Here is a 72,089-nt window from a genome sequence, read left to right as displayed (position 1 = left end):
TTGCGGATTCTACAACAGAAGCGGAGTACATTGCTGCACATGAAGCAGCAAAGGAAGCTATATGGCTAAGGAAGTTCATAGGTGAACTTGGTGTAGTCCCCTCCATTAAAGGACCAATAGCCCTATATTGTGATAATAACGGAGCTATTGCACAGGCAAAAGAGCCTAGACACCACCAAAGAGTCAAGCATGTACTTCGTAGATTTCACCTTCTACGAGAGTTCGTTGAAAGAAAAGAAGTCGAGATAAGCAAGATTGGAACTGATGATAACATCTCAGATCCATTGACTAAACCTCTGCCGCAGGCGAAGCACAACTCGCACACTGCAGCTATGAGAATCAAGCATATTGGAGAATGGCTTTGATGTCCTTGTTTAAATGTTTTAAAGTTTTAGAGTTTAATACTTTGTAAAACATTATTAGTTAATCATTCACAATAAATTAATAGAATTCATTTCTCCATTTAATTTGTGGTTTATTAAATGATGAGTCCCTTCAATTTGACGAAATATTCAAGATAGACTGTCAGGACCAGTCCTGTGACTAAGAAATGTCTATCAAGTGAACTTTAATGTCAAAAGTTGAAAATGGTCCCTGGTCGGAGTTTACTATAAAGATGGACGCATAGAAAACGTTAGACGACTAGAATGCAAGATGACTAGTAGTTCTGTTTCTTGAACTATGTGGACATGGCAATGTCGTAATCATTTGCATAGATACTTACTTTGGGAAGACTAGTATCGGACAGACCTATGAAACTTTACTGTAAGAGATGAAAATCTGTCATAAGTAAATTTCATTAAAATTATTAGACACTAATCCTCAATACCTGAGTGATTTGAGATTACTTGTTTGAGAACTGATTACTTTGCCGTTGTCAACCGTCGCACCGTAAAAGGAGGCTATAAAGGCAACGCTCAGGTAATCACCTATCAAACGAAGTCTAATCTCAAGATCGCAAGATTGGGATTGTCCTCCCATAAATCGGGATGAGATGCTGAAAAGTTGTACAAGGCCACTCGGAGAGCTAGAAACTGTAAAATGCATGGCCGTGCTCAGATGAATCATAGGCTATGATTATCTGTTTATTTGATCAGTTGAACTCTGAAACCGAGAAACACCTCTGGACATAATAAGGAGGACAACTCTTACCTTATGTTCAAGAGCAAGCATCGAGCGATAAAGGAATTAGGAAATGCACACTTGTCCCTAAGGACAAGTGGGAGACTGATCAAATGACCTGGCCTCTCCTGGTTCTTCCACCGTCCGGGTTCCTCCCTATGCTGAAATAATGCCCTTGGTCCAAGTATGCATTTAATGTTAAATCTAATAAATGCGGTTCAGTATTAATTAACAAGTTAATAATTCAGTGAGATCAAGTGAGCTGAATGCCTAGCTAGAGGCCGCTTCAGTTCAAGTGGAATTAATGATATTAATCCACAGCTTACTCTTGGCTGAACCCGTAGGGTCACACAAATAGTACGTAAACGGATCAAGTATTTAATGGCATTAAATACTCCATCTATGGATATTCGGAATCGACGGATCTTGGTTTCAGTGGGAGCTAAAATCGTCAAAGGCAAGTAAATGAATACTTCGGAAACGATGATATTGCCAGAAACGGAAATATGGATCGTATCGGAAATATAAATATTATCCAAGTCGTAGATGTTGCCGGAAACGGAAACATGGTACGTATCGGAAAATATTATCGGAAATGGAAATATTGCCGGAATCGGAAATATTGCCGGAAACGGAAATATTGCCGGAAACGGAAATATTGTCAGAATCGGAAATATTATCGGAATCGGAAAATTATTCCGGAAACGGAAATATTAAATATTTGTTCGAAACGGAAATTAATTCCGGAATCGAAATATTAAATATTGTTCGTATAGGAAATGAATTCCGGAATCGGGAAATTAATCGGAAGCGCATCGTACGAATTAGCATCGGACGAGACTTGCTAGACGAAGGCCCAGCACGAAGCCAGGCCTGCATCCAGCAAACCATGCGCATCAACACAACGCAGCAAGGCCACGCCAGGCCCAGCACAAGGCCAGGCCCAGCATGGCGCGCGCGCAACATGGGCTGCGAGCTGTGCAGCTCGCGTGGGCCGCGAGGCTTGCGCGGGCTGTGCGGTGCTCGTGCTCATGTGCGGTTGTGTGCGATACGAATCCTAAAGCTATTGGAATTCGTTATATGATTAAATCCTAATCCTAGAAGATGAAATTTATTTAATAGAGTTCTAAAGGGATTCTAATTAAACTAATTGGTAATCTAATAAGATTCTAAATCCTTTTCCATGACTCTATAAATATGTGCCTAGGTTCACAAATTTATACACAAGTTTTCAAGTATTCAAAGGTAAGATTTTTAAGCAAAAATCAGCCAAACACTTGCACCCTAATAGCCGAAAATTCTAAGAACCTTAAGGGAGATTCTAGTTGGTCAAGCTTAAGGCGGATCCGGACGTGCTGTGGACTTTCTACGGAGGGACGACACTTGGAGTTCTAAAGACTTGTTCTTGTTCGGTTCGGGCGCAGCTAGGGAGGGCACGCTACAAAGTGTATGCATCCTAGACTAATTATATGATTATGTGCAATTAATATGTATCCTGGCATTAAGGTTTTTCCGCATGATTTATGTTGTTCATATGTATCATAACCTAACAGTTTTAGTGAGCAAACAATGGAGTTGCTTATTTTAAGTACAACTTTGAATCCTATTGATGGTTATAAGCACTTCAATGTGGAAAACATTTGTCGTCTTGAAGAGAAATACTATCCCTGTGACTTTTCAGATCATGAAAAATTTCATTTGAAGTATCAACTTGAGTTATTTTATTGTGATGCTCCTAAACATCCAGAGATAAAGAATTTGTTCACTATAGCAGATCTATGTCGAAGTTTGGCCGAAACTTGGAAGTCGGATGTCTATCATTTAGTTGACAGATTGATTAGACTTATTTTAACACTTCCAGTTAGTACAGCGACTACTGAGAGAGTTTTTTCAGCAATGAAAATTGTCAAGACTAGTTTGCGGAATAAGATGGAAGACGGCTTTCTTTCAAACTACTTGGTTGTGTATATAGAAAAAGAAATTGCTGAAAAGTTTACGGTTGAATCCATCACAGAAGATTTTAATTCTATGAAACCAATGAGAGTTCAATTTAGTTGAAAAAAAATACTTTATTTATTTATTTTATCAAATAATGTTTTTTTGAGAACATGTAGCTATATTTTTTTCAAGACACAATAACTATTTTTGAATGTAAAGTTATATGTTCTTTTCGTACTAGTTAAATTTCTTGTTATATTTAGTTTGGCCCAGGTGATAATTTTTTTCTGGATCCGCCGCTGCTAACTTTTACGCATAATACTATAACTTTTACACATAAAACTATAAGTTTTACTACAACAAGGCTTATCTCTATTAAAACAAGGCTAACTTTTACGCATCAAACTGTAACTTTTACGCATAAAACCACAACTTTTACGCATAAAACTATATCTTTTACTAAAACAAGGCCAACTTTTACTAAAACAAGTTTAACTTCTACGCATTAAACTATAACTTTTACTAAAATAAGGCTAGTTTTTACTAAAAAAAGTCTAACTTTTACGCATAAAACTATAACTTTTACGCATAACAAGGCTTATCTCTATTAAAACAAGGCTAACTTTTACGCATAAAACCACAACTGTAAATTCTCTAATAATATCATGTTAAAAATCTAAGCAAATATTCTAAACTTTACATTTCACATACTTAACTTTTACTCTGAAAACCTCAACTTTAACTTTGACATCTGTAACTTTTTCAAACACCAATGTTACAGCCAAACCAACACATTTACATAACTTTTACAGGAATATCTCTAACCTTTGCATTCATAACTATAACTTTAACTTCGAACGTATAATTAATTTTTCCAACGCATAATTATTCATACCTTCAGAATCAGAAATAATTTTTTGTTCTTCAGCTTCGATTTCGTTAGTTGACTCTTCTTCTTCACGTTCCTCTGCCAAAGCATTATTATCTATACAATTGTTGAGAACGTCCTCCATTGTTGCATCTTGAATATCAGGTTCAACTGGAACTTGAATCCTTTGAGTTGATTGAATCACACTTTGAATTAGGTTTTCCATTTTATATTTTATTGAGAATTCAGAGATTTCAATCTCTCACAATTTTTATCTCTCGGGATTTTAGAGATTTCGATCTCTCACGATTTCACAATTTCGATCTCTCGCAATTTCACAATTTCAGTTTCTATGTCTCCTCTTTCTGCGTTTCAATCGATTTCTCTCGTTTTTGTTCTTTCTCTCTCCTCTTTCTGCGTTTTTTTCCTTCTCTCCTCTTTCTGCAATTTTTTTCTCTCTCCTCTTGTTTTGCGTGACTTTTCTTTCGGTGTTTGGGAAAGGCTCATTAATTCGCACGTGTGAGAGTCGGTGCACGTTAATATTAATGTGCACCTGTTGCACCCAAGACCTTTTGTTGCAACATTTCCGTTTGGGTGACTTGAGCTGAGGCAATGAGGTTCAGTGAACTTGTTATCCTTTACAGTACTTACCACATATGTTGATGATCTTTATTATACAATAGATCGTTTGAAGCGGTTTTAAAAAAATAATTATCAATGTAAAATTGTTAAAAAGTATCTTGTTTTTAGGTCACTTTGTGAACTATTACCTTATTGGTTTGATTTTGTCAAAAAGTACCTTGAATTAAAAGTTTGTATTAAAAATAGGACCTTTAGCCAACATTCCGGCTAAAGAGTCAACATTTCGTTCATAGACTTCACTTTCCCTCCAAAATATTATGTGTGTAACACACTTGACCAAGAAAATCAACGCGCCCCTAATTATGTTATAATAATACGCATTAACAAGCAAAAAATCTTAGATCCAAAGGTGTCATTTGAGTATTTCGGTGGAATTTTTTTTGAATTTCCTTCTTACAAAATTGTGCGTGTGCACACGCACGATGATCCCATGTAATTTTTTCAAATTGTAGGAGTCAATGACCGAAATGTAGACTCTTTGGCCGAAATGTTGGTCAAATGTCCTATTTTTAGTACAAACTTTTAATTCAAGGTACTTTTTGACAAAATCAAACCACCAAGTACCTAGTTTTTAGGTTCACAAAGAGACCTAAAAACAAGGTACTTTTTGACAATTTTGCCTTTATTTTATTTAAAGGCAAAATTGTCAAAAAATACTTTCTTTTTTACCCACTTTGTGAACTACGCAGTAGTACCTTATTTATTCAATTTTGTCAAATAATACCTTAAATTAAAAAGTTTTATTAAAAATTGCACATTTGGGCAACTATCCGGCCAATTTGTTAACTTTCTGGTCAATGACTCATGTTTCCCTCCAAAACATTGCGCGTGTAAAACAAACAAACAAAGGCCACGCGCCTCGAACTCTTTTATAAGAACAACAATAACAACCTAAAATCTCACATCCAACTCAAGTTTATTGGTGGGAAATATTCTGGTCTTTTGGTGGAAAATCTTCAAGATCAAAAGGTATGCTATTCCATCTTTTGATCTCTTGAGTTTTTTTGGTGCAAATTGTATTCAAGTGATCGGAATTGATTGCTTGCAGTTGATTCTAAGTGCAGATGTACGTCTTCTTTTTCTCATTCATCTCTACAAATGTTTCGCTCCACATGTAACTATGGACTTCTTGTTGTTGGACCATTAAAGGCGTGGACAACTAAAAACCCGGGAAGAAATTTCATAGCCTGCAAGTTCTATGACTATGCAACTTTCATAAGGGGATCGGATGTAAGTTTTTTGGGTGGGTTGACGAATGTAACCTTGACTAGCAAAAGGATGTTACAACTAGTTGCTACTTGAAAAGAAAATATCGCAATCCCAATTTGGTCTACTGAAGAAGGAAATCAACATGCATGAGTAAGATAAGTTTAATAAGTTAGTTGACATTGAAGAGTTAAACACAGGGGTTGTCAAGGTCATTTTGAAAACAGGGTTGACTGCCACACAATTGGTTGTGTGTGCCCTTTGTCTCGGTTATAGTTGGGGTTGTAATTTCTAGAATCATTAGGCTGTTAGACTAGTCTGAGGTCAAGGTTGAGGTCGAAGTTCTTAGATTAGAGGTCGAGGAACCGAATACAAATAGGTGTGTAATGTTTTGCCTATTTGTTCAACATTCTCACTAACTTGGGGTGTGGTCGCGTCGTTCAGTTGGTATGAATTTTTTGTTCATCTTTGCAGTCTATACATTGTGAAATTGGTTGTTTGTAGTAGGACTTTAGGAGAATTAGATACCATTTGGAGAATTATTTCTTATGGTGGGAAATATCTTTAAGCATGAAACAGTCTAAACGGGTGGTGAAATACAGTCATTATGGGGAAAGAGTATTCATGATACATAAGTTGAGTATATGATGAAATCAGTATCAATCTTGTATGAAATTATAGATTTCATGAAAATTAGGTGAAGCCAGATTAGAAATGTGTTGGAAGGAATGTTTTTATCTAGATTATGTCCATTATGTCCACCTTTTGTAGCAAACTCGACTACTCAAACTTTCTACTATTTCTAGAAATAAAATCAGAAGACTGTCCCTCCAAGCTTCAGTTCAAGCTGAAGCTTTCATTTGAGTTGCTTCTCTTGTGTGGCATTAGAGAAATACATACCTAGAAATTTTGCATCAGTTCTCTGGGAGCCTCTATTTCCATTTATTGGGAAATTTGGTATAAGGTTTGAACAGGCTAGTTCTCTTTCCAAAGACGGCACCCCAAAGTTAGTGAGAATGTATATTGAAATGGTGGTTTAGTGAAGTAATGAGAGCACATAGCAGAGAGAAGGGAGCAGTAAATGGAAAGAGGAAGGGTGTTGGGAATCGAAGGCAAAAATTTGAATTGGGTTGATTATTGAGCGCGTGTACACATGTGTATATTTCCAACTCAAACTTTTCCAACAAGCGGAGTCAATGGTCGGAAAATTGACAAATTGGCCTGATAGTTGCCTAAAGGTGCAATTTTTAATACAACTTTTTAATTTAAGATACTATTTGACAAAATTGAACGAATAAGGTACTAGCTAGTTCACAAAGTGAGTGAAAAGTAAGGTGCCTTTTAACAATTTTGCCTCACTTGGGCCTACTCGGATGAAGGACGATACACGGTAAAGACAACATATATGTTAGGTAAGGGCATGAATTTTGAGCAACTGCACGCTGCTTGGGCTGTTATATGGGGGCTGGAGGTCTCGCCTAAGGTAAGACACTTTCTCTGGCGTTTAGGAACCCAGACTCTGCCAGTGCAGAGTTTTCTTAAACACAGACACCTCATTGATGATGCAACGTGCCCGTGGTGCGGGACAGAAGAAGAGAGTTTGGGGCATGCCATCTTTGACTGTGTGCAAGTTCAGGAATTGTGGGAGGAAATTGGTTGTGATAGGCTGACAAAATGGCACGAGCATGGAACAATGTGCGACTTCATTGAGAGTTGGAAAGGGATAGACAAGAAGGTGAAACAAAGGGGAGTTGTCCTAGCCTGGGTCATCTGGTGTGAACGAAACAATAAGGTTTTCGAAAACAAGGTTACTCCCAATGCGGTATTGATCAACCGTGAGCAACGAATTGTCGAGGAACAAGGCAAGTACGCATCCCGTATCTACAACAGACCGAGCTGTGCTACTCCTAGACGTGCTAACAGATGGGTAGCACCACCACAAGGTATAATGAAGGTAAATGTGGACGCATCTCTAGCTGTGGAAGGTTGGGTGTGGATTGGAGTGATAGCGAGAGACTGGACGGGCAAGGTTCTGTTTGCAGCCTGTAGGAGAAGTCGAGCTTATTGGCCTGTGGAAATAGCGGAGGCAAAAACAGTAGCAAACGCAGTCAAGCTGGGACGCAGGTATGGGATCGAGGAGCTGATCGTGGAAACAGATTGCCAATCAACTGTAACCCGCCTCTCCAGAAATGCAATACATGTATCTGATCTTGACACAGTACTAGGCGACATTATAGCAATTTGCTCCTATTTTAATCCATTTCTTGGTCTCATGTAAAAAGGGATGACAATGTTGTAACCCATCACCTTGCTAAGCTAGTTCCCTTTGGTACCGAACAAATTTGGGAGAATCATTGCCCGAGTGAGATATCCCCTTATGTATTAATGGACTCTTTGTCCCTTGATGAATAAACTAGCTTCGCTTTCCCCTCAAAAAAAAAAAAAAAGAAAGAAGTCAAAAACAAATTAGGAAAAAGACATTACAACATACTCCGTATAACGACAAAATTTGAAAGATATTAACAAAAGCACCAAATATTAAAACTAGGAAAAAATATCAAGGATAAGAAATCAACCAACTAGTATTAATTTGTGCGCATTTTAAAATTATGTACAAACACGCCTCTGTTCTTATTTAAACGTTACATTTATTTAGTCACGTTTTCCAATGCACGATTTCAAACATTAATATCTTCAATTACGGAAAAGTAAAAATTATAAAAAGTTGATATTTAAAATACACAAATTTTTATTTATAATGGGTGTATAAATAAATATTGTACACCGGAGTAAAAGTTGACTCAAAATGCTTAAAAGTTATATTTATATATGTAAAAGTTATCTATTTTTTAATGATAAATTTTTTGATTTGAATAAAAATTATTTCTTCAAAATCACTAATAATGTATAAATTAATCATTTAACCCTTTAAAATGTTTATCTATCAACTTTTTAATTATATAATATAAAAGTTACAGAAAAATAGGTTAAAGTTACAAAAAACTGCATAAAAGTTATCTTGGTGTACAATAAATTTATTGTACACCTTGTGCGCGCAAGACCTTTTGTTTAAAATATATTTATTGAGACGAATCTAACAAGACCATTCGACTATAATTTTTTATTATTCTTTTCTTACAACATTCCACTTTTTCCATACTTATTTTTTACATTCCAATCATTTATCTTGATTGTTATGAAATACGTAAATATCCCCATTATTTCGAAACGGAGGTAGTACATGGTAATGGGAAGCATGTCTAGGATGAACCTGTTGGAAAAAAAACATGAATACGGCGTTCATTTCCTTTCATCATCAGATTCATCACTAACCATTAACCAAGTAGCTAGGTTGAACTCTTAAAACATGAATACTTGGTATGTTTTAAGTCTTTGTGATCCTGCCAGTTTTTATACTCCTTTGAACTTTTAGCTATTTCAAGATGGTAAGTTAGGTCAAGCATATGTCATAAGCTTTTTTCGCAAATCTCTACCCACACAACAAAAAAATGGCTTTAGGTCGGCCTTCTACACTATGGTCCTGCTATTCGTTCAATTTATAACAACAACAACAACAAAAAAAACAACCAACCTAAAATGATTTGAGGCCGGCTAACATGAACCGTCATAAAGATATGAAATTTAATTTAAAAATACCTCGTGTAACCATTACAAAAGATTCACCATTACAACAAAACCTACCTCAAGAAATCAGAAGAAAGCTATAGAGCAAATTACATACCACGAGCATAAATTAACAAAAAAAAATGAAAAAAAACAAAGGATCGTCTTGCATATATGGAAAAATGCACAGGCATAAAAATGTGAATGGCATAACAAATCGCTAATGTCAAGGTCAAAGCTCTGGAACGTGAGCTTCTTCAGAAATCAAGAGTAAAAGGAGTGAAAGACTGTAAGTCAGCTGTACATGTATCTCTAACTGTAGTCCATATGAATAGGAAATATATATCTAACTTAACCTAATAAAGCAACTCATGAACAATGGGAAAAGCCTGTGATTAAAATGACTGGTAACCAAATAAAGCCAACATCATCTAGTCGGGCATCTGCTCATAATCTCCATTTTCAGGCGAATCATGTGAGCTGTGGCCAGTATTTCCTGCAAAGGGCATCAATTTTTCAGGCTTATAATATAAAAGGATTTAAATTCGGGTTTCTAGGGACGTGTTGAAAGCATGCATGCATAAAGAGACGGTTACCTCCCAAATCATAACTAATTCCACTTCTCCACTGATTTTGCATCATAAAAGGACTTCCATCCATATTCTGATCAGTGGCCACTGTAAATCCTCCGGAAGATTCAACTACGGGTCTGTAAACTGCAGTTGATGCTGAAACTGGTGATGGCATTGTACTTGTAGACATGTCCCCTTTGAAGACAGTACTAGAATCTTTCTTGGGGTCCATCAGAAAGGTAGCTACAATAACCTGGTAAATACAAGCAGTAATATGAATAAGATGAACGACTTCTCTGTTATTTTTATAGGATATCCTGATATTTGCATATACCTCCACAGGGCCTGCAGCGATTAGAGGACCACCTACACCCCCTCCAACAATTTGTCCGTTTGTAGAGGAAAGGCATGCACTAAGGCCACCTGCCTTTACTCCAATATCTGAGCGCACAAAAGATCCAGTAAGCGAAATGATGTCATAACGTCCCTGAAATAGCACACAAAGTACAATATAAGCAATACACAAAGTACAATATAACCAACACATGTCCGTCCACCTAACACATCAGCATTGTAGAGGCATGTGGCCTGGACTTACTGAAGCCTAATATGGTATCTACACGTCAAGCCATAAATGAAGAGGAAAATCTGGCTGCACAACTCTACGCGTACAGAGCCACTTTTAACTAGTTTTTGGTAAACCTAAATGCTTTTGGAAACTGCCTTATCTAAAATAAGGGGGCTTGGAACTAAAACAACTACACCCAATGTCTACACTTACTTAATTATCAACTAGATGAAATATCAGCTACTCAATGGCCATCCATTTTATTAATCACAATCTCCATTGAAAATATTATCATTAGGCTTGCCCTGACAAGGATACTTTCCAGGGTTACCATCATTATATTATCTCCATCTTCGTTTCCCTAACAATTCTAAGATAATCTCCTACTTCAGTTTACAAAAACTAATACCAGCAACAGATGAAGTTAACAAATTCGATGAAAGTTCTCCACTCTGTATAAGAAAAATGAGCAACTAAATACTCATTGCCATACCACAACATCATCAAATAACCAGCTCCAGAAAAATTGGTGGCAATGGAAATGTGGAATGCAACAAGCACAGGGCAGAGTTCGGCAGGATCAGCTAAAAAGCTCCGAAAGCACAGAATAATATATAAACTTAATGAGACACCAAATAAGCAAGAAATGTGAAACCTTGAAATAAAGTGAAACAAAAAAGTATTGTGGAGTCTCCATGAAAAGGAATCAGTTGAGTACATAGATTAAACTGAAAAGTAAAGGCAAAACTACAATCAAGAGGCATGCAGATCACAATTACTGTACCTCATACGCAATACTGCCTCCAGATATGGCTGGCTGTCGAAGAGATGCATTGGAGATTGAACCAGAAGCAGACAAGATGCATAATTCCCGTCTTGTTTGTTGCATGAATAACATAATTTTCTGGCCAACATCCTGTATTTACAAAAAAAAAAGGGCAAAGTTAAAGATAGATACAGTATGCTCTTTTTCATGATAAGAGTAAACCTATAAGACAGTTGCACATTATGTGAAAAAAGAGATTTTAGACAGAGTAGCTTAAGTAGATGCTCTGGTCATGAACAATATTGTGTCACTAATACTATCAAGATAAATTATAGATCTACAGTTTAATAATCATTAAACAGAAGAATTATGTACACTCTCACCTCTATCATCAGCCTCCCCCCCCCCCCCCCCCCCCCCAACTACCTACCCACTGCCATCTCCACCCATATTCTTCCTCTCCCACCAGCGTGTGGTAAATAAGAGACAACGAAATCTCTTTCCCCAACTCCATCATAGGTTTGCAAAAGTGACCTTTGGTGGTAGATTTTATCACTAGCAAATTGTAGAGGCCAAAATTACCCTAGCGTCCAGATACAAAGAGACATGAAGTTTAAAGGTGTGAATTTGATTTTCTTATATGTGGCGGTGCTGGCAGGGGTTTTGGGCTAAAGGTGACAAGGAGATATGGAGCAATGAAGTGGGAGTAATAACAATGGTGATGTTAAAGAAAGGGCACTACAATACTGGTGAAGGTCCTGATTATCTAGATAGAAAAGCGGTGAAAGAAACAGGAAGATGGAGCTACGTGAGCCATGGTGTGGTGAGGTAGAGACAATGAGGGTAAGGATGGTGGTATTCTACTATGACGCACAACTCTTCAGATCAGTCAACTATCCATATCAGATACTAGACACTCCACAAAAGTATGGACATGAATACTTCAATAATTGGCCAGAAAGGGAAAAAGTAATACTTCGTGTTTCTATAAATACACGTATAGCATTGAAAAGTAACTTATCCACGTGTCCACATCATAATTGTGAACAAGTCAACCACATTCACACATCGTCAACTTTAGAAGTTTCCATGTCCATCTCTTGGATAGGGGTGAAAGTTTGGTTGCTGAAAACCGAAGTCCAAACCAAACCGAACAGAATTAGCTATTCGGTTTGGTTTTTTTTCTAATTCGGTTCGATTTGGACTGACATTTTTTAAAAATTTGCTTTTTCGGGTTGGATTGGATTCAAGGAATTTAAATCCAATAAAACCGAACCAAACCGAAATTACACATATCCTCCTAAAAACTAGGCCCAAACTTAAACCTAACCCAATAAAAAGTCCTGCTGCTCCCATATAAAAGGAAAATTATAACTCTTCCCCCATTCTTCATTTACCCACCTCTTTCTCATCTCTGTCTCTCACACTTCTCTTTCTTTCTGCTTCTCACGCTGATCTTTCATTTTTCGTCTTTTCCACGATCTCCGGCATCTCCCTCATCGATCTGGTACCCTCATCTCTCTCTCATCTCGTCCTATCTCTCATCTTCGATTCACCAAGCGACCTCATCACTGGTTCACCAAGTTGTCTCACCAACGATTCACCACGCGACGCCATGACATGTAGGGTTTCGATGACGTTTTTCTAGGCTACGAAGAGGAGATTCCGTTCTCGATCTCGATTTTCAACAAGGGAGATTAAGAAGTCGAATACTCATATATGAAGATTGAATAATACATCCCCATTAGCTTGTAATATTGTTTAATTTACAATTGAGAATATAAATTAATGTTTATGAATTATTTTTCTCATTTGGTGTTGGATTTTAATTTTGTAATAATATAATTAAAAAATTAGGCAATTTTTATTCGGTTTTCGATTTGGATTCGGTTTTGGTTTTTGAAATTTGGTTTGGTTTTGATTGGATTGGTTCAAGACCTAGATTGGTTTGGATTCGGTTTGAAAAAATCAAAACAAGATTTTTTCGATTTTTGGATTCGTTTGGGGCATAATCCAACCAAACACCAAACTTTCACCCCTACTCTTGGATGCATATTCAGGTTGACACTCGTATCCGATCCAACCAACATAGTTGGTTTCAAGGTGATGGAGGTCAACAATTTTTAGGCATATAAAAAAGATGGCTAGGGAGGAAGATAATATAAGCTTTTGGAAGGCTAAGTAAGTTAGTAACGTTGAGGAGGTGTATGATTTAAGCACCTAACTGGGTTCTGGTGGCTATCGGGAAGTGTGTGATTGTTAACAAGAATTGTTAACACCATTAGGTAGTGAACAATTTGGGAAGAGGGCCTCCAAGTTAAAACTTGTCCTAGTTAATCAAAAGGTGGGAATAGATACCCAGCATATGGAATTATTCTTATCAAAATTTCTCTATAAAAGTTAAAGAAAAGAAAGCAATCAGGAGAAACAATGTAACACTTGTCATCTAAACAAGTGGAAATTGCAATATGCATCTTCAAGTTGAAGTCCAAAATCGCAACACAGTTGTCTCAATCATTAAAAAGCATCACAAATAAAGTCTGGGAGCCAGCGAGGGGATATAAGACCAAACACATGGACTACCGTAAAAAAGCAAGCAGTGCAGTCAGCCAATAAGTTAGATTATGAACATAGAGACTCAATAATCAAAGAATGTAGAACCAAATAACATGGAATACACCATGACTTGGATTAAATAGTATATGGTTAATATACGTGCCCTATCTTACTGGCCAAGGACTTGGCCAAACTGAGTCTGAATCCTGAATGCAAACCAAGTTTACTCTGGGACCCTTGGACAAGAACAAATCCAAAAACAGTACATCAATCTAGAAAACTGTTATCTTTACAAGACTACCACATCACAAATTTACAACTAGAGTGGAAGCTGTAGATAATAAGATGATTGAATGCAACATCGCCTTCCTTGTAAACTAAGCGGGCTGATAAAGGCATATAGCATACGCCACTTGCTCAAGTCCAGGCTGCACAAACCCTTAAATCAGCAGTAACACCCCTCATCCGCGAACCTAAACTAGGCCAAAATGCATATGAACCAGCCTACCTTTTGAGAAAATCACAACTCAAGACTAAGGACAGAGGTAAAATTTACTATCTAGCTAGATATAATGATACAATCAAATCAACTACCTAACCAGCCACGTGTCTTTTTAGAATCAACTTGAGTACATGTCCATTTTTTGGTTGTTGAACCACTTTTTCTAAGATTGACTCATCATGGTTCTCACTCACACCCTCCCAATTATACTCCCCTTTACTATTTTGTCCGCCCAAATAGTTTTTCTTGTTAGCTAACATGGAAACCAAGCCCAAATATGCAATATGAACTACAGCCTCACTTTCTCATACTCCGTTACTTATTCTGTTCTCTACACTATATCACATCAATCCTTTTTCTATCATAATTCCAACAATTTCTCTCTCCATCGACTTTCAATTTTCAACTTAATATAAAACTGGCACGGAGGGATTACATTTTATGCTACTTTAAAGTTGCACATGAATTACTGAGTGTTGGAGTAAGCTCTTCAAATCAAGACAGCTACCAAAACTGTCACTCATCTCTTCAAATCAACCGCTATACAAAAGCAAAGCATTAAGGTGAGGACAAGTTCTCCCGCATCAAATGTTCTTGGATAAAAAGGAAACGGAAATTTACATAAAGTTATATAAGTCATGATTTAAAAGCCCTTTGCTCATTCCAAGAGCAATGTCACAGTGGGAAAGACGCCATAGTCGAGCATGTGTTCACACTGCAGAAGAGAAATGGCTAGAAATAGCTTCCAAAAGATATTTCTGCATTCTTAAGACAAAACAAAATTATAATTTTGGCATCTTCACTTATATAGGAAGCTCTTGGGCCCAATAAAACTCAATACATACAGAATTTAAGCTTACACAAAATTCTTCTCACTTATCATCCCTATTGTAAACAGCCTTTCTGAGTATCAGACATTCAGACGACTGACAACATCGGAAGTGTAGACGACAGTCGACCTAATAATTTTCATATCCACAAACAGACAAAGTTGATGAGTTGTATACTTTTCACTGCCATTTCCATGTTCATACTTTCAAGTTTTCAGCAATGCACAGTGTCTACGGTTAATATCCTTCCCATCCCCTTCTTCACTGAGGTAGCAAAATCATAAAAGTGCCTCAAAAATTCTTAAACAAAAAACTGATCGTCACTAGATTACCACATCCACCACCACTTCAGCAGAACAATTTAAATGGAAAACATACTATAATATGACAATGTACATACTTCAAAACGACAACAAACAACAAATGAATCAACCCTTCAAATTCACTCCATATAAAACATAACCATACCTCTCCAGCAGCCACATTGATGACATGAGGAGTAAAACCCTGACCACCTGCATAGAGCAATCAAAATTCATTTAGGGAAAAAATGTAAGCAACTTAACTCAAGAATATCTGCTTACATTTTACTCTACCACGATAAACTCAGTCGAGGTTTGCCATTTTTAATGTGAAATCTCATTCATAATTAAGCTCTCGAATCAAATTTTACAAATTACAAAAAAGTACAGAACCACATGCCGTCATTTATCAAAAATACCATTAAAGAATCTCATATTAAAATTAAAAAAGAAATCTTTTTTCATGTGAAGACAAAGTTGTCTGAACTAAAGAAACGCTGAAAATTAAATAAAATCAATCAATTAAAACAAGAAACACTCAAGATTAAATTAAATCAAAAATAGATACACCCTATCTATATAAAAAGTATTAACTAATCCAAAAAAAAATTCTAGAATTCTCACCCAGAGAAACAAAATTAGATTTTTTAGAAGAAGCAGATGAGGAGTGAGAAGAAGACCCAGGGATAAAGTGGTGGGGTTGTTCTTTCCGCTTAATTGAAGGAACCGCCGCTCTCTTTGCGGCGGCAGCCGCCTCAGGGGTTCCGTATTTTCTTGGCCGTCCTCTTTTGCGCCGCTGAGGCTCCGACGTCGCTGGCGCTTTTCCGGCTAATGTTTGCGGATAAAGTGCGCCAGCGGTGCCATCGGACATTCCATTGGTGGCGGGTGAATTCCCACCGGCGTTAGTGGCAGCGGAGGAAGTGGTGTGTGGAGGAGAGAGAGTGGAGGAGGGTTGTTGTTGATGTTGGTGTTGTTGTGGGTGAGGGTGTTGATGTGGGTGGTAGTAAGAGGTTAGTCCGCTTTGTTCATTCGGTTCCATTAGAGAGAGATTGAAGTTTTTTTTAGGGATTTTTTCTTTTTTTTGAGGGAATTGAATAAATAAATAAATTAGGAAATTTTTGATGAGAAAATGAAATTAGGTTTTTTATTATAATTTAGAGAGGGTTTTGGAGGATTTGGGCCGTTGGATTTGGATTTAGGTGGTTTAGATTTATTTTGTATTGGGAGTGAGTTTTGCTTTTTGTTAAAGTGGGTGAGTAAAGTGGAGAAATATGACTTGTGAATGAGATTTTGACTTTTTATAATATTTTATTTTTGATAACATTGATAATGATTGTGAAAGGTAGGGAGACTTATCTAGTTTTTGAGGGGTATATGTCCCCACAATTGAAGGGATAGGAAAGCATGTTTGGGCATGTAATAGGGCGATGCACTAATCACATATTCACATGAACTAGGATTCAGACCACAAAATTTTGGGGCCCCAAAAAGAAATTATGTTGGTTAAACCCCAAGAACAAATATTATATATTTAACACTACTTTATTATGCAATATGTAATCTTTATCCCAGTTGGCAAGGGCTCATAAGTGTGGTAGTTGAGACCCGTGTTTGATTCTTCCCATGCCCTCTTTTTTTATTTATTTTTTTCATGTCCATCAAACCTTTACATGAAACAATATTAATATAATAATTATGTGTTTTACATTAAACCATATTATTAATTTGACTATATTTTGTATAAATGAAACAATATTAATGTAATAATTATGTGTTTTACATTAAATAATTGCCGTAAAAATTTATAGGGGCCCAATATCTATATTTTAGCACAGGGCCTCCAAATTATCGGAGACGGCCCTGCTAGGATTGATGTGTGCCAATCAACTTTTAACCCATTAGATTTAAGCCCATGTAATGCATTGTTATATGTTGTGTTGTATTTTTTTTTTATTTTTTTTGATAAGTTTATATGTTGTGTTGTATTATTTGATTTTTCACCTTTTTCCGCATTCATCATCAGGCTATAACCATTTATTTTTGTACAGAGTAATCAAAACTTTCATTGTTTCAGCCTTCTTTTATTGGAGCGATGCATCATGTCAATAAGTTTATATATGAGTCAAATTTGACATTGGATATGAAGTTTTGTTAACACGTGTAATGCCCCGACCTCTAATTCACATAATTACGCATCCGAATTTACCTAATTCGGTCGTGACATTACTGCCCGTAACTCCCTCTTGGGAATTACAAGGAACATCATAAAATAAGCCATTAAATCTCCAAATTAACATAATAATCCTTTTAAATTCCATAAAGTACATAACTTAATAAAGAGTCTTTACTTAAACTATTATAACATTAAACATTAACTTAGGTGATCATTGCTAAAGTGAAATCCTCGCCACTACTCGTTTCCGTTGTCCCCAGCAGTACCTAAAACAGAAAACAAAACGGTGAGCCGAAGAGTCAATAACGAGCTACTCTAGCATCGTAACATCATTTCAATTCATTTTATTTAATAAACAGAGAGAGTAGAATATAGTAAAACATTTAATAAATATTACTTCAGAAGCATCATTTTAGAAACATCATTTCAGGAACATCATTTCTTTAACCTTTTTCCTTTTAACAGTATTATTCTAGTCGTCGGGACTTTACATGAAAACATGGTAGGACGTCTCCTAAGAACAGGGGAAGCTAGTGCTTCATAACAGGGGGAGCATGGGCTCCATAACAGGGGAAGCCCCTGCTTCTTATCAGGGGGAACCTGGGTTCCATATCAGGGGAAGCCAATGCTTCTTATGAGGGGGAACCTTGACTCCATATCAGGGGAACCCAGTGCTTCATATCAGGGGGAGCCTGAGCTCCATATCAGGGGAACTTGACCAGTTCTTACACTTTCATTTATCATGTTTACATTTCTTTCAATTGAACATTAATCAGGAAAATCTCATTCATCCAGGGTAGTTCAATAAAACCATTAAATATCGTTATTTCATAAAAATCATTTCTTTCCAGAATAATAATTCATTAAATCAATACTTTTCATAAAGCTGCATTATCATAAAAAAAATTCAATCAAACCATACTTGTAATCCAGCAAATCATAAAACAATATTATAACACATCAATCGTTCGTAACATCATTCGTACATAAATTCATTTCGAAGGGATTGCGGGTACTAGCAATAACCGTTACCTCAATTCCACGAGTTGCTAAGCCTTTTTCGTTGGTTCGTTCTTCCTGAGCTCCGAGTCCGAATTATTTCAAACTATTAAATTATTGAATTAGTATCAAAACGATAAAATAATTTAAAATCAATATTTTATAAATAATAAATTTTATAAGAAATTCATTTATAAGTAACAAATTTTAATAAAAATATAATTTTATAATTTAATGAAAATATTATTAAAAGAAAATTTAATCAATATATATATACATACATATATATTTCATAAATCGATTTACACAACTATTATTTAAATTCCGTTCTTGATAAATAAAGCTAGTAATTTATTTTAGTAAAAATTGGTGATTTAAATATATTTTTCCTACCCGAAAAATAATAAACAATTTATTAGTAAATAATTAGATTATTAAAATATAAATATTCATAAGTAGGAAAATCTGAAAATTCAGATTTGTCTTACCCAAAGCCCAAATTGTTAGATTTTTGGCCCAACTATATTATGGGTTTAAGGAAACAAAACCAAAGTTTGATTTCCTGGGAAAGAAAGGCACGAACAGGGGAGGGGGTGCACGAAACGGAGGAAAGGGAGGAGGGAGGAAGGGAGACTAGGGTGGCTGGGCTCGGTGGTTTGGCGCAACGTCGAAGGTCCGACGGTGATGGTGGCGGTCGTGCGGTGGCGGTACAACGAGGGAAAGGAAGGGTGAAGCACGAACAGGGCGAGGAACAGAGGAAATGGGTGATGTTTTCTCGGTTGACCCTGGCGGAGGAATGGCGGTTCGCCGGGGTATTTGGGGGCGGAGATTTATTCGGGGGGGGGGGGGGGGTGGTGCGGTGGCTGGGAAGTGGTGGTGTGGCTTTGGTGGTGCAGCAAGGGGGGGAGGAAAGAGGGAGGCAGGGGAGGGAGCAGGGGAGTTGCGACAGAGGAGGAGGATAGGGCGAGGTACGGTGGGGCGTGGTGGTGGTGCTGGGTAGTGGTGGCAACGGTGGTTGAGGTGGCGGACAGTGGTGGTTACAGTGGTGGTGGTTGGTCCGAATTAGAGAAGAGAAAGAGAATGAAATTGAAATTGGTTTTGATTTTTGATGTTGAAATTCAATTCTGAAATGGAAATTGAATTTGTAAACTGTTAGAGTGAAGGGGAAGGAACGAACTTTGACTGATTTGAGGGAAGAGAAGAAGTAAGGAATGGCTTCCTTCTTCTTTGTACGTGGAGAGCAAGGAAAAGAAGGGAAATGAAATTTTGATATTCTAAGGGCATTTTCGTAATTTCACATGGTTGGACTAAAATTCAGAAATTTGTTTGCTATTTTTGAAAACCAATAAAAATAGAAATGTTTAGCTAAATTAATTCTTTAAAAATATCTTTAACGAAAAATAAATAAATTTTCGTTTATAAATTTATCGTTTAAAATAAATCGTAAAACATTTAAAATAACGAAATTCGATTATTCGTAATTATTTAAAACGAAATCAAGTTAATAAATATTTTTACTTTAATAAATCAAGTTTAAAAATTTCGGGATATTACCACACGTATATGATTTTATCTTTTGAATAAATGATAAAAAGTATTTATCAAATTATATGAAGATACTAGTTTCATGCTCGTGCGATGCACGGGTTGTCTAGTTATAACATTACTGTTGTGGGATCTTTTGTGGTGATGACGTGTCACGCGTTCCTCGGAGGTATCAAGTATGCGCTGGCACGATCTTCCTGCAACCTGCAAAACAAGAATATTCCCGTAGGAATATTCCTTCCGATACCTAAGTAAGTATTGGCTAGAGAGAAAAGTAATTTGTAGAGAGAAGGCAGAGCAAAGATAGTATAAGGTAGGTGGGAATGAATTGAATGCCCCCTTTTACCTAGAGATCTGAACTATTTATAGGGCTAGGGTTTCTTGGGAATTGATCCCTAAACCCTGGCTGTATGATTGGATGCTCTCTGAGATTGGGACATGTGTCCATTAGTAGGAGGTTTAATTAGACCTGATGGACCCCTTAAGTTTGGGCTTTAGTCAGGGATAACTTGGGATTTTTACCAAGCAAGTGGACCTCCTGTGCCTAAGTAATGAGTTTTGGACCAGGAAATGAACCCTGAGCCTATATGAATTTGGGGTAGGCTTGAGTTGGCCACGCAGATCTTATACACCAAGGCCAAATCAGGACATGTGCATGTTTAAAGGATGACTTCTAGGGCGGAGGGTGCCTTTCTGAGTTGGGCCTGCCTTTCGGGCTATCATAAGGAGGTCATATGTCACCTTTTAGTTTAGGCCACATCATTTGCCCCTCAAGGAGAGTGGCCATTACCCTTGTGGGGCATTCTCCTTGACATGGTTGTGTGCCACGTGTGGTTGTTTTCAGGATCTTGTTCTCCCTTTAAAACCTCCACAAATCGTTTACTTCCCTCTCATTTCTCTTTTGTGATTTCAGAGAGATTTTTTGAGAGAGAAAACGTAATTTTTCCTTCGAAGATTTTCTTGTGGGAGACTTGGGTGTTCTTGGATTTTTTGGATTCTTCATCCATTGTTCTTGGAGTTTGGAAGATTTTGACTGAGAGTTCAGAAGTTTGATTACTTAGTGGTACGTGTTCCTCTTAGTTTTCTATTTCTTCATTTTTTTATATATTTAAAGTTCTTTTGGTGCTTCTATTTCTTGGGGAGACGTCTTGTCGATCGCCGCGCTCCTCTTGTATTTGGAGGACATCTTCTCTTTTTGCTTTTTCTTCCTTTCTTAAGTCGAACGTCCTGTTCATTATGCAGGGCGGCATGACACGTATTAAACAGACGGCCAATGTGGGTGCATGTGCAGCACCCCAAGAGAGGGACATCAGGGCTCCCTTTTCGAACCCGTCCCATGGAAATAGGGTAGGAGTTAGTTCCTCACATCATTCAGGAGATGGGGGTGCCAGGGCGGCTCGTTCTTCAAGGAGAAGAAAGAGTGTGGCTTGCCGTCCTCGTGTCCCACGTGAGGATTTTGAGGACGATTCTTCCAGTTCTTCGGACGAAGAATTTGCCAAGAATCTTCCTCCCATGGTTCGTGGAAAAGAGGATGTGGACTTGTTTCCTTATGACATCCTCCCAAGTAGGAAATGGTTGAGGTACCTAAAGGAGCAAGGACGTGAGTTTGAGCGTTTCTTGCTCTTGCCTCGTGGTTTTAGCTTTAAGTGCCCTTGTTCTCATAGTACTGTAGACAGTCTTTCTTCGGGAGAAGTTGCTGTCTATACGGCCGCCTTCCGATTAGGCCTTAGATTTCCCTTACACCCTTTTGTAATGGACGTTTTGGATGGTTTTGACATAGGCCTGGCCCAGCTGACCCCTAATTCTTGGGCAAATGTTTTTGTTTATATTGCCAAATTTGCATTAAGTGACGTCACCCCTTCCTTTCCTTCTTTCGTTAGACTCGTAGATATCGCTCCTTCTTCTCGTTCTCCCCAAGGGTGGTTTACCATGTATAGTCGACGGGGTTATAAGACGGTAGTAGGTAAGTCATCCAGCTGGGTATGGTGGAGAACCAAGTGGTCCATTATACGAATGGAGGATCTTTCCCTCTCGAGCGTCTTTCTCGCTGGAATTACAGGTCGCGCTTCCTGTCTAGGATTGACGCCTATCCTCGCCTTCTTTCGAAGGAATGGAGGCTTGTAAAGCCTTTGTTTCAGGCCGAGATGTATCGGCTGTCTGCAAAGAGTCACGCATGGGTACCTAACAGTTGGCTTCCCCATGTGGGACAGTTCACCAATATGGTCTTCCTTGCGGTCGTTGGTCTTTGCCCTTATTTACGTAGAAGTAGTATTATTTTAATTTGTTTTCGTTAATAACGTTGCTTTTCTTGTTCTTCACTAATCTCCTTGGCTTGCGTGGACTCTGCTATGGATCGTTTGTCCCTAGGAGACAAGGGATTGGTGAAGATGCCTGCATAGTTGTCCCAGGTGTATATGGACGACGTTCTCAAAGCCGTAGAGGCAAAGAGGAAGGAATCCTCAAAGAATTCAGATGAGGCGGCTTCTGGTGACCTTCCTAAGGTACTTTCTATTTATTTGGACGCGTTCTAAAGTTTTTGGGGTTTATGCTGGCTTTTGATCTCATCGTTTCAGAGGCCTACTTCATCGGTTACGGGGAAGCGTCCTGCCCCTTCGTCGGCAGCCCCTAAACGCAAACATCCGTTCTTTAAGAAGCTGAGCAGTACCGATGTTGCAGTGACCCCCGGGTCGAAGCCGTCGGCTACGGCTGGGGGAGTGGGGGTTTATGTTCCACAAGTGGAAGACCTTCCTCCTGTACCAAAGGAGATGTCTCCCCTAGTGGCCGATGAGGTGGTTCAGTGGCCAAGGAGGCTTCTACTGAGGCGGTTGCAGATATCGGTCGTGCTTCTGACCGTGCCGCTGCTTCATCGTCTAGGGAGAAGGTGAGCAGGGAGTCCAGGGATCCTTCTCCCGCTGGGGACGCGTCGATGCCTCCGTCTGCTTCGTCAGCCGGTAAACTCCGTAATAGTTAGGACGACTTGTTAACCTTGTAATTTATTATTTTGATTGATATTTACATGTTGGCCCAGGTGGTATCTTCGAGCGGATGAAGCGGGCCGAGGTAGCGCAAATTCCTCCATCTGGTGGTTTTAGCTCGGAGGAAAAGGACAAAATCCTTTCCACCGTCTACGCGGCTATTCCCAAGGAGTATGTGAAGTCTCTTCCTGGGATTGACGAAGGGTTCTTCGGAGCCATGCAATCCCTTGTGTTTGACGTGAGTACTCTATTAATTGTTTTTACAAACTCTTTTTAGCTTCTTTTCAATGTTTTGGGGTGACTTAAGCCTGTTCTGATTTTTGACAGCTCTTTATCCGATGTGCCGAGGGTTGACAGTACCGCTTCGACATGCACCAAGAGATGTTGAATCACAAGGACCGAATCGAGAATCATGAAAAGTACGCCGAGAACATGTAAAAAATGATTAATGAGGATGCGGATGTAGCCATCAGGTCTGAGACTGCTGTTCTCAGAAAGGCTGAGGAAGATGCCCAAAATTATGAGAAGAAGCTGATGGAGCATGAGGAGAAGTTGTTTTCTCTTAGGACCGGGTATGCTGCCGTCTCGGAGCGAGTTACCAACTTCTCTACCAAGGTGGACACCTTAGAGAAGAAGCTCAAGGACACCCAAGCTGAGGTTGAAGCTATTCGGGGAGAGGCCGCCTGTTCCTTCAACCTTGGGGAGGAGGCAATTCTGGAGAGTTCTCGGCGGGCCTAGGATCAGGCGATGGACGGGAAAGACTTTTTCTGGTTTAGACGCCGGATCTCATACCAGATGGCCGTCTTGGCCGCAAGGCACTCGATCCTCCCGAGTTTGTTAGTGACGGGGAGGATGAGGACGTGGAGGAAGAGAAGGTGAACTCCACAGAAGATCAAGACGTCCAGGATGGTAGCTCGACGGCCCCTTGTCCTTAAGCTGTGTGTATTTTACTGGTTGGTTTCTGTGGCGCCATAGGCGCTTGTAATAACATTGATGCCTTCGGGCATTCTTTCATTTGGGTTTGTTGCGCCTTGTGCGCATGTATGAATTGTTAGGTTATGATACATATGAACAACATAAATCATGCAGAAAAACCTTAATGCCAGGATACATATTAATTGCACATAATCATATAATTAGTCTAGGATGCATACACTTTGTAGCATGCCCTCCCTAGCTGCGCCCGAACCGAACAAGAACAAGTCTTTAGGACTCCAAGTGTCGTCCCTCCGTAGACAGTCCACAGCACGTCCGGATCCGCCTTAAGATTGACCAACTAGAATCGCCCTTAAGGTACTATTATTTTCAGCTAAATAGGCAAGTAATATGGCTGATTTTTCTGCTTAAAAATCCTAGCTTTTATTGTTTGAATACTTATTAAACTCGCGTATAAATTTGTGACCCTAGGCACATATTTATAGAATCATGGAAAAGGATTTAGAATCCTATTAGAATACTAAATTAATTAATTAGAATCCCTTTAGAACTCTATTTAATTAATTTCTATCTTCTAGGATTAGGATTTAATCATAGCACGAATTCCGATAGCTTTAGGATTCGTATAGCACGCTGTGAGGGGGTCGAAAAAGCGCGAGGCTAATGCGTGACCTCGTCCCTCGTGGGTGTGACGATTCTTTTTATTTAATCAAGTGTAATTGGATTTCCTGTGAGTTTACACCCAATTGACTAGTAATATAGGAGTCGCCATTCAGTTTTTAACGACAATGAAAAAAACTGACAAAACCCGGTTATCGTGACATAAAGGGAGTGCAATTATGTTTGACCACGACGGCCGTAGGTTCCCTTGTGATCCCTGGTGTGGGGATCTCTCAACATACACCCGCAAGGTAGAGATTGAGGGTTCGGGGGACTGTAACTACCGAGAGGAGTACTTCGCTCGTCGATAACTCCAGAGGCAGGATATCCTTACTAGCTCAGCATAAATAATTGAAGGGACATGCGTTAACTATTAAACTAATCTGAGTTGATTTTAGCAATATGCAACATATAATACTAGATCGATCGCGATTATCTGATTTAGATTGCATTAAGGGACCTAGCATGATAATCCAATTTCCCAAAAATATTATATTTGTTAGGCGTGATAGAACAATCAGATTTAGTTAGTTTAACAGTTCATAAAAAGGGCGAGGAAAGCAATTAAATCATCGAAAAGGGACACATTACGACGCACCCTTGAGAGGTGCGTCACGGTTCTCAGAAAACTAACCACTTTGACTTTGCTATTTCTCCTTTTTATTTAACGAATCTCAATTATGGGACAGGATACGTTCTGTTCGATTTATGGATCGATTGCGACAGAACGCGTGAACAATTTCGCAGCGTGAGGCTTAGGCTAAGGGTTGGAGTCAATACTCAGAATATAATTGTGTGTTGTGTGTCCTTTTCACGTCGAATTTGGGGCTGTATTTATAGGGAAGAGTTCGTGGAAAGATAGAATCGCAGAGTTCTAATCCACAAAGAATTAGGAAAAAACACGTACCCAGGTATTTTCAGCGCCCAGCCTGGGCGCCGAAGATTTCGGCGCCCAGAGCCAGGCGTTGAAAATAGGGTCTGGGCTGTTTTCTTAGTCAGATTCGGATTCCTGAAATCCGTAGTGTTTGAGACTTAATCGAGTCTTCTAGTGCGTATTAATCTTGTGACGGGATGCGTCTGGGCCCGTTACGAACTCTAGGCTCGTTAGGATTTTAATTAATACGTAACTCTTATTTCCGAATCATATTAGGAATAGGATTCTCGCAGTTTTCTATCTCATTTAGGATTTACGTTGGAGTGCAACACCTAATTCTGACAGGTTTCTATCTTTTATGACTTGCCGCTTTTAGAAGCTACCCTTTACGACAATTACTATTTTTAGCACGTTTCCATAAATAGCAGGTTTTGGGTGAAATGAAAAGGGGAATTGAGATTCGTTATTTTATAGGAGATGCGTTGTCAAGTGGAGATTTATGCTTTCATCATCGAACCTTTCCCTTTCGGGAATGGGGACAAAAGTAGGTGTCTATAGTTAGCCCCCACTTTGACTGAGTCTTGGAGTAAGACGATGGTCAAAGTACTAGACGGAGTGCGTCACACAAGCCATGGTGTATGTGACCTGTTTTGCGAGGGTCTCACGAGCCCCCGAGTGATAACATTTGACTTAAGGGTCATCACTTGAAATGTCGACATATCCCTCACGTGTCATTGAGATTAGTCAACTGATAGTATAGAAACTTCCTCACTTTGTCATTGGAAGGATCTAAAGGGGCGTAGAAACTCCCTCACTTTGTCATTGGGAGTAGCTACAGATGTTTTCGAAATCAAAGCTATAAAGTGTAATTGGGCCTGGCCAAGCCCAATTACGAGGTAAAAATGTTTTTAAAGATTCTCATTTTCACGGCTAGCTAAACGAGAAAACCCCCTTGTTTTTATGGGACGTAAAACGAAGGAAAATCCAGCATATCGCTCTTTTTTTGGAAAAAACGGAAAACCAATCCTTTTAATTTTTGGAAAAGGGAAAACCAGAAAAAGTTATCGCTGCAGCGACTAAGGACCTACGCGGCTTGTGACGCAGACCCCGCCGGCTAAAGATGGCGAGCCTGTCCGCTAAGGGTGGACACCCCGTCCGATAGAAGTGGACGAATCTGTTTTTGAAATTTGAAAATAAGGACCTACGCGGTTTGTGACGTAGACCCCGCCGGCTAAAGATGGCGAATCTGTCCGCTAAGGGTGGACACCCCGTCCGATAGAAGTGGACGAATCTGTTTTTGAAATTTGAAAATAAGGAGCTACGCGGTTTGTGACGTAGACCCCGCCGACTAAAGATGGCGAACCTGTCCGCTAGGGGTGGACACCCCGTCCGATAGAAGTGAACGAATCTGTTTTGAAATTTGTTTGTGCTTTTTGAAAATAAGGACCTACATGGTTTGTGACGTAGACCCCGCCGGCTAAAGATGGCGAGCCTGTTTCATTTTGAATTTTGAAAATTTCATTTTTGGAAAACTGAGGACCTGCGCGGCTAGTGACGCAGACCCCGCCAGCTGAAGGTGGGCGAGCCCTGTCCGCTAAGGGTGGACATACCTGAATTCGTTTTTCTATTTGGAACTCGCGCGGTTCGTGGCGCGATCTTGCCCGTTTGAGGTGGGCAAGTCCCTATTTCATTTGTTCTTGTGATTTCTTTGAGAATTTCTTTTCTCATTCATTCTTGCAGGAGCGAATTCTTTCGAGGGATGCTCGAGTTTAGTTGTAACCTGAATGTGGGTTGACAACGTGCTTAGACAGGCCATTGTCTTGTGGTCATTATCTTTCATGGTTTTGAGCTATTCTTTACGGCTCAATCTTGCCACTACCTGGGTCCTTGATTAGGGGACTATGTATGAGCATCAACGGCGACCTTTGTCTTGAGGTCGTAAACCGGTTTTATTTTTTGAGACATCGAAACACGGGACTTCGTACAGCGTAGTCTGGGAATATTGTTTTTTACTTTGCATAATATATATTTTCCTTCAACCCCCCAAGCATTCGTGCTTGACGGTCATTTCTTGTCAAAGAGGTTCCTACGCATTCTGTAATGTCCTTGATCGTGCTTGGGATTGTGCTCGTAAGTGCGAGCGATCTTTGTAGTGGTGTGCTACTCTTAACAAAGCCGTGAGGTGCGACTTTCAGTAAAGAAATCGGCAACTTTCAAGTCAAATGAATATGGCAGGACCCTATAGAAGTCAGAGAGGGCCTGGGATCATTTTCGGCGCCCAAGCCTGGGCGTTAAAGATTTCGGCGCCCAGCGCTGGGCGCTGAAAATAATTCCTGGCGAGCTTTCTTGATGACACAGTTGGCCTCTTTGAAGTTCTATGTATTCTCTTCTCTTTTGTTTTTTCTTTATTTTTAGAACGTGATGATTTTCTTGAGAAGCCGTAGCCGATTGGTGGACTACGGTGCTTGTCGCTTTAGGGCGGTTATTTTAAGGAACTGTTGCTCTTAAGGCGTACAGTTATTGCGATAGTTGGGCGAGTCTATATGGCCCGAGGAACATACCTTGAGGCGTAAGACTTTGACCGCTCTTGTTGTTGTATATTTTTCCTTTTGAACGCGTTCGTGAATGTTCGATACTTAGAATGATGATATGTATGTGCGAACGAGCGTTCATAGAATGGCCGTTGTCCGCGGTCCATTAATCAGTTTGCTTGAGCAATGACTGATTTTGAATAGTTTGCTTAGAAGCTTGATAGGGTTCAGGCCCATTCATGAAGTGGGCTCAAGCATCGTGCCCTCTCGATCGTTCAAACATTTGCTTCGAGATTTTTTTATTTTGCTATGGTTGTTTCGTAGCTTGGAGCCCCCAAGTAAGCTTGTTGGGATGCTTCCTTTTGGCGTACAATTTTTGTAGGTTCATTCGAGAGAGATACCTTGGGGTTCCGCTCGTGTAGGTGCGAGTGATCCCTTCCGCGGTAGGTAATATTTTGCTACCTTTAATCCTTAATGTAGGAGTCATGTGGCTTGCATTTTGAATTTGGGCGATAAGTAGTCTTTGCCTCTTTTACACGTGCTCTTGGTCGTGCCTACATTAGCGCAATATGCCTTACTCTTTTTTAGACTTGTACCGTGGGATGGTTGTGAAGGAAATAATGTCCTTGGTCCAAGTATGCATTCAATGATAAGTCTAATATATGCGGTTCAGTATTAATTAACAAGTTAATAATTCAGTGAGATCAAGTGAGCTGAATGCCTAGCTAGAGGCCGCTTCAGTTCAAGTGGAATTAATGATATTAATCCACAGCTTACTCTTGACTGAACCCGTAGGGTCACACAAATAGTACGTAAACGGATCAAGTATTTAATGGCATTAAATACTCCATCTATGGATATTCGGAATCGACGGATCTTGGTTTCAGTGGGAGCTGAGATCGTCACAGGCAAGAAATGAATACTCCGGAAACGATGATATTGCCGGAAACGGAAATATGGATCGTATCGGAAATATAAATATTATCCAAGTCGTAGATGTTGCCGGAAACGGAAACATGGTACGTATCGGAAATGGAAATATTGCCGGAATCTGAAATATTGCCGGAAACAGAAATATTGTCAGAATCGGAAATATTATCGGAATCGGAAAATAATTCCGGAAACAGAAATATTAAATATTTGTTCGAAACGGAAATTGATTCCGGAATCGGAAATATTAAATATTGTTCGTATCGGAAATGAATTCCGGAATCGGGAATTTAATCGGAAGCGTATCGTACGAATTAGCATCGGACGAGGCCCGCTAGACGAAGGCCCAACACGAAGCCAGGCCATCGCCCAGCAAGCCAACACGCACCATCGCATGCCAAGCCTCGACCAGGCCCAGCGCAAGGCCAGGCCCAGCCAAGGCCTGGGGCGCGCGCGCGAGAGCACAGCAGTGGGCCCAGCGCTGTGCGCCTAGCGTGGGCCGCAAGGCTTGCGCGGGTGTACGGTGCTCATGCAATGCTTGTGCGGGAATCCTAAAGCAATCGGGATTCGAAATATGATTAAATCCTAAAACTATTAGATAATGATTATTTAATTAGAGTCCTAGTAGGATTATAATTAAATAAATTAGTATCCTAATAGGATTCCAAAACCTTTTCCATAACTCTATAAATAGGTGCCTAGGGTCACATATTTACATAGATTATTCAAGTATTCAAAGTGAGTTTTTGAGAGAAAAATTCAGTCACATACCTTGCCTAAAAGTGCCGAAATTATTAGTACCTTAAGGGCGATTCTAGTTGGTCAATCTTAAGGCGGATCCGGACGTGCTGTGGACTATCTACGGAGGGACGACACTTGGAGTCCTAAAGACTTGTTCTTGTTCGGTTCGGGCGCAGCTAGGGAAGGCACGCAACAAAGAGTATGCATCTAAACTATGCTATATGATTATGTGTAAATAATATGTATTCCTGGCTAAATGGTTTTTTCGCATGATTTATGAATTGTCATATGTATCATAACCTAACAGTGGTATCACGAGCCTCGTATTATTTTCATAATCTAAATTGCATGAACATGGTTAAATATTACAAATTTGCAAGAATTAAAAGGGGTGATTAATTTTCGTAATTGTTAATTAATTGCAAATTGCGTTTATTTAATTATACATACGCAGTTTTTCGGCAGTTTCTTCGTTACTCATCCAAATCGAGTGATTTGTGTGTCAATTCCGCATGTAAAAGACATTCTAAAATTTTGACAAAAATAGTACTTTTCTGCCGAACCCAGAATTCTCAAATTCGAAGCCTAACTATGACTTTTCGAAGGTTTTAGTTTTTCGAATGCAAAATTTCGTAAATTTAAGATGTTAAATTAAATATTTGCGATTCTTGTTGATAAATCTTGAATTTTTGATTGACCTACTGTATATGTTTAACAAGTTTGAATGCCTAGCCTTGTTAATTATGCAATCTAATTTGTAATTATGATTAATTTGTTGAAAATTAGAATAATTTAGAATTAATTTAATTTTCATAATTAATTATAATTTAATTAGATACCTATGATTAAAAACCACCATAAAAAATTGTAAATTTATGATAAATTTTAAATTTTTATGACCTAAACTTGAATCCATGTTAATCGGAAATCAATTGAATAATAAATTTTCGATTTTTCGCCCTAAAATTATGAAATTAATATTAATTTATTAATTTGTCATTTAATTTTAAATATAATATTTTTTAAATTTTATGCGATTCGTTCATATAACTTGCACGCACAAAGCAATGGACGCTACGTGTTACCCTTAAGGGGTGTTGTATAGTGCGGGCATGTGACGACGAGCAAGGGAGCTCGTCGCCCATGCGGCACGAATGCAATGAGCAAGGGCATGGTGCACGAGCACAAGGCTGCAGCCCTGCCTTGTGTCGTGGGCTATGAGCAATGGACGAATGGGCATGGGCGAAGGCAAGGCACGGCAGTCGCGTGTGGGCAGCAAGCGAGCTGCGCCACAACGCGCACTACCTCGCGCAAGCGCGCGCAGCCTCGCGCGCAGCGAGCGCAAGCTCGCGTGCCACGAGTGCTGCACCCAGCGTCGATGCCGCGCGCAGCGAGCGCTGGCTGGCACCAAGCGAGCGCGCACAGCATGCGCTGGCGAGTGCACGAAGCGAGCGCTGGCGCGCGCGCAGCGAGCACCAGCTCGCGCGATGGCTTGCGAAGGGTAGAAGCAGCAGCTATGCGACGTAGCGCATGGGCTGCGCGCACATGGCCAACGATGGCTGTGTGCGTGTGGCCCATGGGAGTGTGATGCGTGAGGTGTTTGCGTTGCGATTAGATCGTTTTGAAATTTTAATTTGAAATTTTCAGTTTACGTAATTTTAATTAATTTTAAAATTAATAATTTAAATTATTTTCTTGGATTTTAATTTTGAATATTGTAATTATAATAAATTTTATTTATTCTAATTATTTTACTAAAATTAAAATCATGAATTAATTTAAATACGACTGAAATTAAATTAAACTTTTTGGATTCAATTATAAATTTATATGAGCTTTAAAATTTTAATTAAATTTGTATGTTTCCGGTTAGACTTGAAATACATTTTTATGTTTACAATTAGTAAAGCATATGAATTTATTGGTTTAAGTGGGAGCGCTTTTTAGTCATAAATTCTTGATTAGGTCTACGAATCCTTAAGGTTAAAACAACTTGATTAGAATTAATAAGGACTGAATAATTGGTAGATTATTGGTGCCCTTGATTAATTGCTGCAAATGTTTACGTGATGCATAATGTGTTTTACTAACCAGCTATGTGGGCCATTCATGATAATGAATGGGTGAATGGTATATATTGTATATGTACTGTTTTGCAGGTTATGAAGTGACTAGTATGGCCCAAATAGGATAGAAAATATGGTCTGCGTACCATTAATTTGAATGTAATTGGTCTAAAGTACCAAAGTTGTTTTTCGATTCAAATATGGTATGCGTACCATCAAATAGTTATAATTAGTTTTAATTATAGCTTATTCTATTTGAAGAAAATGGTGCCTCCCACGGAGATTTTCAAGACGGACTTTGAAGTTAAAGCTTCAAGATGAAGTCGGGCCATACTAGATCACATTTATCTTATGCATGTTTTAAGTTATTTATTGCTTTTAAATATGTCTTAAAATGCATGAGATCAAAAGCTTGATTATGTTGCATGATTAAGGATTTTAGTTCACTTAAAATCTAACCAACATAGTAAGAGCCTTAAGTTCCAAACTTAAAAATTGAGTTAAAAGGTGCCATGCCAAAATATACACTTGCTTGGATATCCTTTACATCAATCTAGTAATAGTTTTCGCTCAGCGAGGTGTTACTTATTGGTCCTAAAGGGGCAAGGTACACAAATAAATTGTGAGTACATGTTAGTTTTGGTGAAACTCAACGATATAAGTAAGGAGTCCTTTTATGTCGTGGCAAAATCGATAGGTTTACCTAATAAGTTCTTAGACGTACCTATCAACCAAGAATAGTTTCTAGACTATTAGCAAAAGGCTTTTGCTTACCTAAGATGTTTTAGGATTAAGTCGACAAACTGTGCTTAGTTCTTCAATGATTTTAGGATCTTGGAATCATTTTATTCACACCTGCCGGAACACATAATTCGAATAAAATGCTAATGACTTGTTTAAATTGCATGATTGCTTTCATTTTCAAGTTATTATTCATGATAAATGTTTAGACTTTGCATGCTTCAATGTATGTTTTAATTATTGTTTATAATTAAATATCTTGCACTGCAATAAATCCTTTTAGAAAGGTAACAGTAAATTTCCTCGATTGGTAGTGAATCCAAGAACGATTCACGGAAATGAGAGAAAGTGAGCAATTTAAAATGTACGTTTCTTATAGCGACTTTTATGGTTGTTTTCGAATATCAAAATCGAATGGCAAACCAATTGGTGCTTGTGAATTCAAAATACACTGTAGTTTTGAGATCATAAAGCATTGAGCTTAAACGCTCAGCTTTACCAATGGTTAACAACCTAATATCTTTGTCCATTTAATTCTCGAATAAGTCTAGTCCCTAGACATTCGAATAGATCGATGCTTAGAGAACTTTAGAAGCTTCTGGTAAGATCATCTAGTTGAAACAGAATGTTCAACATAAATTAAATGGTAAAGAACCTTGTTGGGGTGACATTGGACATGTCTAACAAAGTATAAAAGTCAACACTAAAGAATTCAATTCTTAAGACTATAAGAAAGGGTACAAGAAATAGGAAAACGAGGAACAAATGAAAGGAATTTACGATTCCGTTTCTACCTATAAGTTTATGTTTAAAGAGAAGTGACCTAGCAATCAAACTTCCTTGGTATCATATACCGCTTGAGGTTCTTACTTCGGTAATAACTCAAACAATGGAAGCTAGGATACACTAATGACCTACAAGTGGGAAATGAGGCATGGCAATGCTACATTAGTTGTAGGGTCATCTAGTTTGTTTTAAGTCCTTTCAAAGGCTGGAACTTAATGGCTATTTTGTTCCATAATCAACATACCTAAATTTCTGTTTTCAAACACAGAAAGACTCACATTCAAGAAAAACAAAAACAATGTTTGTTTGTTTATTTGAATGAAATGGTCAATTACAGGTTGAGTCAATATGCTTGATTAAAACAAACAACTCTTTAAAGAACTTTACTAGGTTCAAATCAACCCCTTGATTTGAGTTCCACTAATCTTTGGCATTGTTGCTTAGACCATATCAACAAATTAACATTCAAAAGCTCTATTTTGATGGACTTTTGAAAGTTCATTGATTTCTAGATCAATTTAAGACGACTAGTCTTACTTTTTGAAAGTAACAAAAGATATGAACTATTGTTAGAACGCCTAGACAATAGAGTTCAAAGCTAAAGAAAGGTTTTATGACTTTATTATTTCACACAGATTTGAGTGAATATAGGTTTATTTACTCAATGTGATATAAGTTTGAATCTGATTGGCTAGTTCAAAGATTCAGAAGTATAAATCCCACTTGGCAAGAAATCATAAAGATCTAGGTTAGATCATGTTGATGATTACTTGAGACCAAATATGATCATCAATGATTGTGTGTTGTAATTTCACAATCTAGGTCCATAAGATATGGCATATCTTAGTTGGAATAATCGAAGTCAATTAGTACTTGATTCGATCAATGATGGATCATAAAGACTTTTCCTATAATTTCTAAAACAAAATGCTCAACTACCACCAAACTAAACCAAATTCGTCAAAGCTATTGAAAAGTAATTTCAGAATAACTTTTCATAAAATATATCTAGAGAGTTGCAAAACTCAGTGGGAGCTTAGTGTTTGTCATTCGACAAACTAAGGCTCAAGTATAGATATATGTTTCATTATGATTTATTCAAATGAAACACAAGGGTATTGTTTCTACCACGAATTTTTGAGAACATAATGTTTGTTTGCTCGAAATAATGTCCTTTTGGAGATTCGTTTCCAAAATGACAAGTGGGAGAAAATAGACCTCGAAAGTCTTCGAGGCAAACAACAAACATAAACGGAGATTCCGGAGGCTTTTCGAAGTGCTTCAGAAAAACCGAACTTATTCTTTAAGGACTTTAGAAGTGGCTTTAAAGAATAGACATCTCTTAGAAGACTTTACAAGTGCTTCAAAGAGAATAGAATATTCAAAGGACTCTCAAAGTGCCTGTTGATATTCTATTGTTTGATGTTCTATACCCAAGTAGGCATAGAGTTCAAGTCACTGGAACTATGAGATGCTTCTATTAGATAGTAAAGAAACATAGAGTTCTGGTCAATGAAACTATGAGATTCTTCTATTAGATAGTGAAGAAACCTACAACTTGCAGTCAAACTATTATCATGTAGATTAATGAGTTTGTGACTTGTAAGAAAGCTATGACGAAACCCAGATTCCCTAAAATGGTTAGAGGCCATATATAGGCTCAAATGTTTTAAATGGTTAGAGGCCATAAAACATACTCAATGTTTTGATGACAAAATTGAAATTTTGTTGATTTGCAAGAATAGTTTCACACCTATTGGTTGCAAAAGTTTGTTTTAAGGATAAAAACCATCAAACATGAAATTGTGTTCACACACAAAGCTAGATTAGTTGCTAAAGGTTACAAGCAAATTCACGATGTGGATTGTGTTGAAACCTCATGCAAAATCGTAATGCTTAAGTCTATAATTCAAGCAATGATTGCATATTGGTACATATGGCAATTTAATGACAAAACATCTTCCTCAATCAAATGTTGGAAGAAACTATGTACATGGTATGTCATAGGATTTGTGGATCCAAATAAATGCTTGAAAAGAAAAGCTGGTTTATAAAATCTAAGTACAGATTTAAAGCAAGCAATTGGGAATTAGAAATGTATTTTAGTGAAGCTAATAAGTATTTTAGTTTCATAAAATGTACATGATTCTTATAGATATATAAGAAGTTTAGTGGGAATACATAAAACTTAATTGGTCCTATGTGTATCACACACATATCTCTCTATTGTGAAATAACATTCAAATGCTAATGACTTAGATTTGAAATTATTTATCAATGATGGACCAAGGCGAAACTTAGTACATACTGGGTATTAAGATCTGGTTACAAAGATCTCATAATATTGTTTTAGATTAAGTAATGGAATTTACTAAATCAAACACGAAAGACTCCATTGGAGATATTCGACCCATATGAATTACACTACTACAAAATAGGCTTATAGCAACGCCCTTTTATGCAACACTTTTACTGGCGTTGATATATCATACCTATTGCAACAGTAAAATCATTATTAGTTTGAGTAGACTTTGACTTTGAAAAAACGTTGCTATAGAAACCTATGGCAACAGTTTTACATTATAATAATTATTTTTTATTTCACAAATTTTTTGATAGGATATTGCAACAGTTTTGTTAGTCAAACATTTAAAACTAGTTAAAAATAAAAAATAAAAAAAGTAACAAATTAGGTTTATTAACAATTTCAATATAGCGCAATTTTTTTTGGTTTTCACTCGTCACTTTTTTCACGGATTTTGTTTCACCCAGAAGTCCAGAACCCTTTACACTCTGTTCCTGCCTCTTCGTTCTCACGTTATACGTTCTCTCTCGCCGCCATCGTCGTTGTGTTTGAGCTCTTCATCATCATTTCTTCAAGTAGGCGAATTGAAGATTGATTTTTCTGAATTTGCTATTGGGACTCTGAATTGGCGATACATAGAAATTTGCAAATTGCGTTTCTAAATTAGCGAGAAGAACAAGGTTAGTTGTTATATATCTCTTCGAAATTTGGTTTCAAATTTCACGATTTTTCTGTTTAAATTATTGAGCGATTATAATTGATTTTTTTGTGTGGTTTTGAGGGCTAAATTAGGGTTCTGTTAGGGAAATCGGGTATTGGGAATTTGGTTGAATTTTTTTCATGCCTGATTCCAATGGTATTTTGGATGAAAATCTGTAATCTGTAATTATTTGTGGAGGGAGTCGGAGTAGATTGTTCATCATGCTTTGTAGATGTCACAGCCTGATAGAGACCAGGTTTCTCTATTTCTTGCTGCTTGCTTGTTTCTATGAACATGAAAATACCAGATAAGAACACTGCTGGCTAACAAGCTATACTTGTCATATATAACCAAATTATTGGATATTGTCACTAGTTTTCATTTTAAAAAATGACGTACAACAAGACATGGATTACAATGTCAAGAAACTAATTGTTTTTCATTTGTCACTAATTTGACAAGTAATACAAGAATTGGCATCTTTAACAAGTCCAATAGTTCTATAAATTTCAAGGAAAAAGTTGGTAGAAACTGGTGTTTGAGGAGTGTAATCACTTTCTCCTCCTAACTATCCAGTTAATAACCACCACATAGTTGTACAGAAAAAACAATAGTGGAACGAGTATGCTTCCTGATACCAGTTTTTTACAACAGTTTTGTGCTTCCTGATATATGGGTTTCAAGTATCAACTTCTTTTACCTGACAGGACAAGGTAAAATACAAAATGATCAGTTATAATTAATTGATAATCCGACAATATAGCCACTTTGAATATGCATTATATAAACATCAACAAACTAGATAAAAAGAATGTGAACATCATTTGATACTACTTAGCATTATTGGATCGTTATGTACAACTGTACAACGTACAAACAAATGGAACCAAGGCCAATAAACAAGAATAAAACATTGACGAGGATAACAACCATATATTAGGGAAACAACGGAAATATAGAACTTGGGAAAATAGTGTGGTTTTCTAGATGGCATACAGATTTGAACTTTTTCCAACAGAATGTCTAGCATCAGACCTTCTAGTGCTTTTAAGGTTTCAAATTTTAAGCTATAATGTAACAACACCAGTAGAAAACCGCACAGACCAAAAAGAGTTGTTATGAACAAAAACTCCAATTTTGCAATGCTTGAAGACTCCAATTTGCAATGCTTGAAGACTCCAATTTTGCAATGCTTGAAGACTTCAGCTGCCTCATTTTTTCCCTACTTAAAGAACCAGAATGGTTGTTTTTTTCAGTTCTTTGATGAGCTAAATATGAACAAGACAAATATTTTCTAGTTTGTTTATTTAATTCACTAGATCAAACTCCAATTTTGCAATGCTTGAAGACTTCAGCTGCCTCATTTTTTCCCTACTTTAAACCAGAATGGTTGTTTTTTCAGTTCTTTGATGAGCTAAATTTGAACAGGACAAATATTTTCTAGTTTGTTTATTTAATTCACTAGATCAAACCCAATGATGTCATTTTCAATTGATGACAAAGCTTGATAATATATGCCGCGAAGCATGAAGCTCAATGTCAACTGCAGGAATAAGCGAATTTGAGTGGTTGTCCGTTGTTGTATGTCTTATAAAAGGGTAGAGACATTAAGACATCAGAGACTCAAAGTTCATAACCCTCTCTTTTCCTGAACTATTGAGACATCAAAGTCTCGAAGTTCATTTTTTGGGTTTTCTTGTTGTAAATATATATTCATTTCATATCTTGTTGTTTATCTTGAGCTTTTTGCATATATCTGCAATTGTATAGTTTCCTGCCGCTTTTGATTATCCCAAATATATCTTCTTGTTATTTACTGAAAATCCCAATTCAGAAAAGATGACTGATATAGAGAGTCAACTGATTAACCCTCAAATGAGTGAACGAGTGCCCTTACTACAAGATCATCCTTTGATTATAACAAAGGATGATACTAACACAGCTTCATATTTAAGTGGAGTCTTTAATTTGTCATGCACCATAGTTGGTGTGGGGATTATGAGCTTACCAGCTGCCATGAAAGTACTTGGTGTTATCCCGGGGGTTCTTTTGGTTTTTATTTTCGGATTTTTGACTAAGTACTCTGTTGAGATATTGCTTCGCTATAGAGAAAAGGAAGGATCACCTACGGGCAGCTCATATATGATGCTTTTGGAAGGATTGGAGAGATTTTGTTTCAAATTAGTGTCATTATCAACAACACAGGCATTACCATAGTTATTTGATAATAATTGGTATTAGTTCATTGTCCCCTAATGCAACTCTTTTTGTTCATAGTTTAACTTCAGAGTTGCTGGATATAGAAAACCGCACTATTTCTGGTCAGTTATAGTCACAGACTCACAGACTCAATAGGTTATTTAGTATATATTCATTTGTTATGCTGCAATTTTGTTTCGTTCGTTTGTTGTCTTGATCAGTTGGTTATTTGGTGATAATGTTGAGTTTCAATTTGCTGCTCTGTCTATACTGTTGCTGAGCCACTGACCTGACAAACTAAAAAAGAAAAACAACTACTCATTTTAAGTTGATTCAATATTTTGATTGATTATTTACTGGACAGTCTGCTTAAGGTCTCTTATTTGTTAATTATGTCTATATCCAACAATTCTATTACTCATTGCAAAATATTTGTGATCTATAACTCTTTTTTTGTGTAATTTAGGCATTGTCTCATTTTCAGTCCAAATTTTACATGTGGAACAAGGTGTTATTCAGTCTTGCAGGGTTGAGTCGAGTCACTGAGATCTCCCTTAACGGCACCGGTTACTCAGGTTCACTCACTAACATAACATGGTTACTCCCTTACCTCCATACACTTGACGTGTCAGGCAACTCTTTGTCAGGCTCCCTCTCTAATCTGATTCGCCTTTGCCGCCTTAGCCTAGCCTCTCTAAGAACTCTTTACACTCTCCATTCCCAACTCTCTTGGTTCCCTCCCTCACCTTGAAGAGCTCTATTTTAGATGATAATAAACTCAGTGGTTCAATCCCTTTAAGTTTGAACAAGCTCTCTGGTGAATTCCCCTTTTTGGGGTTCTTTAAAGAATTTAATACAGCTTTGATGCAAGTAATAACAATTTATACAACTTTGATGCAAGTAATAATGCCTACACACTTTTTACACATGCAAAACGTTCAAGTCTTAGATCTTAGTTACAATGAGCTAGCTGGTTCAGTCACAATTTGGTAGATGTTTGAAGCCTGTTAACTTCAGGAGCTCTTACTCCTCTACTTTCTTGGCATATGTTTGCCTTAAAAGTATGGTATATTAGGTATTAAAGACTTCTTTTTGTGGAATATTGCTGCCAGTGAAAAGTAAGTGTCGAGTGCTGCTAACATGAATGTATTATTTGGTGAAAATGGATTATCTCGTGTAGGGGTTGCTTGTTTAAATGGTAAAGTGTATGGAGGTCAGGTAAAGTTGGTATTGGGTTTGCAATCCAGTCGTAATAAAAATGAGGTAAATATAATGAAACCTAAGTGAATATTGCTAGTTTTTTTTGGAAGTGGGGTGTTGATTGGTGCCTATTGTGTTTGTGAAATGGCATATAGAACCAGTTTTAAGGACTGCATGGAGTTTACTTCTTTTTTCTTTTGTTTTGCAAAAATCTTAGTTTGTTGTATATCACAAGCTACTGTTGTAAACTTATTTGGTTAACAAGTTCATATTCCTTATTTTTAAGGTTTATCTTTTGTCATTCATGTTGAGCTCTTTTTTCTTAAATATTTGGATTTTATTCATTGATAATGAATTTCTTATTAAAATGTTATACTTGATTTGTTTGTTGTGCAGGATGGTGCATATAGTCAAGAAGTACGAGCTACTTTAAATATGTGGAGATTCATAGGGCTTTTGGCACATAAATATTAGACAGGTTTTAAAAAATAAAGCTAACGTATAGTGATTATTGCAGGATTTTTTAATTTTAATGGAGGTAGTTTTAGAACCAATATTTTTTTGAACTATTCAAACAATTGTAATAGATATATATTATGCTTATGAATTTACATTTTTTTAGCTTATTTGTTATTAAAATCTTATTATATGTAGTTCATATTTATTACAGGTATATGGATAACTAAATCCATTTGAGAATGTAGCTAAAGATCGATTGAAAGCTTTGTATTACAGGTATATGGATAACTAAATCCATTTGAGAATGTAGCTATAGATCAATTGAAAGCTTTATATTACAGGTATATGGATAACTAAATCCATTTGAGAATGTAGCTATAGATCAATTGAAAGCATTGTCATAAACTCAATTTAAAGCGTTGCCGTATATAAACTCAATTAAAAGAGTTGTATATAAACTCAATTGAAAGTGTTGTCATAAGCTCAATTGAAAGCGTTGCCATAAGCTCGATTGAAAGCGTTGTCATAAGCTCAATTGAAAGCGTTGCTATAATCAAAACTAAAAGTGTTGCCACAAACTCAATAGAAAATGTTGCTATAGATATAATTAGATGTGTTACCATAGGTGTAAGAAAGTGTTGCATTAGTTTTAAACTTCAACCAACAACCAACTACTAAGTGTTGCCTTAAGTTGGCGAAAACTGTTGCCTTAAACGTGTAAATGTTGGCTTAAGTTGTTGAATAACTGTTGCCTTAGGTTAAAAGTGTTGCCTATAAAAAGTGTTGCCATAGTTAATTATGGCAACAGTTTATCATAACTGTTGCCTAAATCCGGGAAACTGTTGCCATAAACTTATAGCAACGCCCCCTATTGGTAACGGTTTTTAAACCGTTGCTATAGGCCTATTACAACGGTTAATTGATCTATGGTAACTGTTTATTGCCGTTGCTATAAGCCTATTTTGTAGTAGTGGAATAAATCTAAGTAAAGGATGTTTGAACTATGTATAAGCATTTACTAAAGTTAAACATCAAAGAGTCTAAATGAGATTCTTAAACCTATATTATATGTCAAAGAATTTAGCTGGATTCATTATCTGCTGAAATTGAATGAGCTAAAGTTACATGAATAGAATTCAATTGGGAATTATTCTGCAAAAGAATTTATCATGTATGATATAATATGAGGATCGCCAAAAACGTATCGTATAACTTTAGGCATGACGAACATATACCAATCTCTATTGATCTAAGTGAAGATCAACTAGATTGAGATCAAGAATACTTATGGTACTTGAAAAGGTACATAGGAATAGTTCTTGATTCAAGGAAATAAAGATATGCTAAATATTGATGCTACACGCATAAACACTGGGAAAGGATCAAGCAAGACCCTTTGGAGTTAACCATTGATAAGGACGAGCTATAGAGCATCGTGTTTTGAAATGGCAACATGGATTGGAGACCATGAGTTGTTGCGTGGGATATTAAAATATTTCTATGTTCTAAGATACAGCTGGAAAGTATTCCACATATCTGTGAACTGCTTGGATAAGTAATTCCAAACAAAGCATCACTAGCAACCTATAAAGTTGAAGTAAAAGTACTTATTGCCTAAGAAGCAATAAAACAGAGTTGTTTATATTAATGAGTTCTTCATTGAACTTGGGTGGATCACATGTCTGCTAACTTGATGGCTCTTCATTGCAAAATGCGTAGAACCACTATCAAAGTAAGAAAGACTAGATCACATAATAAACAAACTCAAAAGATCTTATCATCCTATCTCGAATATCATTCGATGAAAAGGATATTAAGATTGGCAAAGCATGATAACTAAACCTATGCAACAAGTGAGAAGCAACACTCACATTGTAGCACTGGAAATCAAGCATAGCTTTGAATTCCATGAACTGTTTTAAAGATGGGTTTGAGGCCCATGGTTGTAAAACAATGGGGTTAAACATTTATCATATATGAAATGTATTTTCATATTCCATTTAATCTTGGTTTAGTATTAAATGATGAGTCCCTTCAATTTGACGATATATTCAAGATAGACTGTCAGGACCAGTCCTGTGACTAAGAAATGTCTATCAAGTGAACTTGAACGTCAAAGGTTGAAAATGGTCCCTAGTCGGAGTTTTCTATAAAATTGGACGCATAGAAAACGTTAGACGATTAGAATGCAAGATGACTAGTAGTTCTGTTTCTTGAACTATGTGGACATGGCAATGTCATAATCATTTGCATAGATACTTACTTTGGGAAGACTAGTATCGGACAAGACCTATGAAACTTTACTGTAAGAGATGAAAATCTGTCATAAGTAAATTTCATTAAAATTATTAGACACTAAATCCTCAATACCTGAGTGATTTGAGATTACTTGTTTGAGAACTGGTTGCTTTGACGTTGACCAACCGTTGCACCGTAAAAGGAGGCTATAAAGGCAACGCTCAGGTAATCACCTATCAAACGAAGTCTAATCTCAAGATCGCAAGATTGGGATTGTCCTCCCATAAATCGGGATGAGATGCTTAAAAGTTGTACAAGGCCACTCGGAGAGCTAGAAACTGTGAAATGCATGGCCGTGCTCGGATGAATCATAGGCTATGATTATCTGTTTATTTGATCAGTTGAACTCTGAAACCGAGGAACACCTCTGGACATAATAAGGATGACAACTCTTACCTTATGTTCAAGAGCAAGCATCGAGCGACAAAGGAATTAGGAAATGCACACTTGTCCCTAAGGACAAGTGGGAGACTGAAGGAAATAATGCCCTTGGTCCAAGTATGCATTCAATGATAAGTCTAATATATGCGGTTCAGTATTAATTAACAAGTTAATAATTCAGTGAGATCAAGTGAGCTGAATGCCTAGCTAGAGGCCGCTTCAGTTCAAGTGGAATTAATGATATTAATCCACAGCTTACTCTTGACTGAACCCGTAGGGTCACACAAATAGTACGTAAACGGATCAAGTATTTAATGGCATTAAATACTCCATCTATGGATATTCGGAATCGACGGATCTTGGTTTCAGTGGGAGCTGAGATTGTCACAGGCAAGAAATGAATACTCCGGAAACGATGATATTGCCGGAAACGGAAATATGGATCGTATCGAAAATATAAATATTATCCAAGTCGTAGATGTTGCCGGAAACGGAAACATGGTACGTATCGGAAATGGAAATATTGCCGGAATCGGAAATATTGCCGGAAACGGAAATATTGTCAGAATCGGAAATATTATCGGAATCGGAAAATAATTCCGGAAACGGAAATATTAAATATTTGTTCGAAACGAAAATTGATTCCGGAATCGGAAATATTAAATATTGTTCGTATCGGAAATGAATTCCGCAATCGGGAATTTAATCGGAAGCGTATCGTACGAATTAGCATCGGACGAGGCCCGCTAGACGAAGGCCCAGCACGAAGCCAGGCCATCGCCCAGCAAGCCAACACGCACCATCGCATGCCAAGCCTCGACCAGGCCCAGCGCAAGGCCAGGCCCAGCCAAGGCCTGGGGCGCGCGCGCGAGAGCACAGCAGTGGGCCGAGCGCTGTGCGCCTAGCGTGGGCCGCAAGGCTTGCGCGGGTGTACGGTGCTCATGCAATGCTTGTGCGGGAATCCTAAAGCAATCGGGATTCGAAATATGATTAAATCCTAAAACTATTAGATAATGATTATTTAATTAGAGTCCTAGTAGGATTATAATTAAATAAATTAGTATCCTAATAGGATTCCAAAACCTTTTCCATAACTCTATAAATAGGTGCCTAGGGTCACATATTTACATAGATTATTCAAGTATTCAAAGTGAGTTTTTGAGAGAAAAATTCAGTCACATACCTTGCCTAAAAGTGCCAAAATTATTAGTACCTTAAGGGCGATTCTAGTTGGTCAATCTTAAGGCGGATCCGGACGTGCTGTGGACTATCTACGGAGGGACGACACTTGGAGTCCTAAAGACTTGTTCTTGTTCGGTTCGGGCGCAGCTAGGGAAGGCACGCAACAAAGAGTATGCATCTAAACTATGCTATATGATTATATGTAAATAATATGTATTCCTGGCTAAATGGTTTTTTCGCATGATTTATGAATTGTCATATGTATCATAACCTAACAGGTTGAACTTATGATGCGACGTAGGCTTGTGTGGCCTAACAGCGTGTCTTAGAATATTCCTCCAAGTGTTGGTATATCATTATTATTTTTGCATTGGAGTACTTCATCACGCCTCGTTCAGGTGTTCGAACAAGTGTAGCATCTTCTGCGTAGGTTTGCACGGCTTATTACTTCGTTCGATGCGAGGATTCATAGGTGTTTCTTTCTTATTTTTATATCTGGGCAAAACTTGGCTAGTAGAAATATTCAGCGCCCAGGTTGGGGCGTTAAAGATATAGGCGCCCAGCTCTGGGCGTTGAAAATTATCTCTGGGTATATTTTGACAGTTCTTATCCTTGATTTTTTCTTTCGCTTTTGCTTTGGAACGAGGTAGACTGTGTAACGGGCGCTTTATAGGGCGAGCGTTAGGTGCAGTAGTTTGATCGGAGTTTTGGTGACTCGCGATTTTCAGTTACCCTTTGTTAGTGGGGTGACTTTATATATTCTAAGTAGTGCTTTAGAATTTGGGAGGGGTTGTAGCCATTCTAAGGTTCGTTTTACACGACTAAAGCTTAGGATTGAGCCCCTATGACCTATGTATAGCATTAGCGTCGAGAATTTGCGATGAAATCGTCATTTCGAGCATTTTTAGAGTGTTTTTCTCAAGCCTCCAACTGTAGCTACGGGATTGGCTTGGTGCTATAATGCCTTGCATACGTTTTTGTGCATTCATGGTGACATGGATCATGAATAGTTTGAACCAGACTCGTTTAGTGCGAGGTATGTTCGAGTAGTGACCTGCTACTTCTCTTGTGAATGTCGTATTGTGCGACATTTCCATGGTCAAGGTAGTCACATGTTGAAGTGTGCCTTGACCAAAAGCTAGGTGCCTTTCTTTACTCATAATCATATTTAGAAATATCTTTGACCCATTTGCAACATTGAGATAAACGCATATCAATGACACTTTATTATGTTCGAAGAAGTCTTTGAAAATTATTTGAAATCCGAGTCCTACTGTGTACAATCCGAGGTGTCCTAAGTAGGTTGACTTATAGAAGGGTTCGTACAGGATTACATGAGCGAATCAAAATACTGTTACGTTTTTTAGAATGCTGTCTAAGGATTTGCTGGAAGCCAGGGTGCAGGCGTCAAGATATACTTGTGCCCGTTTGGCATATGCTTTAGGCTTTTAAGGCCATCTTTTCCAGAATTGCGGGAATATAAACCGTTTTCAAATCGACTTGGATTTACTTGGTGTATGTCTGCACAAAAAGGTTAAGGTATACTTAGTTCTTTCCCTAGCATTTCATTTCAATTTTTTTAGCCCCCAGTTGCTATTATGTCTTCCCATTAATGATGTTTTTAGATTTCGATTTTAGATGCCCATGTCATATGTCTGAGTAGGGTGAGCCTTGGTTAAGTGCCAAGTTCTATTGATAATGTCTGATTTTTTTTTTCAAAGGGGATTAGCAAGCATTTGAATTACCATGAACGGGTGCCCTGAGTTCGAAGGAACGATGGGGCGATGCCATAGAACAATCCTCTTTATTGCAAGCTTACTGCCTTTACTACTTGTTGGCGATCATGACTGTGTCTAGTGGTGAAAGAAGGTCTTTAAGCGAACGACTATGTCTAGTGGTGAAAGAAGGTCTTTAAGTGAGTTAGTTCGCTTTAGGGAGGGTCAAGTCGAGTACTTTAGAGGTCATGGACGCTTGCGCTAGCCCCCATTAAATTGAGGCAAAGCGGTCTTTTGAGTCTTGGCTAAGTGCCTAGGAGTGTGAGTGCTCCTTCTGGCAAGGGTACGTGCCCTTATTATTTTTCGATGTGTGCTCGTTTTGGCATCTTGATGATTTGGATTCTTCCTTTGACTCAAATTTTTCTTTCGACTTGGGTTGCAAGTAATTAAATTTCAATAAGGGACTCTATTTCTTATTCTTGTTATTCTATAGGCTCTTAACATTTTTGCAAATTGGTTGGACCGAATCATGGATTGCCTACGTATCCGCCTTAAATAGATTTAATTTGGAATCAGGTCTTGCGTAGTTCTTAGCCTAGAAAATGGTTTCATAGAATGCCGATTTTAAACAAGTATGTTCTGAGGTGGAAACATATTATTTGAAACGGTAGAATAAGTGAAGTTTATTATTATTTTAATCTGCTGCCTTGCCGTAAGCCAAAAATTTGTTTTATATATTTTTTTGAGTACATGTATTTTTTTGGTGGTACGTATATCTGAATACGTGTTGTACCCCTCCAAGTGTTCGTTATTTTTCCGTGCATGTGTGGATAAAATGACGAGCACTTCTGGACAAAATTTGGCGAGCAGAGAGATTCAGCGCCCAGGCTGGGGCGCTAAAGATTTCGGTGCCCAGCTGTGGGCGCTGAAAATTATTTCTGGGCGGATCTCTTTTTTTTGGTGCGCTAAATGCTTCTTTTCTTTTTTAGACGAACTTTTAGAGGCGCTTTGCAAAGTTTGCTTTTTTATTATTTATTATTTTTTGTACTTTTCATTGGTCTTGTTTTTTTTTATTCGTGACTCAAGACGGTTTGAAAGATGGGTTGAATGAGTTGGGATAATTTGTATAGGTACAAGCATGAGGACTACACCTGCTAGGGCTCACAATTTGCAGCCTCAAGCTAGTGTCATGAGTTTAAATCAACCAAGGTCAATGAGTAGCACGGGGACGGCTCAAGGGTATATCAACAGGATGTATCCACACAAGTTATATGGTCATTATGCTAATGGTGGTGTAAGAGCAGGTTTGGACTTTGGAAATGATGGGCATGACGCACGTGTCAATGGCCGTGCGTGGTTTGCGGTTGATAACAAGTTCAAAAACAAGAGTTGAGGTAATGGTTTCTCGGGTTATGGCAATGAGAACATGGATGGGTTAAATGAGTTGAACGGGGACCCCAGAGCGAAGGCGTCTAAGAGCATAAGGATTGGAAAGGGTAGACATCGTAGAATTTTATGATTTGGATTGGTGGACTCAATTCTTTTCCTTCGTTTACTTGGGTAAATGTTGCACTTTTGGGAGGTACGGGATAAGTATTCCATGGCTCGCTCTTTTCGCTCTCCCATTTCTTTTTCTTTTTTTTCTTTTTCGCTCGAGATTTCCCTCCCCTTTTTATTTAGGCTAAAAGGTAGATGGTTGTGGTCTTTGAGTCACGAGGCGAGACTGAGTGAGCCTCGTTTGGTAGGCCTATAGTGGACCTTTTAATTTTAGTAGGGCCTAGGGTGGACCTTTAATTCTAGCAGGCATAGGGTGGGCCATTAAATCGTCTTACTTTGCAAGCGTATTTAGTCGTTTAAAATGTGCAAATAGCGTAGATTCGAAATCTTGTTTTTACCTTATTGAAATTTAACGAAAGAATTACATCGAAAATAATTTTTTACAGTTTTCGGGATTTAATTGGAAGTTGTGATTTGGACTCAAACTTTCATTAATCTTTCTGATTATAACCCGTGTATGAATACAAGGAGGTGGCCTAGACTCAAAATAATGACGTGGCATAAGCCTATAATACTTGACCAAGCGACTCTCAGACTTAGGCTAATTGGGCCATAACTTTCGTTGGTTGACACTTCAGATTTTAACCCTTGGGTGTTCATTTTTCATGCGCCATTTTTCTTAATGTTGGCAAGGTAGTTAATTGGGGAGATCGAATTTTTATTTTTGCAAGGCTAGAATCATTAGTGCGGCTTCTCTCTTAGTGTGTATTGCTTTACGCCAATGGTAGCCTTATGGCATGCCGATTTGGGTATTTTCATGGTTTGTCAGGTTGCATTCATGGAAAATCTTTTAGTCCGTACTTAGGAGTATTTAAAGGAGCGAGTGACTCGAGAGGACTATGATAGTCGTGACCCAATGTGATTATAAGCCTTAGGGCCATTAATTTTTCTTTGCCGATGGTATTAACACCTTAGGTTCACTTTGGGGGTTGTGCGACTATGGGGGAATGATTTCCAGAATGTGACCGTTTCCATTTTGCAAATACTATAATATATTCTTTTTATTGGTGAGAGAGAGTATTGAGGCCGTAGACTCTTAGCAAGGGATGACAATTACATATGGGTGCTTATTGATTTAAATGTTAGGAAGGGAGACTCAATATGGTTTAACCTTTTAGTTTGCAGAACGACACCAAGTATTAGGACCGATTCTATGGATAAGACAACTAAGACTTAGGATTTAGATTGTACCTTGGCATAGCCTAGTCTAGACTCGGATTTTTTTTTTTATTTGAAGATTATTTTTTCTTGAAGACTTTATTCGAACATTATTTTTTGAATATTTTGCCCATGTGACATTCAAGGTCGTTTTAATTAGCATGTTCGGTTTCGGTGCTGAGCATTGTCGTCGTAGGAGGCCTAACAACGACACAAAGAGTTATTTATTTTTATTTTTTTAGTCGCTTTTAGAATCGAGTGCCTTTTCATACGCCCTTGCAGCAAATTTTACGAAAAGTTTTTTTTTTTTTTTTTGCTACGTATATTTTTTTTATGCGCGGAGGCAGCAACTTCAGCGCCCAACAGTGGGCGTGAGAAATTTTGGCGCCCAGCCAGGGGCGTTGAAAATGCGTCCCTGGCTGGTTCTCGTTTTCTGTTTGCGTCTACTTTTGTTTATGCGACTTCGATTTTACGTGCTTGCCTTATAACGTCCTTTACGCGTTGTGCAGCGTTCGTGGGATTCGTTACGGCCATCCCGAGCGTCGCTTATTTTTGTGGCGATCGTTCGGGCTTGCGGAACACGTATTTTGGTATAACTCTTTGGCCAATTGTTTCATGAATGTTTGGGAAATTTTTAAGGTCGTTGGTTTTCTAGCATTATTTGTCTAGCATTATTCGTACGCACAATCATAACATAGTCACATAGTTCGCTACACATAAGTACATTACAAACATGGATTTGAAAATTAAATATGTCACGTAGTTTATGATAGGCTTCTATGGGTAGTATTTGCGCCTGGCTCGGTACCGCTTCTATCGTAGATCCAACACATGCCCCGGTCGAGGTAGTGTCTTCAACAGACCAATTTCGCTCAAGAGGCCAACCCGCAAGTGCAAGCCAAGGGGGCATGCAGGCGAGAGGGACCTAATGAGCGAGCGATTGGGTTCGGGATAGGTGTACTACCTGCACAAGTACCGAGGGGGTAACATGCGCGGCGTATGCACCCCCCTATTGGAGAAAAAAGGTATCCTTAGTCCCAACTCCCGAGGGATCCGAGATTCGTTATGCGGTTCTGCCCGTTCACATTAATATGCTGATTTTCAGGTCGTCCCAACTTGATGGGGAAATAAACGCGAGGTAGGATCGTTTCACCCTTCGGCTATTTTGATTACCTACAAGCACGAGTATTTCCTTCACTATCCCCAGTCGAGTCGCCACTGTGAGGGGGTCGAAAAAGCGCGAGGCTAATGCGTGACCTCGTCCCTCGTGGGTGTGACGATTCTTTTTATTCAATCAAGTGTAATTGGATTTCCTGTGAGTTTACACCCAATTGACTAGTAATATAGGAGTCGCCATTCAGTTTTTAACGACAATGAGAAAAACTGACAAAACCCGGTTATCGTGACATAAAGGGAGTGCAATTATGTTTGACCACGACGGCCGTAGGTTCCCTTGTGATCCCTGGTGTGGGGATCTCTCAACATACACCCGCAAGGTAGAGATTGAGGGTTCGGGGGACTGTAACTACCGAGAGGAGTACTTCGCTCGTCGATAACTCCAGAGGCAGGATATCCTTACTAGCTCAGCATAAATAATTGAAGGGACATGCGTTAACTATTAAACTAATCTGAGTTGATTTTAGCAATATGCAACATATAATACTAGATCGATCGCGATTATCTGATTTAGATTGCATTAAGGGACCTAGCATGATAATCCAATTTCCCAAAAATATTATATTTGTTAGGCGTGATAGAACAATCAGATTTATTTAGTTTAACAGTTCATAAAAAGGGCGAGGAAAGCAATTAAATCATCGAAAAGGGACACATTACGACGCACCCTTGAGAGGTGCGTCACGGTTCTCAGAAAACTAACCACTTTGACTTTGCTATTTCTCCTTTTTATTTAACGAATCTCAATTATGGGACAGGATACGTTCTGTTCGATTTATGGATCGATTGCGACATAACGCGTGAACAATTTCGCAGCGTGAGGCTTAGGCTAAGGGTTGGAGTCAATACTCAGAATATAATTGTGTGTTGTGTGTCCTTTTCACGTCGAATTTGGGGCTGTATTTATAGGGAAGAGTTCGTGGAAGATAGAATCGCAGAGTTCTAATCCACAAAGAATTAGGAAAAAACACGTACCCAGGTATTTTCAGCGCCCAGGCCTGGGCGCCGAAGATTTCGGCGCCCAGAGCCAGGCGTTGAAAATAGGGTCTGGGCTGTTTTCTTAGTCAGATTCGGATTCCTGAAATCCGTAGTGTTTGAGACTTAATCAAGTCTTTTAGTGCGTATTAATCTTGTGACGGGATGCGTCTGGGCCCGTTACGAACTCTAGGCTCGTTAGGATTTTAATTAATACGTAACTCTTATTTCCGAATCATATTAGGAATAGGATTCTCGCAGTTTTCTATCTCATTTAGGATTTACGTTGGAGTGCAACACCTAATTCTGACAGGTTTCTATCTTTTATGACTTGCCGCTTTTAGAAGCTACCCTTTACGGCAGTTACTATTTTTAGCAGGTTTCCATAAATAGCAGGTTTCGGGTGAAATGAAAAGGGGAATTGAGATTCGTTATTTTATAGGAGATGCGTTGTCAAGTGGAGATTTACGCTTTCATCATCGAACCTTTCCCTTTCGGGAATGGGGACAAAAGTAGGTGTCTACACACACACACGAGCACGAGCACCGCACAGCCCGCGCGCATGCCTCGCGGCCCACACGAACTGCACGGCGCCCAGCCCATTGCTTTGCAGCCCACTTGCTGCGCGCGCGCGCCACGCCTTGCTGGGCCTGGCCTTGCGCTGGGCCTGGCGAGGCTTTGGCGTGTGGTTTGATGCATATGGCTTGCTGGGCGAGGGCCAGGGTTTGTGCCGGGCCTTCGTCTAGCAAGTCTCGTCCGATGCTAATTCGTATGATACGCTTCCGATTAAATTCCCGATTCCGGATTTCATTTCCGATACGAACAATATTTAACATTTTCGATTCCTAAATTAATTTCCGTTTCGAACAAATATTTAATATTTCCGTTTCCGGAATTATTTTCCGATTCCGAATTTCCGAATCTGACAATATTTCCGTTTCCGGCAATATTTCCGATTCCAGTAATATTTCCATTTCCGATAATATTTTGCGATACGTACAATGTTTCCGTTTCCGGCAACATCTACGACTTGGATAATATTTATATTTCCGATACGATCCATATTTCCGTTTCCGGCAATATCATCGTTTTCGGAGTATTCATTTACTTGCCTTTGACGATCTTAGCTCCCACTGAAACCAAGATCCGTCGATTCCGAATATCCATAGATGGAGTATTTAATGCCATTAAATACTTGATCCGTTTACGTACTATTTGTGTGACCCTACGGGTTCAATCAAGAGTAAGCTGTGGATTAATATCATTAATTCCACTTGAACTGAAGCGGCCTCTAGCTAGGCATTCAGCTCACTTGATCTCACTGAATTTATTAACTTGTTAATTAATACTGAACCGCATTTATTAGACTTAACATTAAATGCATACTTGGACCATGGGCATTATTTCCTTCAGTCTCTCACTTGTCCTTAGGGACAAGTGTGCGTTTCCTAATTCCTTTGTCGCTCGATGCTTGCTCTTGAACATAAGGTAAGAGTTGTCGCCACTAGTAGAAAAAATCACATTTGCAGCGCGGGTAAAACGGGATTTTTGCAGCGTTTTCGCGCGCTGCAATTGTGATGGCTGTAAATACCGTAATATTTTTTGCAGCGCCTATGTTCGCTGCAAATAATAGGTTAATTGCAGCGCGGGTATACCTGTATAAGTTGTAAATAGTGTATTAGTTACAGCGCAGGTCAATCCATATAAGTTGCAAATAAAAAGTAGTTGCAACGCCTTGTTGTGAAATACGCGCTGCTATTAGTTATCATTTTGCAGCTTGGTTCTATCACACGCGCTGCAATTAATATTTTTTTTAAAAAAATAAATAAATAAATATAATAGCTACGATCAGATGCATATTTATATATTTATCCCTGGACAATCCTATTATTTTGACAAAAAATTATAATAAAAACATTATAAATAGTTTAATAGGTTGCAAAATTTTTGCCATAGTTTCCCTTGTAATTTGCGAAACCCGGCAAAACGGGAATTTATAAAGACCTGTATATAAGACATAACATACATATATGTTCCAACAACCATATATATGCTCCAAGTAGCATCCACCGTCATATCCAACACATAACAAAAACATAAAACATAACAATACTAGCTAGACAACAAACTCATTCGCCGGCATCTATCAAATAGTTGTCCTTAAAATACTTTGCCCATTGTTCTCGAGTTTCTTCTAACTCCTCATCAGAATATGGCATTTCTCTTTGTACATAACCCTTCAAAAAACAAAAACTTGGTATTAATTACTCGAAAACTAATTTAAGAGAAAATTGAATCTTATACCTAATTAAATAAGTTCACGTACCTCAGACAAATTATCCTTGTATTCATTGTACACTGTGACAACATCATGCATGTATTTCATCACATAATAACCACTATCCACTGCATCAACTTGTTGAGCACACTATTTACACAAATGAGGCACGTATATATGTGTCAAAGCAAATATTTTCAAATTAAGAGATTTAAGGAGTACAAACTTTAATTAGTACCTTCATATGCAAACATAGGGTCATTAACCATAAGATCAAAGGAATTTATATGGACACTATCTAAGGATTATGTGCCATTTTGTTTGTTTCACATACCAAATGGTGCAGACCCTGTAATTTCTTCACTAGAACTTCGCCCTCTTCCTCGAGGAGCTTAAAACAGTGGTCTGGGTGGGCCTCAGAAGAACTTTCTGAGGAAGTGCTACAGGATTAATTGTGGTTATACCAATGGGTCTCTTAGGTAATTTTCTTCCTTAATTAGTAATCGTATATGTAAGGTGTATTCTCTTATTGATCAATTTAGACATGAACAGGTACCCTTTGGATCGATATGATCGTGTATGGGATGCTGATGAAGATTTTTCCCCCTCCCATTTGTCAGTTCCTCTTTATACCAAATTTAGCCTCAATGCCTCCTTAGCAACTGAGGGTGCCGCCTATGGTTGTTTTGCAAACCGCCAGACTGCTCGAGAGAAAAAAATTGTTGACATATGATCTGCCCTTAGAGGAGCTTGGAAATTACTATATAGTTCTCTATTTTGCTGGGATTGTACCAGTTTCCTCCAGGTTTAACATATTGGCTAACAAAGGAATTGTTCGATCAAATTACACTGTAACCAGCAGAAACTCCAGTGTTTTACATTTCATTGTGGAACAAGTTAGGGGACTGAACATTACCCTCCAAAACTTTGAAAGTTTGTGATTTTATAAGGTGATAATTTTAAATTAAAATTTTATAAGGTAGTAAATTTGAAAAAAGTACGTGGACTTATCAATGCTATCGAGGTGTTTCAGATGGTTGATTTACCTCCAGAGACTTCTTCAACCACAGGTAACAGCTGCTATTTAGTTATTATTATTCCATTCAGGAGATATCTTTTGTTAATATTTCTAAAATTATATTGCTTATTTTGTGATTTTGCAGTCTCAGCTCTAGAGGTTATTCAGCAATACACAGGTTTAGATTTAGGATGGGAGGAAGATCCATGCTTTCCTAAACCATGGAATCATATAACATGTGATGGAAATCTTGTCACATCTATGTAGGTGAAGCCAAATTTTGAAACATACTTCCTTTGATTATACTCTGCTAATCCTGGCTAACAGTCGGCCATTTCTGTAGAGAACTATCTGGTATAAACTTGAGGTCAATCAGTCCTGCCTTTGGTGATCTGCTAGATCTCAGAATACTGTAAGTTACTTTATTGCTGTAAATCTGCTAAGGTACTAAACTACTAGCATACCTTTATTTCTTATATCAAACCGTTGTTGCTAAATGCCGCAGGGACTTGCATAACACATCACTAACAGGAAAGCTACAAAACTTGAATGGTCTGCTACACATCGAGCAACTGTAAGCTTCAGTCAGGCTGTACGTTACTTGAATTACTTAGTTTTTGGTGTGGTAAATGGGTATTTTTACTGCAATAACTTCTACTTGTAGGAATCTGAGTTTCAACGATCTCACTTCCTTTGGGACAGATCTGGATAGCCTGGTGAATCTTCAAGTTTTGTGAGTCATGTTAGTCCTAAACTGTAGAAAGTGATCTCCTCAGTAACTGTAATTGTCTAACACTAGTTAAGTGGTTTCTTTCTGGAAGGGACCTGAAGAATAACAGCTTACGAGGAACAGTTCCTGACGAGTTGGGAGCTTTAAAGTATCTTCATCTACTGTAAGAGATTACATTTTGCTTGAATTGGTATAATTTCCAACTTTGAGTGAACACTTTGTAATTAAAGAAAAAGAGACCATTTTTCAGGAACCTGGAAAACAATAAATTGCGAGGGCCTCTTCCGCAGTCTTTGAAGAAAGAGGATTTGTTTCTCAGGTAGGAAATTATGATGCTTTAGTTCTCTAGTTACTTCCCTAGTGTATCAGCTTGTTGAAACCATTAATTAACCTTGAGTGTACTTGTGGTTCAGGACATCAGGAAATTTGTGCCTGTCTTTCTCTAAAAATGTGTGCAACAGCCCAGGAGATGCTTCAATCGAGGCACCTCAATTTACTGTGGTTCCTGAAAGAAAGCACAGAGGCCATATGCATATAGCCATCATATTTGGTGCAGTTTTCGGAAGCATATGTGTGGTTATGTTGATTGGTTTTTTGGTGTTTTTTTATAGGAGAAAGAAAACACCAACATTAAGTAACACAGAAAGTATGTAATTCTTGATTCTGAGCTCCTATGTTCAATTCTAACGTTAATTGTAAAACGTGTCTTCTTCTTCCTAACATGCGTATTATACTGCAATGCTCAGAGGCAGAAGCTGAAATCAGAAACTGGAATGCAGCCAGAGTTTTTTCATACAAGGAAATTAAAAAGGCAACAAATCATTGGGCTTGTTGGGTCGTTATGGACATATTTAGGCTAAAATGAGACATTTTCGCTCTCATTTTTTAACTAATGAACCTAAGGACTCATTTAAAACTAATTACATGTTTTATATGCTTTGTTTAAAATTTCTAAGACTCATTCCAATCAAGTTATGCACGTTATAGGCTTGTTGGGTCGTTATGGACATATTTAGGCTAAAATGAGACATTTTCGCTCCCATTTTTGAACTAATGAACCTAAGGACTCATTTAGAACTAATTACATGTTTTATATGCTTAGTTTAAACTTTCTAAGACTCATTCCAATCAAGTTATGCACGTTTTAGGCTTGTTGGGTCGTTATGGACATATTTAAGCTAAAATGAGACATTGTCGCTCCCATTTTTGAACTAATGAACCTAATGATTCATTTTAAACTAATTACATGTTTTATTAAAACTTTCTAAGACTCATTCCAATCAAGTTATGCACGTTTTAGGCTTGTTGGGTCGTTATGGACATATTTAGGCTAAAATGAGACATTTTCGCTCTCATTTTTTAACTAATGAACCTAAGGACTCATTTAAAACTAATTACATGTTTTATATGCTTTGTTTAAAATTTCTAAGACTCATTCCAATCAAGTTATGCACGTTATAGGCTTGTTGGGTCGTTATGAACATATTTTGGCTAAAATGAGACATTTTCGCTCCCATTTTTGAACTAATGAACCTAAGGACTCATTTTAAACTAATTACATGTTTTATATGCTTTGTTTAAACTTTCTAAGACTCATTCCAATCAAGTTATGCACGTTTTAGGCTTGTTGGGTCGTTAAAGACATATTTAGGCTAAAATGAGACATTTTCGCTCTCATTTTTTAACTAATGAACCTAAGGACTCATTTAAAACTAATTACATCACTAGAGGAAAAATCGTCATGTGTTTCCCATCAAGTGCGGCTCATTTAGTAAATTGGCAGCACTTGAGATCACTAAAAAAAAAAAAAAATACAATTTCACAAGTGCGGGCTCATTTTAGAAAATTGGCAGCACTTGAGTTCACTAAAAAAAAAAAAAAAAATACAATTTCACAAGTGCGGGTTCATTTAAGAAAATTGGCAGCACTTGAGTTCAAGTGCGGGCTCATTTACAAATGAGCAGCACAAAATATTTCCTAAAAGCTAAGGTTTCCATTTTTTTTTTCGTTTCCCGCTTTCCTCCTTCCCCTTCTCGTTCTCGGTTGCTGTTCACCCACCGCTGAACACACCCAACGACTTGTCGCGCCACCGCTGGTGTCGCCCCACCGACGAAGGGTTCCTCTTCCAGCCGCGTCGACGTTGTTCTTCAATCTGAAAAAATGGAAGCAGCTAAACCCCCAAATTTGTTGTTCTTCAATCTGAAAAAATGGAAGCAGCTAAACCAGTGTGTGGAAAAGAGGCATTGGATCTTCTCAATTGCGTGGTTGATTCCAATTACGATCAGGAGAAATGCCTTCAACTTTTGCAATCTCTTCGGCAATGTGTCCTTTCCAAGGTTCTCTCTTTCTCTCTTTTGTTTTCGATTTCAGAAATTTTCAAATTTTAATTGTTCATTTGTTGAATTTAATTTGTTTTTTCAAGTAATTTTCTGCTAAAACGTGATTATTTTTGCATTATAAGATTTATGTGGTGATATTGACTAAGTTAAAACTACAATTGTGGTATCCAATTTTTGTTTCCAGCCTAAAATTTATGAAATTCAGATGTGTTTGTATATTCTGCTGTGGTTTTCTACATATAGTTGACAAATTCATTGTATTGCACATTTGCACTGAGGCTACTCATGAAACTATGAAATTGAGAAGGTAAACCTGTTAACCTGTTATGATTATGGTGGTAGAATGATGGGATACATTTTGATACAATGCGAAAGTGTGAATAATGTATTCGATATTGCTGGAATTGGTTATGGTGTTGTGCTATGCTATTTTTGAGAGTGATGCTGCAAAGGCTCCAAAGATATCAAATGGTGAGGAGCCCTATGTGAGGGATATGTACCTGAAGGGAAGAAAATATCACCTACACGTGCACAAGTCAGCCCATGTTTTGCTTCTGCTTGTGTTTTTAATGCTGTGCTTCTTTGGTGGATGCAGTCTGGTTTTATGAAGCTATTGCTCTTGTGTGCAGGCTGGCTGTGTATTTTTTTTGTTTTGTTTTAGGGTTGCGGTTGAATAAATGGAAAACTAATTGAAAAACTAAACTAATTTGATTCCAATTTTTTTTTTGTTTTACGGTTGCGGCTGACTAAATAGAAAACTAATTACAAAACTAAACTAAACTTCTGTTTACTGTGATGTTTATATTGCTAGCTAGTCTGAATGTCGATCTGTTTAGCTACTGTGTTGGTGATTGCTAGTGTTGATGCGAAGTTGGTTTAACAAGAGACTGTTTTCATATCTTTGGCAGTGAGGAATGCAAAAGCAGTGTGCCCACTAGCTCTTATTGACATGCACAACAGTAGTGTTGATGCGAAAATCAAGATGAATCTTGGTATGGTTGTTTTCATGTTGTGATTGATCTGATTTCATCTATTTGTGGTTCATTCTATGTTTGTGATATTTTAGGTGTTATTCTCTTGTGTACTTTTTCTATTCAGATGCAACAGTCATGGAAAAAACCAGCTGAGATTAAGAAGAAGCCAACTGAGAGGTTTTATTTTGTGTTTGATCATTTGAAATTATACTGGTAGTTTTTGGATTGCTGATAGTAAACAGACCTTCTACACTTGATAGCAGGAAACCAGCCTCGTCATCTGTAGCAGTTCTGAGTCGAAGCCAAAGAAGAGAAATCTTAGCAAAGTCAAGGATCCTAACATGCTGAAGCGCCCAATGAGTGGCTACTTTCTGATCCTGTAAATTCCTTGTGTTAATACTTCATTGAATGTTTATAATCTTCTTTACACTTGTGAAAATTGGGCTGATTGCTATTTTTGTTTTGCTAACATGGAGGATTCTCTGAAGGTGTACAAGGAAGAGCATCCTGATTCCAAGGTTTGCAGTTGCTTAAAGGTTCTCTAATTTGAACTGCATAGGTTTCCAAGGAAGCTGGAGGAATGTGGAAGTCCATGACTAATGAGGTTAGTTTTGGAGAATTAATCTGAAGTTTGATTGTGCTATGTTTTTTTTTTACCTTATCTTTTTTTGATGGTACTAAATGTTTGCGTATTTGGTATTGTGCAGGAGAAGAAGTCATATCAGGATAAATTTGTAGAGCTCAAGGTGGAGTATGAGAAGGCTATATGGAGGCTTACAATGCTAGTAATGAGGAGGTAATTAATTGTTAATATAATCCCGTAGGTACTGAAGCCATTAAAAGAACGCCTAATATTAGTTGTAATTTGGGACCGAAATAAGTTATTTTAGTCAAAATAAGACCTGAAATGATCAAACAAGCCTTAAACGTGTATAACTTGACCAAAATATGACATGTAACGAACAAACTAGCCTTAAATGTGCATAACTTGACCAAAGTAGGTGAGAATAAGTTTAGAAACATTAAAATAAGTCTAATAAACATGAAAAGGGTTTAAAATACATATTTGGTTCATTAGTTGAAAGTTGGGACTTAAATAAGTCATTTTAGTCAAAATGTGACCTGTAATTATCAAATAAATCTTAAATGTGCATAACTTGACCAAAGTAGGTGAGAATGATTCTTTGAAACATAAAACTAAGTATATTAAACATGTAAAGGGCACAAAATACTTATTTAGGTGCAATAGTTGAAAATTGCGTGCAAAATAAGCCATTTTAGTCGAAATGTTACCTATAATGATCAAGCCAGCCTTATATGAGCATATCTTTACCAAATTAGGTGAAAATGAGTCCTAGGAACATTAAAAAAGTATATTTAATATCTAAAGGGTTTAAAATACTAATTTAAGTTCATTAATTGAAAGTTGGGACCGAAATAAGTCATTTTAGTCAAAATGTGACCTATAATGATCAAACGAGCTTTTAATGTGCACAACTTGACCAAATTAGATGATATTTAGTCTTTAAAGTGTAAATCTAAGTCTATTAAACATTTAAAGGGTTTAAAGTACTTATTTTAGTTCATTAGTTGAAAGTTAGGAGCGAAATAAGCCATTTTAATCAAAATATGAAATATAATGAACTAATGAGCCTTAAATGTGCATAACTTAACTAATATGTGCATAACTTGACCTAAATGGGTGATAATGAGTCTTTGAAACATAAAAACAAGTGTGTTGAAAATGGAAAAGCTTTAAAATACTTATTTTAGTTCATTAGTTGAAAGTTAGGACCGAAATAAACCATTTTAGTCAAAATGTGACTGATAATGAGCAAACTAGTCCTATATGTACATAAAGTAGGTGAGAATGAATACATGAAACATTAAAATAAATATATTAAACATGTAAAGGGTTTAAAATAATCATTTAAGTTCATTAGTTGAAAGTTGAGATCGAAATAATCCATTTTAGTGAAAATTTGACCTATAATGATCAAACGAGTTTTATATGTGCATAAATTGACCAAAGTGGGTGAGAACGAGTCTTGCAAACATAAAGCTAAGTGTATTAAACTTGTAAATGGTTTAAAATAATCATTTAAATTCATTAGTTGAAAGTTGGGATCGAAATAAGTCATTTTAGTGAAAATTTGACCTATAATGATCAAACAAGTCTTATATATGCATAAATTGACCAAAGTAGGTGAAAATGAATTTTTTAAACATAAAACTAAGTGTATTAAACATGGAAAGACTTTAAAATACTCATTTAAGTTCATTAGTTGAAAGTTAGGACCGAAATTAGCCATTTTAGTCAAAACGTGACCGATAATGAAATAATGAGGCTTAAACGTACATAACTTCACCAAATGGGTGAGAATGAGTATTTGAAACATAAAGCTAAGTGTATTAAACATGGAAAGACTTTAAAATACTCATTTAAGTTCATTAGTTGAAAGTTAGGACCGAAATTAGCCATTTTAGTCAAAACGTGACCGATAATGAAATAATGAGGCTTAAACGTACATAACTTCACCAAATGGGTGAGAATGAGTATTTGAAACATAAAACTAAGTGTTTTGAACATGGAAAGACTTTAAAATACTCATTAAAGTTCATTAGATGAAAGTTGGGACCGAAATTAGCCATTTTAGTCAAAATGTGACCGATTATGAACTAACCAGCCTTAAGTGTGCATAACTTCACCAAAATTGGTGAGAATGAGTCTTTGAAACATGAACTAAGTGTATCAAACATGGAAAAACTTTAAAATACTCATATAAGTCTATTAGTTGAAAGTTGGGACCGACATTAGCCATTTTAGTCAAAATGTGACCGATAATGATCAAACGAAGCTTAAATGTGCATAACTTCACCAAAATGGTGAGAATGAGTCTTTGAAACATAAAACTAAGTGTATTAAACATAGAAAGACTTTAAAATACTCATTTAAGTTCATTAGTTGAAAGTTGGGACCGAAACTAGTCATTTTAGTCAAAATTTGACTGATAATGAACTAACGAGGCTTAAATGTGCATTATTTCACTAAAATGGCTGAGAATGAGTCTTTGAAACATAAGACTAAGTGTATTAAACATGGAAAGACTTTAAAATACTCATTTAAGTTCATTAGTTGAAAGTTGGGGCCGGAATTAGCCATTTTAGTCAAAATGTGACCGATAATGAACTAACGTGGCTTAAATGTGCATAACTTCACCAAAATGGGTGAGAATGAGTCTTTGAAACATAAAGCTAAGTGTATTAAACATGGAAAGACTTTAAAATGCTCATTTAAGTCTATTAGTTGAAAGTTGGGGCCGAAATTAGCCCTTTTAGTTAAAATGTGACCGATAATGAAATAATGAGGTTTAAATGTACATAACTTCGCCAAAGGGTGAGAATGAGTATTTGAAACATAAAATTAAGTGTTTTGAACATGGAAAGACTTCAAAATACTCATTTAAGTTCATTAGATGAAAGTTGGGACCGAAATTAGCCATTTTAGTCAAAATGTGACCGATAATGAACTAACGAGGCTTAAATGTGCGTAACTTCACCAAAATGGGTGAGAATGAGTCTTTGAAACATAAAATAAGTGTATCAAACATGGAAAAACTTTAAAATACTCATATAAGTTTATTAGTTGAAAGTTGGGACCGAAATTAGCCATTTTAGTCAAAACGTGACCGATAATGATCAAACGAGTCTTAAATGTGCATAAGTTCACCAAAATGGGTGATAATGAGTATTTGAAACATAAAAATAAGTGTATCAAACATGGAAAGACTTTAAAATACTTATTTAAGTTCATTAGTTGAAAGTTGGGACCGAAATTAGCCATTTTAGTCAAAATGTGACTGATAATGAACTAACGAGGTTTAAATGTGCATAACTTCACCAAAATGGGTGAGAATGAGTCTTTGAAACATAAAAGTAAGTGTATCAAACATGGAAGGACTTTAAAATACTCATTTTAGTTGAAAGTTGGGACCGAAGTTAGCCATTTTAGTCAAAATGTGATCGATAATGAACTAACGACGCTTAAATGTGCATAATTTCACCAAAATGGGTGAAAATGAGTCTTTGAAACATAAAATAAGTGTATTAAAATAGAAAGACTTTAAAATACTCATTTAAGTTCATTAGTTGAAACTTGGCACCGAAATTAGCCATTTTAGTCAAAATGTGACCGATAATGAACTAACGAGGATTATTTCACCAAAATGGGTGAGAATGTATCTTTGAAACATAAAACTAAGTGTATTAAACATGGAAGGACTTTATAATACTTATTTAAGTTAATTAGTGAAAGTTGGGACCGAAATTAACCAATTTTATTATTATACGGTTCATTATTTATTTGTTATGAACAAATTAAGTCTTAATATATTTATTGTACGATTCTATATTTATAATATAACTAAAGTGTATATATGTTTTTTGATTGTCGATCTATTTAAGGTATTCAATAATCCGAGGGAGCGGCCTTTCACCTTTGAGGAGATAGATGAAGTTCGGGAAATGTTGGCAAACTTCATTACCAGTGATTGTGTTTGATATTTTCTTGCACTGAATCTGAAATTATGGTTGCTAGTTTTTTATATGATTGTAATGTAATCGACTTTTATATTTACAATTATATACTATTTAATTTAATTTTCTATATAATTGGATACTTTTTATGTGACGTATGGAGGTTAATCAGTGGCGCGGTCCAATTGTAATATGTAGCAGGAAAATTGGTTATACAACAAATCTAGATCAAGTGCGGCTCATTTATAGGCCAAGAGCGACTCATTTATAAGCCAAGTGCGGCTCATTTATATATCAAGTGCTGTTTATTTTTATGCTTGTGCTGCCCATTTCTATGTCAAGTGCGGGCTCATTTTCAAATTTGGCAGCACCAAAAATGTCAAGTGCGGGCTCATTTTCAAATTTGGCAGCACCAAATATGTCAAGTGCGGGCTTACATTCTAAAATTGGTAGCACAAAATATGTCAAGTGCGGGCTCATTTTCCAAATTGGCAGCACTTGAGAAACATCAAGTGCGGGCAGGCCATGTGCTGCACATGTAAAAACCCGCACTAAACCCCTTAAAATGAGCCCGCACTTGAGGTTTTTTCCTCTAGTGCATGTTTTATATGCTTTGTTTAAAATTTCTAAGACTCATTCCAATCAAGTTATGCACGTTATAGGCTTGTTGGGTCGTTATGGACATATTTAGGCTAAAATGAGACATTTTCGCTCCCATTTTTGAACAAATGAACATAAGGACTCATTTAGAACTAATTACATGTTTTATATGCTTAGTTTAAACTTTCTAAGACTCATTCCAATCAAGTTATGCACGTTTTAGGCTTGTTGGGTCGTTATGGACATATTTAAGCTAAAATGAAACATTGTCGCTCCCATTTTTTAACTAATGAACCTAATGATTCATTTTAAACTAATTACATGTTTTATATGAACCTAACTCGGCAAATAAATAACACAAACAACTAATAAGAAACAATTTGTAAACCTACAAAAGCTATTAATAAATTATCTCAAAACTCACATATAAGAAAATTATATTAAATTAAAATGGAAGAGGAGAATGACAGTCGGGAGATTATGCTCACCTAGTAGAAGAACTCACGCCTTGATAGTTCAAATGGATGTTTTGGTTCAAGAAACTAGCAATACCAGCAAGGGGTCCTGAAAATGAAAATATACAAAATTGATTAATTTATAATAATATTACTTCAAACAAGTCAAACAATAAATTTTATGATTATACACATAAAATTAACAAAAAATCTAGGGTGTTCCTGCAATAATCAGAAGCGAATTACGGTCATCTTTTACAAGGAGAGAACAGGAACAACAATAGCAATAATTCAATATTCCGAGCAACAGCAATAATTCAATATCTTGAATTCATGAACTATCTGCTTCAAATGTTGTTTTAAGTCCATTTCATATAGTCAACATGATCAGAAGCAGAAGCAAAAACAAAAAGTTATTTCAATCAGGATGGGCAGATTCTGACTTTTCCCTCACTTCAAGCACTAAAGAATGTTATCCCTCAAAAAAAACCAAAAAAATTGTTATGCCTGCCGTGCCATCTGGTATACAAATAAGAGATAGTAGGAGCTGGGATTAAATGCCAGTGAGCCATAGTTATTAAGGAACTGATCGATGTCTAATAATCATTTAACGATGACAGTGAGCTTATGGCTTTGAAGTATTCCAACTCAATCATCCTTTCAAAGATGACTGATTGGCTGGTAGTAAACAAGAATGCTCAAAAGATAAAATGAAATCCACCAAGTAAAAACAAGACTCCAGAATTACAGACTTTGCTTAAGTTTTTCATTTGTAAATTCAAGCAAGTTTTTCATTAGCCAATGGACACTCATAAATGATTGATGTTTAACCAAAAGCCATTACTGCAAGCCTTAAACATATACTCAAAGATTGAGAATTCATAGGAAAATTATTTAACTAGCTCAACAATACCCACTCTGCATTGAAGTATTAAACACACACTAATATCGCATCAGCTTATTACACCAAGCTACCTCTTTTAGAACCCTTTATTTTGGTTGCTTATGCTGATTAACAAAATCTCAAGTCAGAAATTTCATGATTAAACCATTCAGACATTAAAAAATGTAAAAATTGGACAAAAATTTATAGAGTAATGCTAAAAAAACAACAAATGAGAAACATGAAAAATATTGGAATCATCAAATAGAAAAAGGCTTGCAAGGTATCAGCTATGTTCTTTGTCACTGCGATAGACCAAAGAAACAACACTAAAACAGAACGCTGGTATCAGCTATGTCGGTTGTCCTGATTAATTTCATTTTATTTTTGATTAGGTCATACAAAAAACCCAACAAAATTAATTCAACAAAATTAAAATTGGGCGAAATTAGGTCATTTTATTTTTTATTAAGTCATAGAAATCGTTGAAGAAATTATAACAACCTAATTGAAAAAGAACAGATTACCTTTCCCGTTGTTACAGACGGTGGAGCAGCGGAGAAGAGGAAGGTACATAGTGGAGCAGAGGAGAAGATGAAGGTACGCAGGCGGTGAAGATGCGGAGGAGCGAGCTGTAGATCCGATGGAGCAGGAAACTTTCCGGCGAAGTAGCGAGTGGCTATGGAGATTGGGAGAATATGCGGAGGAGAGAGATTGCGAATTCTAGATCTGTGTAGGCTGGGTTGAGAAGATAGATCGAGATTGCGTTTTGAATATTTTCCGAAAAAATTTCCTTGAATTGCAGCAAACTCGAGACATGGAGGCTGCGAATATTACGAGTTGCAACATTCAGTACGGCCACAAGCTGCGATTAATGAGTTTAATTGCAACTTGTACATGATTCCCGCGCAGCGAAATCCTCTTTCAAAAAAAAATTAGCTTTTTCGCAGTGCTTGGTCACTGAAGTTGCTGCGAATAGTTCATTAAAACGTTGACCCGCGTTGACCAAACCCTTGTTGCAACTCGTATGACTTGCGTGAGTTGCAATTGATGAGTTGCAAATGACGATTTCTCTACTAGTGCGTCATCCTTATTATGTCCAGAGGTGTTTCTCGGTTTCAGAGTTCAACTGGTCAAATAAACAGATAATCATAGCCTATGATTCATCTGAGCACGGCCATGCATTTTACAGTTTCTAGCTCTCCGAGTGGCCTTGTACAACTTTCAGCATCTCATCCCGATTTATGGGAGGACAATCCCAATATTGTGATCTTGAGATTAGAATTCGTTTGATAGGTGATTACCTGAACGTTGCCTTTATAGCCTCCTTTTACGGTGCGACGGTTGACGACGTCAAAGTAAGCAGTTCTCAAACAAGTAATCTCAAATCACTTAGGTATTGAGGATTAGTGTCTAATAATTTTAATGAAATTTACTTATGACAGATTTTCATCTCTTACAGTAAAGTTTCATAGGTCTATCCGATACTAGTCTTCCCAAAGTAAGTATATATGCAAATGATTACGACATTTCCATGTCCACATAGTTCAAGAAACAGAACTACTAGTCATCTTGCATTCTAGTCGTCTAACGTTTTCTATGCGTCCATCTTTATAGAAAACTCCGACCATGGACCTTTTTCAACTTTTGAAATTCAAGTTCACTTGATAGACATTTCTTAGTTACAGGACTGGTCCTGATAGTCTATCTTGAATATATCGTCAAATTTGAAAGGACTCATCATTTAATACTAAACCAAGATTAAATGGAATATGAAAATACATTTCATATATGATAAATGTTTAACCCCAATGTTTTACAACCATGGGCCTCAAACCCATCTTTAAAACAGTTCATGGAATTCAAAGCTATGCTTAGTTTCCAGTGCTACAACGTGAGTGTTTCTTCTCACTTGTTGCATAGGTTTAGTTATCATGGTTTGCCAATCTTAATATCCTTTTCATCGAATGTTCTTCGAGATAGGATGATAAGATCTTTTGAGTATGTTTATTTTGTGATCTAGTCTTTCTTGCTACGTTAGTGGTTCTACGCATTTTGCAACGAAGAACCATTAAGTCAACAGACATGTGATCTTCCCAAGGTCAATGAAGAACTCATTAATATAAACAACTCTGTTTTATTGCTTCTCAGGCAATAAGTACTTTTACTTCAACTGTTTAGGTTGCTAGTGATGCTTTGTTTGGATTTACTTATCCAAGCAGTTCACAGATATGTGGAAGACTTTCCAACTGTATCTTAGAACATAGAAATTAATATTTAATTTCCCACGCAACAACTCATGGTCTCCGATCCATGTTGCCATTTCAAAACACGATGCTCTATAGCTCGTCCTTGCCAATGGTTAACTCTAAAGGGATCTTGCTTGATCCTTTACCAGTGTTTATGCGTGTAGTGTCAATATTTAGTATATCTTTATTTCCTTGAATCACGAACTATTCCTATGTACCTTTTCAAGTACCATAAGTATTCTTGATCTCAATCAAGTTGATCTTCACTTAGATCAATAGATATTGGTATATGTTCGTCATGCCTAAAGTCATACGATACGTTTTTGGCGACCCTCATATTATATCATACATGATAAATTCTTTTGCAGAATAATTCCCAATTGAATTCTATTCATGTAACTTTAGCTCATTCTAGTTTCAGTAGATACTAAATCCAGCTAAATTCTTTGACATATAATATAGGTTAAGAATCTCACTTAGATCCTTTGATGTTTAACTTAGTAAATGCTTATACATAGTTCAAACATTCATTACTTAGATTTATTCATATGGATCGAATATCTCTAATGGAGTCTTTCGTGTTTGATTTAGTAAATGCCATTACTTAATCCAAAACAATATCATAAGATCTTTGTAAATAGATCTTAATACCCAGTATGTACTAAGTTTCGCCTTGGTCCATCATTGATGAATAATTTCAAACCTAAGTTATTAGCATTTGAATGTTATTTCACAATAGAGAGATATGTGTGTGATACACATAAGACCAATTAAGTTTTTATGTACTCCCACTAAACTTCTTATATATCTATAAGAATCATGTACATTTTATGAAACTAAAATACTTATTAGCTTCACTAAAATACAGTTTTAATTCCCAATTTGCTTGCTTAAATCTGTACTTAGATTTCATAAGCTAGCTTTCCTTTTCAAGTATTTATTTGGATCCACAAATCCTATGACATACCATGTACATAGTTTCTTCCAACATTTGATTGAGGAATTCGTTTTTGTCATCCAATTGCCATATGTACCAATATGCAATCATTGCTTGAATTATAGATTTAAGCATTACGATTATGCATGAGGTTTCAACACAATCCACGCCGTGAATTTTCTTGTAACCTTTAGCAACTAATCTAGCTTTGTGTGTGAACACACAATTCCATGTTTGCTGGTTTTTATCCTTAAAACCAATTTGCAACCAATAGGTGTTAACCCATTCTTGCAAATCAACAAAATTTCAATTTTGTCATCAAAACATTGGTTATGTTTTATGGCCTTTAACCATCTAAAACATTTGAGTCTATATATGGCCTTTAACCATTTTAGGGAATCTAGGTTTCGTCATAGCTTTCTTACAAGTCACAAACTTATGATAATAGTTTGACTGCAAGTTGTAGGTTTCTTCACTATCTAATAGAAGAATCGCATAGCTTCAGTGACCTGAACTCCATGATTCTTCACTATCTAATAGAAGAATCTCATAGTTTCAGTGACTGGAACTCTATGCCTACTTGGGTATAGAACATCGATCAAACAATAGAATATCAACAGCCACTTGAAAGTCCTTTGAATATTCTGTTCTCCTTGAAGCACTTGTAAAGTCTTCTAAGAGATGTCTATTCTTTAAAAGCCACTTCTAAAGTCCTTAAAGAATACGTGTTCGGATTTTCTAAAGAACTTCGAAAAGCCTCTGGAATGTCCGTTTATGTTTGTTGTTCGCCTCGAAGACTTTCGAGGTCTATTTTCTCCCACTTGTTATTTTGGAAACGAATCTCCAAAAGGACATCATTTCGAGCAAACAAACATTATGTTCTCAAAAATTCGTGGTAGAAACAATACCCTTGTGTCTCATTTGAATAAATCACAATGAAACATATATCTATACTTGGGCCTTAGTTTGTTGAATAATAAACACTAAGCTCCCGCTGAGTTTAGCAACTCTTTAGATATATAATTATAAAAAGATATTCTGAAATTATTTTTCAATAGCTTTGACGAATTTGGTTTAGTTTGGTGGTAGTTGAGCATTTTGTTTTAGAAATTATAGGAAAAGTTTTTATGATTCATCATTGATCGAATCAAGTACTAATTGACTTCGATCATTCCAACATAGATATTTCATATCTTATGGAGCTCGATCGTGAAATTACAACACACAATCATTGATGATTATATTTGGTCTTAAAGTAATAATCGTCATGATCTAACCTAGATCTTTATGATTTCTTGCCAAGTGGATTTTATACTTCTGAATCTTTGAACTAGCCAAACAGATTCAAATTTATATCACTCAAATCTAGGTGAAATAATAAAGTCATAAAATCTTTCTTTAGCTTTGAACTCTATTGTGTAGGCGTTCTAACAATAGTTTATATCTTTTGTTACTTTCAACAAGTAAGACTAGCTTGTCTTGAATTGATCTAGAAATCAATCAACTTTCAAAAGTCCATCGAGATAGAGCTTATGAATGTTAACTTGTTGATATGGTCTATGCAACAATGCCAAATATTAGTGGAACTCAAATCAAGGGGTTGATTTGAACCTAGTAAAGTTTTTATTGTTAAAGAGTTGTTTGTTTTTAATCAAGCATATTGACTCAAACCGTAAATGACCATTTTATTCAAATAAACAAACAAACAAGCATTGTTTTCGTTCTTCTGAATGTGAGTCTTTCTGTGTTTGAAGCAGAAATTTAGGTATGCTGATTATGGAACAAAATAGACATTAAGTTCCAGCCTTTGAAAGGACTTAAAACAAACTAGATGACCCTACAACTAATGTAGCATTGCCATGCTTCATTTCCCACTTGTAGGTCATTAGTGTATCCTAGCTTCCATTGTTTGAGTTATTACCGAAGTAAGAACCTCAAGCGGTATATGATACCAAGGAAGTTTGATTGCTAGGTCACTGCTCTTTAAACATAAACTTATAGGTAGAAACGGAATTGTAAATTCCTTTCATTTGTTCCTTTGTTTTCCTATTTCTTGTACCCTTTCTAATAGCCTTAAGAATTGAATTCTCTAGTGTTGGCTTTTATACTTTGTTTAGACATGTCCAATGTCACTCCAACAAAGTTCTTACCATTTATGTTGAATATTCTGTTCAACTAGATGATCTTACCAGAAGCTTCTAAAGTTCTCTAAGCATCGATCTATTCGAATGTCTAGGGACTAGACTCATTCGAGAATTAAATGGAAAAAAGATTTTAGGTTGTTAACCATTGGTAAAGCTGAGCGTTTAAAATCAATGCTTTATGATCTCAAAACTAGATTGTATTTTGAATTCACAAGCACCAATCGGTTCGCCATTCGACTTTGATACTCGAAAACAACCATAAAAGTCGCTAAAAGAAACACATTTTAAATTGCTCATTTTCTCTCATTTCCGTGAATCGTTCTTGGATTCACTACCAATCGAGGAAATTTTCTGTTACCTTTCTAAAAGGATTTACTGCAGTGCAAGATATTTAATTATAAACAATAATTAATACATACATTGAAGCATGCAAAGTCTAAACATTTATCATGAGTAATAACTTGAAAATTAAAGCAATCATGCAATTTAAACAAGTCATTGGCATTTTATTCAAATTTATTGTTCTGGCAGGTGTGAATAAAATGATTCCAAGACCCTAAAATCATTAAAGAATTAAGCACATTATGTATTTTGACTCAATTCTAAAATATTTTAGGTAAGCAAAAGCCTTTTGCTAATAGTCTAGAAACTACTCTTAGTTGATAGGTACGTCTAAGAACTTATTAGGTAAACCTATCAATTTTGCCACGACATAAAAGGACTCCTTACTTATATCGTTGAGTTTCACCAAAACTAACATGTACTCACAATTATTTGTGTACCTTACCCCTTTAGGATCAATAAGTAACACCTCGCTGAGCGTAAAACTATTACTAGATTGATGTAAAGTTTATCCAAGTAAGTGTTATTTTGGCATGACACCTTTTAACTCAATTTTTAAACTTTGGAACTTAAGGCTCTTACTATGTTGGTTAGATTTTAAGTGAACTAAAATCCTTAATCATGCAACATAATCAAGCCATAATCTCATGCATAATTAAGACATATTTAAAGCAATAAATAACTTAAAGCATGCATAAGATAAATGTGATCTAGTATGGCCCGACTTCATCTTGAAGCTTCAACTACAAAGTCCGTCTTGAAATTGGATTGGAAACTCCGTCTTGAATTTCACCATGGGAGGCGCCATTTTCTTCTAATAGGATAAGCTATAATTAAACTAATTACAACTATTTGATGGTACGCAGACCATATTTGAATTGAAAAACAAACTTTGGTGCATTAGACCAATTACATTCAAATTAATGGTACGCAGACCATATTTTCTATCCTATTTGGGCATACGAGTCACTTCATAACCTGCAAAACAATACATATACAATATATACCATTCACCCATTCATTTTCATGAATGGCCCACATAGCTGGTTAGTAAAACATGTTATGCATCACATAAATATTTGCAGCAATTAATCAAGGGCACCAATAATCTACCAATTATTCAGTCCTTATTAATTCTAATCAAGTTGTTTAACCTTAAAGGATTTGTAGACCTAATCAAGAGTTTATGACTAAAGGCTCCCACTTAAACCAATAACTTTATATGCTTTACTAATTTTAAACATAAAAATGTATTTCTAGTCTAACCGGAAACATACAAGTTTAATTAAAATTTAAAGCTCATATAAAATTATAATCGAATCCATTTAATTTATTTTCAGTTGAATTAAAAGAATTTAAATTAATTCAAGGTTTAATTTTAGTAAAATAATTAGTATAAATTAAAATTTATAATAACTATAATAATCAAAATTGAATTCCGAGAAAACAATTTAAATTATTAATTTTAAAGTTAATTAAAATTATTTCCGAACTGAAAATCCAAATTAAAACCAAAACGTGTCAATCGTCGCAAGACGAGGCACTTGGGCTTGCGCCCAAGCCCCATCGAGCCACGAGGCGGCATCGCCCCTCGACTGACCGTTGCACAAGGCACGAGTAGCAGCAGCCACGCGCAAACGTAGCAAGCCAAGCCACGCTTGCGCGCAGCCTGCTCGCCCGCATCGCATCGTAGCAGCTCTCCCTCGAGAGCCATCGATTGCTGCGCGAGCCATCGCTCGTTTGCGCGAGCCATCGCTCGCTGGCGCGAGGCAGTGCGCGCTGTGGCGCAGCTCGCTTGCTGCCCACACGCGACTGCTCGCAGTGCCTTGACCATCGCCCATCGCTC

The 72,089-nt window shown here is 37.1% G+C and overlaps 2 protein-coding genes, 1 long non-coding RNA gene and 1 pseudogene across 3 annotated transcripts; 3 read left to right on the top strand and 1 right to left on the bottom strand.

Moving 5' to 3' along the window:
- Nucleotides 1-7,196: 7,196 nt before the first annotated feature.
- On the top strand, nt 7,197-8,054 carry LOC110799694 (uncharacterized). The gene has a single exon (XM_022004969.2). It carries the CDS (start codon nt 7,197-7,199, stop codon nt 8,052-8,054), a length of 858 nt encoding a protein of 285 aa, XP_021860661.2.
- Nucleotides 8,055-9,544: 1,490 nt separating this feature from the next.
- Nucleotides 9,545-16,762, bottom strand: LOC110799688 (AT-hook motif nuclear-localized protein 14). The gene is made up of 6 exons (XM_022004965.2): nt 16,121-16,762; nt 15,663-15,709; nt 11,325-11,456; nt 10,307-10,459; nt 9,997-10,225; nt 9,545-9,896 (listed from the first exon to the last, which is right to left on the bottom strand). Exons 1-6 carry the CDS (start codon nt 16,533-16,535, stop codon nt 9,832-9,834), a joined length of 1,041 nt encoding a protein of 346 aa, XP_021860657.1. The 5' UTR covers nt 16,536-16,762; the 3' UTR covers nt 9,545-9,831.
- A 19,164-nt stretch (nt 16,763-35,926) lies between these two features.
- Nucleotides 35,927-40,460, top strand: LOC130459865 (uncharacterized). The gene is made up of 2 exons (XR_008919575.1): nt 35,927-36,438; nt 40,254-40,460. It is a non-coding gene; the product is annotated as an uncharacterized lncRNA (long non-coding RNA).
- Nucleotides 40,461-53,267: 12,807 nt separating this feature from the next.
- Nucleotides 53,268-62,887, top strand: LOC110804815 (probable LRR receptor-like serine/threonine-protein kinase At5g48740; annotated as a pseudogene).
- Nucleotides 62,888-72,089: the final 9,202 nt, after the last annotated feature.

This window comes from Spinacia oleracea, chromosome 4 (genome assembly GCF_020520425.1).
Source record: "Spinacia oleracea cultivar Varoflay chromosome 4, BTI_SOV_V1, whole genome shotgun sequence".
Lineage (NCBI taxonomy): Eukaryota > Viridiplantae > Streptophyta > Magnoliopsida > Caryophyllales > Amaranthaceae > Spinacia > Spinacia oleracea.
The sequence above is the reverse complement of the archived record's forward strand: the minus strand, read 5'-3'. Positions and strand labels throughout refer to the sequence as shown.

Excerpts from the sequence above, each read along its gene's own strand:
- LOC110799694 (XM_022004969.2), top strand. The coding sequence starts at position 7,197 with ATGAATTTTGAGCAACTGCACGCTGCTTGGGCTGTTATATGGGGGCTG.
- LOC110799688 (XM_022004965.2), bottom strand. The coding sequence starts at position 16,535 with ATGGAACCGAATGAACAAAGCGGACTAACCTCTTACTACCACCCACAT. Across the intron at positions 15,710-16,120 it reads ATCTAATTTTGTTTCTCTGG|GTGGTCAGGGTTTTACTCCT; the intron begins GTGAGAATTCTA and ends TGCTCTATGCAG. Across the intron at positions 11,457-15,662 it reads TCAATGTGGCTGCTGGAGAG|GATGTTGGCCAGAAAATTAT; the intron begins GTATGGTTATGT and ends TTGTAAATACAG.